Here is a 69,437-nt window from a genome sequence, read left to right on the forward strand (position 1 = left end):
AACGCGCGCATAATATATTTGCGATTTATACGCGATCATTTAGATATGGTTCAATATATACGCGATCATTTAGATATGGTTCAATATATACACGATCGTTTAGATATGACTATAATTTATACGCGATCGTTTAGATATGATTGTAATTTATACGCGATCATTTAGATATGGTTACAAGGCGATCATTTAGATATGGTTATAATTTATACGTGATCGTTTAGATATGGCTACAACACGATCGTTTATATATGGCTACAATGTATACGCAGTCATTTAGATATGGCTACAATTTATACGCGATCGTTTAGATATGGCTATAATTTATCTTTCCAATTCCATCGTTTAATTTTGTTACACGATCATTTAAATTTAGGGATCCAAATCTAAATGATTTTTTTTTTAATTTGGTACACAATTTTTTTAACTCTTTTGGTACACGATCGTTTAGATTTATTTACACGATCGTTTACTTTTTTTACACGATCGTTTACATTTGTCTACTCCAATCTAAATGATTTTTTTTCAAGATTTTTTTCAAGATTTTTTATACACGAACGTTTACTTTTTTAAACGATCGTTTACATTTGGCTACTCCAATCTAAATAATTTTTTTCAAGATTCTTTATACACAATCTTTTATTTTTTTTTACACGATCGTTTATATTTGGCTACTTCAATCTAAATGATTTTTTTCAAGATTCTTTATACACGATCTTTTAGATTTTGCTATTTTGTTGTACACAATCTTATACACAGTCGTTTAGATTTTGTTACCAAATGTAAACGCGTAAAAAAGAAAAGAAAAGAAGAAAGGCGATGGAAATAAATCACAGCAAAAAAAAAAGAGGAAAAATAGAAAGACGATGGAAAGAAATCGAAGGGAAAAAAAAAGAAGAGGAAAAGAAGAAAAATGATGGAAAGATTAAACGGCATAAATAAAGAATTGAAAATAAGAAAGATAATGGAAAGAAATCGCAGAAAAGAAAAAGAGAAAAGAAGAAAGACGAAATCGCAGGGGAAGACGAAATAAGAGGAGGAAGACGAATTGCGAGGAAGAATAGAAAGATGGAAGGGAAAACCTGGAATATTTAAAAAATGGCTAAACTTTATGGGCTTTGTTACACGGGCCATAAATAGTTTACAGTTTTGTTACATTTATGTCAGTTTTTCATATAATTATGTAAGGATATTTATTTTGAGAAAGATAAATGTGAATTGATTAGAGAGAGAGGGAGATTTGAGTTTAAAAAAAAAAGATTTTATGGGTTTAAATGAAGAGAGACGAGTTTTTTTATTTGTAATAAAATAAGGAAAAGATAAAAGAAAAGTAATAATAATTATATTATTATTATTTTCTTTAAATAATCTCCTTCATGTGAAACCCCACTATTCATCTTCTTCTTCCTTATCACAAAAAAACCCTAAAGAGAAAACCTTAGCAAGCAAACCCATCACCGCTGCCACTTTTTCCGTTCAATAGCCACCAAAATCATCCGTCAGCCACCGCATCCCTTCCGTCGCAGCCACCGCATCGGCCATTCGTGAAACATCGTCGTCGTCGCGTTTCGCAGTCGTCCGTCAATCGACTGTCCATTTTCTGTCGAGTCGGCAGTCATCCGTCAGTCGATCGTCCGCGTCCACTCGAGCCACCAAGTACCCGCAGCAGCCGCGTCCTTGCGTAAGCGGAGCCGTACGCTGTAGTCGCGCCTTCACCTGAACTGTCCTGAGTCGCGCCCCCAGTCGCCAAGTCGCTTCTCTTCAAGCCACGCGCGTTCGTACCCGAGCTGCCCCTGCATGTGCGAGCCACCTGCCTAGCCAATTTTCCTCTTTCAGTCGAGCCACCTAGCCAATTTCTCCTCTAGCCAAGCCATTTTGAGCCACTAAGCTTATTTTTTTTTCCTTTTCACCTATTTTTGGTAAGTTTTGGGTGAGTGGATTGGGTTTTGGTTAATCCTCAACAAAGATTGATTTTTGGACTCTAATTAATTTAATTTTGGATTTTGAATTAAATTGGTTAGATTTTTATTGGAAACTGAGCTGTGAAAATTTTCCCAATCAAGGATAATTTGGACTCAACCTCAACCAACTTTGGGTAAGTTGAATTAACTAGATTTTTTTATCCTAAATTAACTGCAAAATAAGTTATCATCTTAGTATTTATCCTTCATGTTTAGGATTTTTCCTTAAGAAGTTGACCTCGCTGTCAGGATTAATTTTGATTTAAGCTAATCTCTCTTCAGGTAAGAGATTCTCCTACTAGACCTTCGAATTGAAGTATGAGCTTGCATGTTAACCTTGTCCATTATGCATTAACGTAGTCAATATGCATAATGTGTTTATAATCTATAATGATTGGTAGTCATGACTAGTCTATGCTTTTGAGGACAGTTAGTTTTGACTGAGTTATGTTGATGATGAATGTTGATGTTGATGATATGCTAGAATTATAAACCTCAAGATTAAGAATGTTATGGTTAATATTTATGTCATGTTTATGATATTATATTATGCTACATGTTAAGGTTAGGTCGTACTGTTAACTTGTCTATTAGAGTCGTACCCACATGGGTGTCCCTCGGGATCACCACCTTTTATGACTGTGTAGTCTGATGGAATCACCAGTCCAGTATGAGATGATATATTACGAGTGACTCGACGGGGTCACTCACAGCCCGATTGTCTTAGTGTTCTTTTGAGATTCACTAAAGACCGGTTTGTCCTAGGTGTTCCTTATGTTCACCGAAGACCATTTTTGTCCTAGGTGTTCCTTTGAGTTCACCGAAGACCAAAGATATTCTTACGGGATCACAGATTGCGCGTGTTCAGGAACGTGCCAGTTAGGGGTACCATTTTATAGGACTCTAATATGAAGTTAACAGTCATTTAGCGGGACTAGTAGTAGGTCCCTTCCTGAGTATATTTTTATACTCTCTCTTATGTTTAATTTTTTAGGCAGAGGTAGAGGTAAAGGTAGAGGTAAGAGCAGAGGAAATTGGCTAATGACAAGAAGTGACTGTGGCATGCCATAGGGAACGTTTTGCTTCCGTAATTATGATTTTAGTTTGATTTTAGTTTTTTTTGTACTTTCATTATTACTCCTTAAAACTAGATAGGGCCCAGATTAGGATTTTGTTATTTTGAGATTTATTTCTATTTATTTATGATTTTAAATGAGCATTTGACATTTTGATCATGAACATTTGTTTTACCTTTTAATTTAATTTAAGAAATTTTATTTTTCTTTAAATAATAATGATCTTAGCTTAGTATAAAAAGTTTGGTCGTTACATCTTCTTCTATAAACATAGTAAAATGGATGGATTTTTTTTTCTTATTTTATCAAGCCCTACCCATTAAAAAAATATGCTCATAAATACAGTTGACATTTTATTGGTCACTTGATTTCAAGAATCTTCGTCAAATAAAAAATTTTATTAAAAAAAAAATACATCTATGATGAGAGCATTCTCAAAAGAACACTTTTTTATCACTTGTACATTAAGTTTCCAAATATAAATATATTGGTCATCTTCTTCACAGAAAACCCCCTAAAGAAAAATCTAAAAATTAGACAGAGAGAGATATATCTTGACATTCAAGAGAAAAATGCAAGAGGGAATTTTTTTTAATCTGACTTTTATTTTCTACTTCCTTCTTGTTCTTGGTGTAAGCTTCTAAACCCATAAAATTGAATCTCCCTATTTGATTATTTCATATCTAAAAGAATAACAAATTCCTTTAACTTTTTCTTTTTCTTTTTCTTTTTTTTCTTTTTTTTTTTTTTTTTTTTTTTTTTTGGTTCTGCAGTGCCTTCAACAGAAGAACAGCTATGCAAGAATGCTGCAGTCAAAAGTTAGTGATAGAGAGATGGTTGAAACGAACAAAAATCCTTCACTCAATGTTTTCTTCACACCAAATGATCTAAAACTTGGAAAAAAGATGCCAATTTTTTTCCCAATCAAAAACTTTTCAGAAATTCCAAAACAACTTCCCAAAGAAATGGCAGAAAAAATCCCTTTCTCATTAGCAAATCTCTCTTATCTTCTTCAATTCTTCTCCATTTCCAAAGATTCTCCACAAGCCAAGGCTATGGAGTACACTCTCACACAGTGTGAACTTGAGCCAATGGAAGGAGAGACCAAGTTCTGTGCTACTTCTTTAGAATCCTTATACTTTTCGACACGTGGCTTTTTCGGGTTCTACGGGTCAGTGAAAGCTGAGGCTACTGTTTATCCAAAGAACTTCAAGACAGAATTGCAAAACTACACAATCTTGGAAGAACCCACAAAAATTTTGGCTTCAAGGATACTGTCTTGTCATTTGATGCCATATCCTTATTTGGTGTTGTATTGTCATAGCCAAGTGAGTGATAACGTTTTGTATAAGGTTATTGTTGAAGGTGAAAATGGAGATAGAGTTGAAAGTCTGGCCATTTGTCATGTTGATACTTCTGGATGGGATAGTGATCATGTGGTTTTTAGAGTGTTGAATGTTGAGCCTGGTGAATCCTCTGTTTGTCATTTTTACCCCAAGGATAATATTGTTTTTGTTTCTGATGTTTGAGTGTATTGGGATAGTATATGAATGAAATTGTAGGTCTCTTAAAGTGTTTTGTGTTGTTAAAATGGTGTGAAGCCTGTGTGTTCATGTAATATATCTTTGTTTTTTCTTGGCTTGCTTCATTGAATGAGTTGAATCTATGTCTATATGAAGAACTTGTCATTGACTTAGAAATTGGTTAGAATCAATTATCTATGAACAACTTGTGATTGATTTAGAATGGATCATCTCTACCCACAAACGGCTAGCCCAAGGTGATTGTCAACGATCATATTATTGGATTACTGGAAATCAAGTAAGTATTGGAAAGCATGAGTAATCGAAGTCGAAACAAAAATGAGACTGTAAAGTGTGAAATAATGAAAGTTAAATTGAAAATCTATCGAAACGAAATATTGTTTTGTATTACAGATCAGGTTCAAAACGTTCCATCTAAACGTGGATTTTGGATTACATAACAATACGAACTCATTCCATTATGACTCGCCAAACACCCCTAACAATCACAACGGTCTATTGGCGGTAGTTTCAATGGTCACACCAGTTGGTTGGTAGAGATCGCCAATGATCAAAGCAACTGATTGCAGTGGTCATCAACCAATGATAAGAGGCTAATGGGTTTCTTTGATTCATCTCCCTCCTATTGTTCTTCATCACCCATCGAAGGAAGGAAGAAATGTTTTTCAAGAAATTCATTGTTTTTAAACTATTTTTTCTAGAAATTGTTTAAAATCTATTTAAAATTCTATTTTATGTGGCTTCCAAACATTTCAATTTTTTTAAAAAAATAACTTATTTTTTAAATAAAACACATATAATTCAAACACTGTAAGTCTCAATCAAATCTATAGAAAAGATAGAAATGAATGGATCCATACTATTTAATTCTTTGTACAAGTCCTCCATCGCAAGCAACAAGTAGTTCTTTATGCGAATAATGTCAATTTTCGATTACATGTTTTTTAATTCATATGTTTAAAGAAATTTTGTAGTTTCCCACTGCGTAAGAACTGTTTTTTTTCAATGAAATTTGATACGTAGATAAGAAATAAATAATAACTCTTTGAATCCACACGACAACTTAAATTTAATGTTTAACTTTACACTTTTTAACCCAATTGGCATATGATTATAAATTAATTTTAAATGATTAAAACCATTTTTCAGATCATTCTGAAAATTAAAAAGAAATGGTCTTAATAATTTCAAAATGACCATCAAACATACTTTATTACAAATCATGTCTTCAAAATTTTGTATTGTTACAAATAATAGAAGCAAAAGATAAGCATAATCGAATAAACTCTTAATTTTATTTAAAATAAAACATTTAAAGGTAAAAACTAAGTAATTATGCAATTGGATTAAATTATAAATTTAATCAATAAATTTTGAAAGTCTGTATCTCTATTTAGTTTCGTACTTTCAAAACAAATTTTGTTATTTTTAAAAATTGATGAAATTGCTTGACACATTCAATTTGAAAGTATAACATAAAATCCAAATTCATATTGAATAGTTAAATTATTATTTAAAATTAATTTTCAAATTTGTTAAGAACCTATTTGAAAGTTTAAGAACAGGTTAAATTTTAGAAAACTATTCAAACTGGCCAAATAGATAAAATCTAACCTTTCAAGAGTAAACTTAAATTTGAGAGCAGCTTTCAAACCTGCTTCTGGAGTATACTCTATTTTTCAAGATGGCTATCAGGATGAATTCTTAATGTTCACAAGCTTTGGACAATGTAACAGTTCAAGAAGAGTACAGTTTTCTGAGATTAAGAATCTACTTGGCTGCAAATAATAGGAATCATATCATCGTGTTCTCTATTGCTAGATCTTAATCATTGATTGCCAGTGGAACGATGGCTGCTATTCGGACCGAGACTTTGATGCTTGGAGATGACGATTCCACAGACTGAAATAAATTCCCCATTCAGAAGTCAAATTCTTGCATAATTAGATCACGTGTGGCTGATTATCATTTCATCTTCCCCAAATCATAGCTCAGTATTCTGTTTCCAGCACACCGTCAATAAGCCCAAACTCTAAAGCCTGCAAGAGAAGACAGTGTTTTTGGAGTTTCAATAATCTGTATCATTCTCTTTCTATTTTCTTTTTATATTGTGTCAAAGAAACTCGTAAAAAATTAATTCCTAGGTAGTTGGCCATCATAGATTGAACCTTTGAAATTATGTCTCTCTTTCTACTACTAGGTCAACCCATGATAGTTCAATAATTTTTACTTTATTATCTACTTTTTACTAATGTTTTCAAAAAACTAAGCCAATTTTTGAAAACTAAAAAATAGATTTTAAACTCTTGTTTTTGTTTTTGAAATGTTGGCTAAGAGTTTAAGAAAGATGAAAGACTATAGTAGGAAACTGAGAGAATAGATTCAGAAACCAATGGTTACTGGTTCACGGGAGTTCTAGTCAGGTAGCCGACATTCCAACGTTGTGGAAAAGATTTTACCATACAGTGAAGATCCCAAGAAAACTTATTCTACTCAACTCTACTTCCTGTCTTTATCATTCTTTTTTTCTTTTTCCTTCTTGACAAGATGGACAGCAATTATTTTGTTTAATGTTAATTCATGCACTAAACGTTACCTCGGAAACTGACAAAAATCGATCCCTCTCAGTGTATTGTTGTACTTTCTCTATAGATTGGCCAGTAAATGCAGCATACATCATGTCAACTTTCTGCAACAATAAATTCAGGGAACAATTAAAATGATCAGATGATTAATAATGAAATCAAATATAGGAAAAAATTTAACTGCAAATTGCAAAGATAGCAATGCGAGGAAACTCAAAAACACAGCAATCCAGTAGGTTAAATGATAAAAATATACGCTTACAACAACTTCAATGTTTTTTCCTTTTCTTCACATCTATGAGAGCCTAAACTCACTTTACTAAGAAGCATGAATACCCTACCCTAGTTTGGTTGGTGTGTTTATGTCTGACACATATTGGACACTTCGACACATGTTGGACACTTATCGAGCACTTGTTAGTGCAACAAATGTATTAAACGTGCATAGAACAATAACGACAACATATCGGACAATTGTCGGTGTCTCCCATTTGGGCTTCTTAGTTTCTTAGCCCACATGCATAAAATCTTAAGATCTAGCCAGTGACCAACATAAAAGTTAAAGTCATTCTTCGAAGAACTCGTTACTTTTGGGCCTGTCTTTGACTGCAATTAAAGACAGGCAACTTTCAAATCTACTACTGTTGGCAAGGTGATACGATTGGTATTAGGGATTATCAGGGTACTAAGGCCATATTTGCATAATAATAATTAGATAAGGAGTTAGTTATATTTGTTGGTTTTTTTTCCGCATATCTGTGAGTATCCAGGCCAGCTTACAGCACCTTGACTAATCTCACGGAACAACTCACCTGTCCCTACAACATTTGGGTGTCAAGGACATAGGAAATTAATTCCTAGGTAGATAGCCACCATGGATTGAAACCATGACCTCTTAATGAGTTATTGAGACTATGTTTCCCTTCTCACCACTAGGTCAACCCTCATGGTTGTTATATTTGTTGGTTATAAATAGAGGGAGAGGAGAATGGCGAAGATAAGCAATATTTGAGCGAGTGAATTATGTCTTGAGAGTTGTCTCAAGATAGGCTTGAGAGTGATCTAATAGACCAATTATTTTACAACATAGTAGGAGGAAAAAGGGAGAAGTTACACGTGCAAAAAAAGAAGGGAAATGCAGGAGGAAGTGGAAACCACCTTGGTGGGGACCACGGTTAGTTACATGGGAGGGAGTTAAAAGGGAAAGAAGGAAGGGAAGATGGGGTGGTTAATTAGTATCCGGAAGGAGTGGGCTGGAGTTGTTTCCATTTTTGTGAAGTATCTTTTTGTTTGTTTTATGTTGAATTCTGTACTTGTTCTCAAGTTGTTCTGTGTTTCAAGACTTGTTTGAATTTTGTTATTCTGTAAAAGTTTGGTGGATTAAGGAACAGATAGAACACACTACTTGGAGTTCTATCATTTTGGTATCAGACTTCAAATCTGTGCAGCATTTTCGCCCATGGCACAAAAGCGAATTGAGGAAAAGTTGGAAACGGTTGATCAAGAGATATCCGGCATTCGGGCAGAGTTGCATGGGTTACCATCTATTAAGGAAGATATTTCATCGTTGGCAAAGAGCATTGAGAGGCTAGGTGTACAGGCTGAACAGCAACAACAAACTTTCATGAAATATATTGATATATTGAGGCAATGATCAAAGGGAAGACAACAATGGAAGAAGTACCAGAAGGATCGTCAAGTAAAATTCACAGCATGGTTGATTTCAATGAATCAATGATGATGGAAGGAAAAACGCACCAAATTGGAGGGAGATGATTCTACGGGGGACCAAAGCAAATTTAAGAAAATTGAAATGCCAGTTTTTGTGAAAAATGATCCTGAATCATGGTTATTTAGGGCTGAGAGATACTTTCAAATACACAGGCTTACTGAGTCAGAGAAGATGAAGGTGTCCATCATTAGTTTTGATAGAGCAACCTTGGATTGGTATAGATCTCATGAAGATCGTGATCTGTTTGTTAATTGGGAAGATTTAAAGAGGAGACTGATTGTTCAATTTCGATCAGGCCGTGAGGGATCAATTCTGGGAAGGATTCTAACGATCAAGCAAGAAACTACAATGGAAGAATACCGAAATTCATTTGATAAGTTAGTGGTACCATTGCCTTTTCTGCAAAAAGCTATCATAGAAGAAACATTTACGAATGGTTTGAAACCTTGAATTAAGGCAGAAATGGAATGTTGGGAGCCTGTTGGGCTTGCTCAAATGATGAAGTTGGCCCAAAAGATTAAGAACCGAGAGGTAATAAGGAGTGAATCAGACTTCCAATGTGCAGGGATGGTAAAACTCATGTTTCTACTTCTTTAAAAACTCATTTTTAAAGCTCATTTCCCTGTAGTTTCCGATGACAATAAGTCAGAAGGTACTATTCCAATTAGGACTATCACACTTCGAGAAGTGGCTGCAGAAACTAATTGTCGGGAAGGACCATCAAGACAGCTTTCTGATGTTGAGTTTCAAGTCAGATGTGAGAAAGGACTCTGTTTTCGTTGTGAGGAAAAATTTCATGCATGCCATAGATGTGAGGTGAAGGATCAAAAGGAACTCAGACTGTTAGAACTCAGAGTGTTAATTGTTCAAGCAAATGGGGAGGAATTGGAAGTAGTGGAAGAGGATGTCTATTCAGAGGAACCTGAGGTAAAAGCTACTGAACTTGATATTGAAAAAAAAGAACCAGTGATAGAATTGTCATTAAATTCGATGGTGGGATAAACAAATCCGAGCACGATAAAAATTAAAAGAATAATTCAAGGGATGTCAGTGGTTGTTTTGATAGATTGCGGTGCAACGAATAACTTTATTTCTGAAAAATTAGTGGCTCAATTGAAATTGCCCTTGGAGGAAACTTCTCACTATGGGGTCATTTTGAGGTCCGGTACTGCTGTGAAAGGTAAGGGCATATGTAGCCAAGTGGAAATAATGTTGGGTGATTGGAAAATTGTTGATAATTTCCTACCATTAGAGGTGGGAGGAGTGGATGTCATCCTTGGAAGCAATGGTTGCACACGTTGGGGGTAACTGAAGTGGGTTGGCGGGAACTCACTTTAACTTTCGTACAAAATGAAAAGAAGGTTGTTATAAGGGGTGACCCGAGTTTGACAAAGACTAAAGTGAGTTTGAAACACATCATGAAGACATGGACACCATCTGATCAAGGTTTCTTGATAGAATGTCGATTTTTGGAGGGAGGAATGACATTTGCCGAATTGTATGGGATTGATGATGTTCCTACAATTCAAGAGTCTATATTGACTGCGATAGCCAAGTTTGAAGATGTTTATGATTGGCCACAGGAGTTACCACCATAGAGAGGTTGGTTAATGAGATGTTAGCATCTGGAATAATTAGACCGAGCACTAGTCCCTATTCTAGCTCAGTGTTACTACCAGCAGACATTTTTGGCTATCATAAAAATCCAGCTACAAAGGAATGGGAGGTGCTTATTAGTTGGCAAGGACTTCCACCTCATGAAGCTACATGGGAGAATTATGCTGATTTCGCCCAACAGTTTCCTCATTTCCACCTTGAGGACAAGGTGTCTTTAGAGGGGGGAGTAATGATAGACCACCAATTATTTTACAATATAGCATGAGGAAAAAGGGAGAAGTTACACGTGTAAAAAGAAGGGAAATGGAGGAGGAAGTGGAAACCACCTTGATGGGGACCACGGTTAGTTACATGGGAGGGAGTTAAAAGGGAAAGAAGGAAGGGAAGATGGGGTGGTTAATTAGTTTCTAGAAGGAGTGGGCTGTAGTTTCCTGGAGTGCAGGAATTACAGAGAGTGTCAGTTACCATAGTGTTTAGGAGTTGTTTCCATTTTCGTGAAGTATCTTTCTGTTTGTTGTTTTATGTTGAATTCTGTACTTGTTCTTAAGTTGTCCTGTGTTTCAAGACTTGTTTGAATTCTGTTATTCTGTAAAAGTTTGGTGGATTAATGAACAAATAGAACACACTACTTGGTGTTCTATCATGATCTCAAGAAGGGAGGGTTCAAGTATCTCGAATCACTTGGTTTATCGTGTATTTCTTATATCTTTTATAGTCAAGATTTGGGATTTTATTCTTCCAATGTTCTTAAAATATAAATCAAATAGACCTGCCTAATTTCATGAATTATATTTCCGTCTACAATGGTAGCTTCCAAAAGATGGTGAAGATAAGCACATTTTCAATGGCCACATCCTTCCCAAAAGACATGCCAGATATAACTATACTATATATTGCATCTGTAAATTTTATGGCATAGAGTATTTATTTACCAATCATGACAATCTAAAATCGTTCACCACCTAATTGCACAAAAGTGATTCAGGTCAAAATGTCACCAGACAGAAATGAAGCTTATGGTCATTAAAAGTTTGATATATGGTAAAACCATTTCTCATTAACTAACTTTTTATAATTTTTTGTTTAAGTTTTTGGTAGCAAGAGGATTGAACATAATGAACAAAAGGTACATAAGCATGATCCAAAACAATGGCAAAACTTAAGGTGAGTAATGCCAAAGTAAGAAATAGATACTGACATGGCGTGATTGAACTGCTTCATTGACTTGACGTCTAACATCCTCTACATGACCCTGCACTCAACCAAATCATCACATTATTGCAGAGCGTGAGTTAATATATCTTTTTGCTGATTCTTCCTAGTAACAGTTTCAAATTACTAATAGAAGAAATACATATTGGGCCATTTCAAAACTAAACAAAAAGCATACTCTTTGATTAAACTTGAAGTTGGTAAAGCACTTGTTACAAGGAATATTAAATATAACACAATAGTTCAAGCAGTCTTACAACATTGGTCATTAGGGCAAAAGAACAAAGGAGGCATTAGGAAAAGCTTTAATTAATACTTAAAACAAATACTAAAGATTAATTTTATAATTTAATACAAAGAATAGCATACATTCATCTCCATCCCTTTTCCTCTCATTTTAATCTTAATCATGCTCCTTAAAAAGATGAGCTAATATCGTAGTAAAACTTTAGCCATACCCCACATCCACTCTGTGGCTGATGAATCATAATTCGAGAATTTGGCATGGCATAGCGCATTCCCTTTTCTCCACCTGCAAGGAGAAGAGCCCCTTGACTTGCAGCAACTCCAAAGCACACTGTGCCAACCTTAGGCTTTATCTGAGAGCACAAGTCAATTACCTCTTATAAGAAAAGAATCCTCTTCCTTTCATGTTCAAAATATGCATAGAATGACAGAAGGTGATGGCTGGATGCTCTAAACAGCAAACCAAATCATAAAAAGGAATCATAAGCTTGAACTATATGTTCTATTTAGCTAATTATTGTTACTGTTATCTTGTGCAAGACTAAAAGTATGTAGCATAATAGATAATACTTCCATAACGACTCATTGATTTTGTGAATCTTAGAAGTATCAAAAACAACTTTGATATCAAAATAAATAATGGAAAAAGTGGATATAGAAACGATATAAACATACTAATAAGGCATAAAAGAACTAAACATAAAAGACAGGGAGGGAGATAGAGGGTGAGCTTTGCAATCTTACCCAAGACATACAATCATAAATTGCTAATACTGAGTATGTACTTCCACCAGGGCAATTCAGATATACCTGGAAAGGTCAAAAACTAGGCTTACAAACCAATTAAAAACAAAAAATCCCAATCAAATAAACAGAGTGAGGAAAAAAAAAAGGAGCTAATTTTTCCTATTGCACACCAGAATATCTGCATCCTCATCAATTGTTGCTAGAGTCACAAGCTGTGATATAACTCGCTGTGCCACGGTCGAGTTGACAGGTTGACCAATAAATATAATACGGTTCCTAAATAACACAGAAGAGAGATCCAATGGCCCTCCTGGTGTCATCACAGCAGGCATAATGGGTGGATTACCTTTCCTAGCCTCTATAGGTCCATAACTACAGAAGAGAAAAAAAAAATTCATCATGTTAAAGGAATAAAATTAGAAGGCAGAACATCATGAAACGGGAAAAAAAAGCTAAAATATAAAGGAATACTGCACAAAAAGATGTTGCATACATACAACTTAGGGAAATTACAGTGGGTAGCCTTTTGAGAATAGGATATAGCAAATATAGCACATTGTTTTAGAATTTTGCAAATATGGCAAAATTCTCGATTTTTAAAATACTCTCCATCTAAAATTTTTTATTATTTCCAAACTACCCTTCAATAACTTATTTCTTCTACTCTTTTAAATGCCCTAATCATCCGTTATTTCTTCTCCCACCTTTTAAGGCACAAATCATCATTTCTTATACGGGAAAAACGATTTGTTCTTCTTGTTTTCATCTTGATTTTAGGATATCAATAATTCATTAATTGCAATGTGAAATATAATGGTTGTTGATTGGAGTAATTTAACTTCGTTCGTGATTTTTCTCTACTTTCTTCGATGTGTATTTTGAGTTGAATCTGAGTTTAATGATTTTGTTTTATTTTTTTACATTGGTTCTGTTTTGGTTTTACTTTGTATCAGTTTTGTATATAAGTGTTGTGATGTACTTATTTTATATGTACTAGTTGGGTGTATCAATAAAGCATAACAAGTTTATTTGCAGCGCATCAAGTGTATCAAACTTAGTGAAGCCTTTAAGTGTATCAAGGCCTAAAGGGTATCAAGTGTATCAAGAAGAATCAAGTGTAACAAGGAATATTAGGTATATCAAGGTGTTTCAAGTATATCAAATGATATAGAGTGTATCAAAGATAATCATGGTGCATCCAAATGTTATTAAGAAGTATCAAATGTATATCAAGTGTATCAAGAGATATTAGGTGTATCATGAGTGTATCAAGTGTATCAAATGATCAGCAGTATCAAATCTATATCAGTAACAAGTGCATTTGTGACCTTTTACATCTTGTATATGTGGGCTGGCTTTGTTTTCCCCATTTTGCAAACAATAAATTTTTTTCTATGGACTTCATTATTATAACTTGTTTTTGCCCTTCTTGCAAGTGCCCCTACAATTTACAACATATATACTTCATCCCAATTTTAAAGAAATGCAAATCCAATTTAAGTTAATTCACGCTAGTAAATAGAATAACAAAAGATATTTTAAACCAAAAATGCCAATGGGAAACAGTTCAAACCTTGTACTGGTGAGAAGAAAGTCTTTATCGTCAAGATTTAGAGGAGCCCCATTTGTTTTACTCGATAATCCTTCAAAAAGAGGTGGAAAATCCAGTCACTCACATTGCTCAATGCATCCTTATAGATGTAAGTGTCATTTCGGTCATGAATATCAATGAATGCAGCATGAACAAAAGAAATTCACTACCTTAAAAAAAATCAACGAGACCCAAAAGTTTGAACTAGTGAACAAAGGCAAATTTAGTTATATATCATCTAAATATATTATCAGAGAACTGACACCGATAAATAAACGCTATGCAAAGAACAAGTCCTCTGCAACATAATTAGGGCATTTATATCATCATATACAAAAATTCAGAAACACCCAGTATAAGAAAATAGATTACCAATTGTGGAGGGGTCGCCATAAGGCCTCGGCAAAGCAGAGACTATGGACCTGTGTGAATTTCTACAGAAAAGGGAGAGGAAGAAGAATTTAGAGTTTCGTAGCTGGGAATTAGGCGAAATAGTTGAGAAGAAACAAAAGGCATTACCTTCGAGAAAGTTGAGGAATGGATGACGTTCGATTGAGCGAAGCGACAGAGAAAGTGAGAGATGCAGTAAAAGGTGAAGCTACTACCATTTTGAGCGAAGCTTGTGAGAATGGCGCTGTGTTCAAGAGCGCTTCAACATGAAACCAAAAAAGAGACTACGGAAATTACAACAGTATCAATGAAGCTCCAAAATTAGCCTCCCGTTTGTACTACTCCTACATGTTTGCCTGAGGCCCAAAGGGCCGGTCCACCACTCTCGGCCCATGTTTCAAATATTTTTGTTTCTCTTGAAGAGATAGTTTGAAAATATAGCAATTACATTTGTAGAATGTGAAAAGTTGAACTACTACTTTTTTTAATTAATTATACTTAAGTTTAGTGGAATTAAATTATAGGATGTAAAGAGTCAAAATCTAGATAGTTTTCCATTTACATTTTAGAAATTAGTTACAAATTAAATATCTTATTAATTCTAATTAACAATACAAATTTAAATACTTGAAAGTTGAAAAGCTTTTGTAACATTTTTTTCTACTATATAAAAAGGTTTCCTTGATTGTTTTTCTACTAACGGTGTTATTGAGAAATTTGGATTCATCCAATGGATTGTGTAATAGGACAAGATTGGTATGTCGATCATTTAGCAAAAATATTATACATACTGAAATAGCAATGAGTGATCGTGCAGTTTTTTCTTCCACGAATACCATTAAGCCCACCAACAAATGACAATGGATATCTATTCAAGTTCAAGAGGAAATAACTCTCCATTCATTTATGCTTTACAATAACAATTAACAAAGCACAAGGACAAATAATTCCTAATGTCGGAATATATCTTCCAGAAAAATGTGTTTTCTCATGAATAACTTTATGTTGCACTATCTAGAGAAATTTCAGTGAAGACAACAAAAGTTTAGATCAAGCTCATATGTGACAATAAGTTACCTTCAAATTGTACAAAAATATATTGTTTATAAAGAAATCATTTTTTGATATATGCAAGTTTTATATTTAAATTATTATATTTTAATCTAATTATTATAATTTATTTTCATGTACATCTAATTTTATTACATTTTGAATTTCATACCTTTAAATTTAGCACAATCTAAACGTATACATGCAATGTTTACTATAATCTAAAGCTACGCACTATACGTGTCATGCACATGTCTTTTACTGGTAGAAATAAAAGCATGGATATCATTAATAAATTCGAAGGGATAAAAATAAAATTATATATATATATATATATAATTAAATGGACCTTGAAAAAGATTATTTGTATGACATTGTTATTGCATTGAGTTGGCTGATTTTATCAAAGGAAAAACTTGAGCAACATGCTAGATAATATGTCAAGACACTAACAACAACCTTAAGACCATCGAACAACAACTTTAGCAAAAGATTATTTTCATATATAATTGTGTGTGATTTACATATTTTGTGGATTTTGATATTTTAGCCATATGTCTTTCTTTAGCCTCTTGCAATTAATATTTATTATCACTAAAATATATTTTCAAAACAAGCCATATTTATATAGTGCTCTTATTCAATTTTAGTGTTAGCTACCTCATGAGAAAAGTGTGTGTACATTGAACGTTTTGAGCTTAGGGTTTTTTTAAGCCTTAATCTTCATGTATTGATATTGAAAATTTATGTACTTGTTGTTGTGACTTTTGGTTCGATAGCCATTGTAGAACTTGGGAGGAGTTCAATATTATTAATATTGTATTTAGGGGAGCCTAAATATAGTGTATGTGAGGGGATGTCACTCTTAAAATGAGTCTAAACATATTGTGCTGAGGGGGATCTCATATAAAGCTTGAAGAAACATATTGTGGAAGTGAGGAAGAACTCAAACTTAGGAGAGCCTAAGTTGAAACATTGAATAATAAGCTATATGAGAGTCACTGAAGAGGGAGTATGTCACATAAGTATTTTCATTGTAATTGCTACTCTTTATATAGTGAAGTTTCATTCTACCGGACACGCTTCCCTCTTGATGTAGGTGATTTTGCACTAAACTAGGTTATCAATCTTTGTATCATTACTTTTTTCTGTTTGCTTTCGTAACAGCCCTCTTATCGAATATATTGTCATGACATCATATTTGACATTGTGTCCACCCATAGATCCACCTACTCTTTTTCCAAAAAGATTTGCAAATATGACCGCTATTTTTTTCCCTTAACCTCAACTTTATGAAGTAAAGTCATATTGATATATAATGAAAGAATAGGAATAAGAAGTACTGAAGAAGGGTAGAAAAACAAAATGTTAGGTCATACATCGGAACATATTTGAGATTATTGACATAATTAGAATATTTTTGGGAAATATTATATTATTCTTATATATTCTTTTCTTTAGTGTGTTTTAATATGGTTATGTATAGGGTTATAATCTTTTATTATTATCAATTAATTATCAATGAAATACCGATATTTCATACAATCTAACATGGTATCAGAGCTCTAGGTTTTATCTTGGTCTTGTTCAATCTCTGCCTTCGTCAATGACTAGCCATAGACGGAGGCAAACCTAAATGTAAATCGCCGCTCCTCACATCCGCAGCTTCGCCCCACTTCCGCTCAGACCCATCCATTCAGATATATTCTCCTCCAGTGACGGAGATCCCTCTGTTTTGCCTCCGTTCAGATCCATTCAGATGTGATATGTTCGTCACCAACGACTGATGTCGTCGTTCCAGATTCATCTGTCTGCCTTCTCCCGTTTTGGATCCACAACCAACGCTGTTTTAACGACAGTTCAGCTTTGTTCGTCACCGCTAAACCACCACATTCCTGTCCATCGCTAATATATCTTGTCCCTTTTAGATGGTCTGTTCTTGTCCGCTGATTTTCGTCACCTACGCAAGCCGCTGTCGCTGCTCCCCATTCACAATGCTCTGTGTCCTTCGCTCTCTACTCCAATCGTGGTCTCTGATTTCCGTTCGGCCCCGCGATTCAGTTTGTCTTCTTGTGATTAATTAAAATTACTTTGAAAAAAAAGTCTTTGTTCTGTTTTCAAATAAGTAGTTATTGGATTCCGTTGTAGATCTCTTTATGAGGATCTCTGCTCCTGCCCAGAAATTCCTTGCATTCTTCGTAGGTTCTATTATAGATCTCTATATGAGGATCTATGTCTCTATCCCATAAATTCTTCGTTTTGTTCTTCGTGGGATCTGTCTCCAACTTCGAAGTTTTTTGTATTTTTGTTCTTCGTGGGTTCCTGATTCTATCATAGATCTACTGATTTGATTGGTAAGCTTTCTTAGCAAACTCAAGTTTGTGATAACCTTGAGTTTGAGGGGTATTGATATAATTAGAGTATTTTTGGAAAATATTATTCTTAGGAAATATTATATTATTTTTATATATTCTTTCCTTTAGTGTGTTTTAATATGGTTATATATAGAGTTGTAATCTTTGATTATTATCAATGGAATACCGATATTCCACACAATCTAATAGATCATAATCCTAACATACAAATGTAACAGGTGAATTGAAATCCAAGTCTAAATTAAATGGATGATATATAGTATAATATATCAATTTTGTCTTCATAAGCTTTTGGGTTATGACTTAAGATGGTATCAAGATAGTGTTAGACTATATATAATGTTAAATTTACATTTGCTTATTACTTTTGAGTTTTTGGATTAATGGATAATCAAGAATTAAATAAAAAAAAAAACCAAAAGAAACTTTACAAAAATTGGGGAAAACACTTTGCCCACAAAATTTAAGAATTCAACAAAGAGCGATATGTTGAGTGATCAAGGAACATCGTGTTGTAGCGATTGGAGGAAGGTAGCGGACACTTTCCGTGGGCAATGCTGAGGTTGGGGAGCTAAGAGAAAGATCTCAACAGAGACGACTGACATAGGCATGAAGGAGAGAAGTTTTGATTTCTTTATAATTTCTTACGGTGAAACAAGGGATCAAACCTACTACATAAAAATGCTGTACTAATTTAATTAGCCCTAAGCTTGGCAAAATAAAAATAAAACTCTAATTGAAGGGAGATAAATAAATAAAAAACACAATTAGGTTAAATTATAAAAAATGGTTGTGAAGTTTGAAAGATTTTTACACAAACTATATAACTTTATGGGCATTTTTTATAATTCAACATTCAAACGACTAAAATATTTAATTAATTTGAAGCAATTAGGAAACTAGATTTCCTCCCTTCTTCGCCATATTCCGATCTCAGCTGTCTCTCTCGACATCTCTCACCGTCTCGGCTCGCTCAGCCACAGTGCCGCCCACGCGCGTCGCCGTCGCTTCGCTGCTGCACCTCCGTCCAACGTTCATCCAGCCGCCGCAGTCTCGTGCCGGTGAGCTCTCTCTCATCTCTGTCTTTCTTTCTGCATACCGTTTCCAAAACGCTGGTCATGAATTTCGGAAAAATAATTAAGGACGGGCAAGAATTTATAGAGTTTAAGGTTGGATGCAATGGAAATTGAAATTGAAATCGAAAGAAGTTGAAGATATGAATTTGATTTTTCACCTTAGTTTTAGAAACGAAATTTTGTTCCAACTTTCTTCCTAAAGAGTAAACTGCTGACGCTTTTGATCTCCCCCAATTCTCCTCGTCATTTGGTAATCCATATCTTTCAGTTTTCTGAGCACTTCACTCTTCATTGCTCTCTCCACAGCACCCAACAGTTTACAGCAGAAGATTTGTGGTTTGCTACTCGTCGCATTTTCTGTTTCGGTATTGAAATCGTTTCTTATAAAGATTGAATCGAACCCAAAAGGGAGAAACCTGATCGCTTTTCAAGTTTTTTTTCTTCTTAATTTTGGTGGGTTGAATTCAGAGGATTCGATGGTTTTCACTGCCAATCTTCTTCTTTTCTTCCTCCTCCGCTGGGCCCTTGTCAATTTCCGCCTCTCTTTTCTATTTTCGTAGATTATTGTCTTCTTTGTTGATTCTGGTTTGGTTCTCCTTTCCTTGCTCAATTTTATCCTCTTCCTCTGCCTCAGCATTACGAGTTTTTCTTTTCCCCCAATTTGCTACTTCCCCATTCTCTGAAAGAGAGAGACATATAGCTTGAATAACCCTCTGTTTACAGCATCTTTCTGGACCCTGAACAGGTTTCTCCCCTCGTTAACGGAATATTTTCTTCTCACGGAGTGCCATCCCTGTTGCATAGCTTATCTTTCACTTTTGGGTTCAAAGCTTTTAACTCATGGACAAATCATCGATGACGTTAGATATTTTATTAAATTTGCATTCACTCGTTAGCTTAAGTTTTTGGATAACAGGTTGTTCCGGGATGTTCTAGGTTCAAGTACATGTAATGTTATTTCCTCCCCAATCAATATACATTTACAGTCGTTGGGCGCTTCTTCATATTTCAAGGCTGCAAGTGAGAGAAGTGTTAGATATGGTATTAAATTTGAGTTCACCCATAAGCTTAAGCTTTTGGGTAGAGTTGGTGATTTAAGAGATGATTTGCATTGTTTAATATATTTTCTATTTTTATTTCCTTGAATTGCTGCATATTTTGCTGCTAGAAATCATCTTAGAAGGCATTAGCCCATTGAGTTTTCATCCTAGCTGTTTGGTATCCCGGTGTATATATCTATTTCCCCGCCCACTTTTTTGGAAGAGAAACAATTTCATTTCAATGACATGAAGAGAGAGAATCCTACACATCTGTAGGTGAATTACATGAACGTTCTCCAATGAGAAATTAGCGAAGTTAGTATATCTGCATTATGTTTACATAGTATGAAAATGAATTAAATTCATAAAGTTACCAAAGGAAGAGAGTATCCGTGAAAATTCTATTAAGAGTCAAATTTAAAGTCCTCTTTGCAACATGGAAAGGGTGACCCGTCAAACTTAAAGTGGGAAAATCAAAGATAGTGTTAGGCTAAGGTATGGAACAATTGCAAGCAGCTAGAATAATATCCCTTATCGAGAAGTACAAAGACAGTGAGCTAATAGGTGAATAGGGATCTCTTAAGTTGCAGGAACAGTACATAACACTCCAAGATAGAGAAAGGTGCAAGGGAACTAATTGGGATTAGTTTGGTAATAGTAGGGGGCGGTAGGGTAATTAGTTAGGAAGTTGGTTAGGGTATTTGGTTATATAGAGGTAGGGGGACTGAGGGAAGGAAGCAATTAGTGAGTGATTTACTTACAGCATCATATATTCATATAAATGAACACACAAAACGTTTATGTTTTAGTTTTTGTTGTTAGGATTAAGAATACAAACATAGTCCCATCCTGGCTAGGGAAGGAAAAGATCCATGGTATGTAATTGAGGATGCTTATCTGTTATCTCCATTGGACCATTGGTATGATCATTTTTAGGTAAAGTCAAGAGCAAACCATGAGAGCTTATCTTCAAAAGAGTATCTTACCGGTTGCCATTATGTGGATGGTCCAAATCATCTTTAACGTTTGTTTTTATCGAATAATTTAAACTAATATGGGTTCTTTTACACAGTTTGTAGGCTAAAGTGGCATATGAAAGTTTAGGAACCAAAATGCAATTGATATCTAAGTCTAAGCTCTTGCTTGTTTTCTCGTGCATATTAGCATTTCCCAACAGACTAGACTCTAGATACTTAATTTCTTGGTTGCCATATATTTAGGTATCTGATATGGACAGCCTAGTGGACTCTTTAAATAACGCATATCAGGAGTTTGTTGCTGGAGCAGCTAATGTTCTTGAAGCAAATGAAGCCTCTGGGGCTCAGAAGACGGCAGCAACAGATGCCGCTCTTGAGAATTTTAAACAAAAATGGGAGCTGTTCAGGGTTGCTTGTGATCAAGCAGAGGAGTTTGTAGAGTCTGTGAAGCAAAGGATAGGATCAGAGTGCCTTGTTGATGAGGCCACTGGTTCACTGGCTGGCAAGTCTGGGCAGTCTGGTACCACTGGCCTTCCTCCGATCAGTGCTGTTCGATTGGAACAGATGAGCAAAGCTGTAAGATGGCTCGTGATTGAGTTGCAGCACGGCTCAGGAGCTGCTGCTTCTGCTTCAGCACACTCTCATCAGTCTGCTCCTTTTGATGCTAGATTTACTGAGGATGCAACCCAATAGGTACCGATCTTACGAGGTTACGTAATGAGTTCTTGTTTTTGTGTTTTGGATGAAATGGCTTTCTTGGGTGGCGGTGGGGTGTTAACTGTGTAAGATAATCAGCTTGAGCTTTGACTGAACATGAAAAAGCTGATCCATTTGTTCTGTATCTATCGTTAACTAATATAGTTTCATGTTCTTTGTACTTGTTTGTTTTTCTTGGAGGTTTGGTGGGGAGAAACTCTCTGGTATATATACTTAATGTGGGGATTCAAAATACTAATTCTTCATCTCTGTTAACGAATTGAGCTATTATGGAAGTTGGAAGATTTGATTTCATTTGTGTTATTAAAATGCATAGAAAAATATTTATATTTAAAATCCGGTGGCTGTTTGGGATGAGGGTTATGCAAGATTATAATAATCGACTCTAGATATCGTAAATAATATTTAAAAATCTCTAACTAGATATAGTAAATATTATTTTAAAATTCCTACAGTGTTTACTATTTATTTTTCAAATTAAAACAACCCACACCACAGACGCACTAATATAATCAAAATTAAAATGATATTTACTCCAAACACAAATTCTTATAATTCAATTCTAATAACTTAAGATTATAATAACTCGTTTCTTACCCCAAACGTTTTCTAAATAAGAAGTTCGAGAACTTCTAAATTTTATCACAGTTGATAACATTCAAATTTGTGTTCTAAGTTTCATCTCGATAGACAGAGGGATAAGAGGTTTAAATTTCCTTAATTAATATAGAATATTGTTTCTTTTTCACTTAGCATTTTAAGACACAAGCTTCGTGCTATTTTATAACAAATGTCAATAACTACAGCCAGCTGTAAATCATAATTTAGAGTTAAATTATTTACTTTAAATATATAAATGAGTTCATTAAATTATGATATAAATAAGTCTAACCATTTACTTTATTTAAAGTGAGTGTTAATAGAAAGAGTTTTAATATGGTCAAAGCAAGCATGATTCTCTTATTCCTCATTTCCCCCCCTTTTCTTTCCACTCCCTTCTTCAATAAGAACAAATAGAGAATGGAGAAATAAGACAAAATTAACATTTTTTGTTCATGTAATTGTAAGGTTAAGAGGTATTTTTTATTCGTAACATTTCTGATTTTCATGCATTCATTCCAAAATTTTAGCAGAGAATGAGAGGTATTTTGTATAATTTAACTTTCATAATTAAAATGAATTTCACTCTTGAAAAGTAATTTTCATAATAACCTTAAAACTTAAAATTATTTCATGGGATTAATGTAATAAAAAAAAACATCTTTTAACCTTATATGACTTAATTGATATGCAAAAGTAATGAAATCAAAATGGATAGAGGTGGGATGAAGTTTAGATATATATATCAACCTCTTTTGTATGGGTCTCTAGTTAAAAATACTAAGCTAATTTTAAAGCTAACTTGAAGGTCGTGACTTTTTTAACAAAAAAGTCCAAACATTTGTCAATGACATGCAAGTTTTTTTATACACGAGGTGTTTTTTACTTTTCTCTCTTTATTCACACATGTGTAATACATGAATGCACGACAAACCAAAACTTATGATCTCTAGCTCGATGACTCCCATAGATCAATGAAGCATCTAGTATTTGGTAACTTCTTAATTTATTGTTCTTCTTTGTATTAATAGAATACATATACGGAATGTTATCATTTACTATGAGATTTGTGGCTTTGAAGTTCATGAATAATCAAAATAAAAATTGCATAAGTGGCTAACATAATCTATAAGTTAAATTTTGAATTTCCATCGCATATGTTATTATACTCCCAAACAAAAAATAGAGCTTAAAATACCATCTTAACTATTTCATACTTTGAAGTTTGATCAATTTTATTCTTTATGCTTTCGAACATCTAAATTTAAAAATTTGGTCGAAATTTGGTCACATACTTTCGATATATCTTAAATCTAATCCCTATTACTAGTTTATTTGAGAATTTTATTAATTTTCATTTTTATTTGCATTCGTTATAAGTGTTTGAAAATATATTTGCATATTGTATTTTTTACATGAAATTTATTATTACTATTTAATCAATTTCAATAAAAAATCAACTTCAATGAAGTAAATTTAAGTTTTACTAAAAGTGTAAAGATTAGAATTCAACTAGAGCTAAAATTTATTTAATCAATTTCAATAAAAAATCAACTTCAATGAAGTAAATTTAAGTTTTCCTAAAAGTGTAAAGATTAGAATTCAAGTAGAGCTAAAATTAAACAAATAAAAACAAAACAAATAAGGAAAAAGTCTATAGGCCTACAATGATAACACGCGATTAATCGACCACACGGGTGCGAGCAATTTTCTTTTAAACGATTGTTTACTACCGTCTAAACGAATAATTTGCTAACGTTTAACTTGTGATACATGATCGTGTAGTTATTTTTTAACAAGGAAAAAAAAATACTTCAAATTTAAACGATCGTGTTAACTATGCTAAATAATCGTGTTGATTTATGATAAGTGATCATGTAGTTTAATGTAAATGATCATTAAAAACTTTAAATCTAACGATCGTTTTGAGCATGCTAAACAATCGTGTTAACTATAGTAAACGATTGTTTAAAACATGTCACAATGATCTTTTAGATCAATTTAAACGATGAGAAAAAAACTCCAAATCTAAACGATTGTGTTGACCATGGTAAACGATTGTGTTATAAAGATAAACGATCATGTTGACAAAGATAGACATCATTTAGATCCATGTCAAAATGATATTTAGACAATCTTGATATTTTCAAATATGTGGAAGATGAGGTAGCTTCCAAGGATATTGTTGAAAATGGTGAAGATGAAATAAGGTATTTAAATAGAGAATGAATCGTTTAGAAATAAAAGAAAGAAATTATAAAAGAGAGAGAAAAGAAATGTCGGAGAGAAAATGAATAAATCAGCAATAAAAAAAAATAAGAAATAGAACTAACGAATCATCAGAAAAAATATGAAATTTATGAAATATTGTAATAGTTTGGTGTTGTTTCTTTATCAAGGAAGTAAAAATATTTTTGTGTTTTGTTAAAATGAACTTTATTATTATTATTTATGATAATGGGATGGAATTAACGACCAAAAAAAATTGAGAAAAAGATGTGGCGTGAGGGTCCCGCTGACTCGGTAACGGTAGAGAGAAATTAGAGAAGAACGTGAGAATGAATGAATACACGAAGGCGCGAAACTCTCTCTCTTTCTTTCATTCATTCCACAACGCACAAATCCATCACAATCATGAACAACAACACCATTCAATTCAACAATTCAATTTGATTCTTCCTCCACACTCTCCAATCTCTCCTACATGGAAGCTTTACTCGAGCTCTCTGATTTGATTGCACAAAACCCATCTGCTTTCTTCGAAAAACTTTCATGGATTTGCAGTCGTTGCCCTCCTCCCGACGCCCTTCTCTCCGATTCACCTCGTGTTTCACGATCCCAACTCAATGCCGTACTCGCCATCGCTCGATTCCTCTCCAAATCCGCTGATTCTGTCGAACCTCGACCCAAGGCTGTCGTTCTTGAGTTTATTCGTTCTATACCTTCGTCTTTTAATCATTCGTTTTGGCCGCCGACTTATGGAAATGATTCTATTACGTCGTTTTACACTGATTTTTTGGGGTATGTGTCTAAAGCGACGGAAATAACGCCGGATTTTTCTGCGGAGGTGGCTGTGTATACTGGTGAGGTTGTGGCGTCTGCTATTAGTTCTGGTGGGGGGGATTCGGGTATTTCTAGGGTGTTTTTGATGGTTTTTTCGAAGAATTTTCTTCCGGTTTTGCCTTCTGATGCTAATAAATTGGTTGATATGGTGATTGAACGGTATTTGATGACGGGGTCTTGTGCACCAAGGGAACAGATGCAGGGGAACTCTGATTCTTCTGCACCTCACTCTGTTGATGGTTCGATTCCTCAAAATGGTGGGAGTCATGATTCGGGTTCGAGAGTTGGGGATGATAATATATCGTCGTGGAAGAGTTCTGCGACTTCATATGGTAGTGGGATTTTGTGGAAGAGTAGTACTGATCAATTAGGTCCAATGTTTGGGTTCAATGATGGTGGTGGAGGTGGAGAAATCTTGCTGAAGCAACAGGTTTCAGGCTTTGAGGAAGAGTCTTTAGAAAGTTTAGAGAAGCAAGCAATTGCGTTCGAGATGTTAGCACACATTTTGGATAAAGCCCGTATTGATTCTTGGCTTTGGGATCAAGTGAGATCGATTGCGAAGAAGCAGCTCCAATCTCTTTTAATTTTTGTAAAGGTAAGCTCTTAATATCAACGATGGTTAGTTATCGACTGGGAAGCGAGATTCTGAAAAAATTGAGGTGTAAGTTTTGTTTCCCTTTTGTATTGTATATGAACAGATTCGGAAACGAGATTGGAACGAACAAGGGTCTCTTTTGAAAGCTAGAATAAACGCAAAACTCTTGGTTTATCAAGCTGCGGCTAAATTGAAACTTAAGAGCCTTGGTTCTCTTGATTCTGAAGGAAAAGTGGCTAAGAAGTTGGTGTTTGAGACTTTTGCGTTATTAATGGATGCAGCTGAAGCATGCATTCTCTCAATTTGGAGAAAATTGAGAGTTTGTGAAGAACTTTTTAGCTGTTTACTTGCAGTGCTCGGCAAAATTGCTGTTGCTTGGAAAGGTCAGCCACTGCGAGTCTTGCTTATCAGGCTTAAACCTCTTGTTTTAACAGTTTGTGCTCAGGTATATTCACTGAAAGTGGTTTTAGATTTAGAGTTTCAGATCAACTGGAAAATATGCAATAGATAGTTTTAGTTTTATTCATTTGGTTTTTACTCTCCGGTGCTACGTTTCCAGACCGATCCCTCTGACAGCAGCCCTAATTCAATGTTTGAGACTGTCTCCAAGACAATGTGTGGGATAATTGAATCGTGTTGGACGAAGGAGCGAGCTCCTGTTGACACATTCATCATGGGATTGACTGCAAGCATCCGTGGGAGAAATGATTATGAGGAACAGGTTTTGGTTATACAGAATCCAGTTTAAAATCCTGCTTTGGATAACTGAAGAATGTCTCTAACAAATATAGTCTGAACTTGAAATTTCTCTTTCAGGAAAACAAAGAGAAAGGGGTTCCTCCCCTTCAACTAAATGGCATACGTTTGTTAGCTAATTTGAACGTTGCAGTGAAGAAATCTGAAATTGTGGATATGATTTTACCACTTTTTATTGAAAGCTTAGAAGAGGGTGATGCTTCATCTCCCTGTTTATTACGACTCCAAGTATGAGACCCTTGTCTTATAACAACATATACAATAAGCTTTTGGAGGTTTGATCGCCATTTTTATTAAAAATAATATACTGAATTGCAGTTTCTGGATGCTATATCTCGCATGGCAAGCTTAGGTTTTGAGAAGTCTTATAGGGAGACAGTTGTTCTGATGACAAGAAGTTACTTGAGTAAGCTTTCAAATGCCGCATCTCCTCCCCCCGAGGGCAGTGCAGCTGCTCCAGAAGCAACTACTGAACGTCTAGAGGTGACTTGTCTTTGAATGTTACTTTACCAGAAATCTTTGCTCTTTGTCACATGAATGCTCACTGGTTCAATTACATTCTAGACTCTTCCCGCAGGATTTCTTCTTATTGCTAGGGGCCTTGCCAGCTCGAAATTGCGTTCAGACTACCGCTACCGGTTACTCTCTCTTTGTTCAGATGTAGGACTTGCTGCTGATTCCAGAAATGCAAGGTAGACTCCATTACCGTTGTAAATATTTGCAACCAATCTGTACTTTTATTAATGTTACATTATAAGTTCGGTTGGTTGTGCATTTAGTGTCTTTGCAAATTTAAGATTTTGCCAATTACCTTAACTTTAAACAGATTCTAACTGATATGAACACACCAAACTTGTAATATAGTATCTCTGTTGTGTTAGTACAGTTCAACTAGTTGTATATTCCTAACGAAGATATCCACTTGTTGAACTTTGCTATTGCCTGAATTGTATATTTAATTTTTAACTTTCGTTTGTGCCATTTTAATTCGATCCCCGCCCTACCCTTTCTTTCTGATTCAATTGTTACAGGAGTGGGGCAGATTTTCTGGGGCCTCTACTTCCTGCTGTAGCTGAAATCTGTTCAGATTTTAGCCCTACGGGTGATGTTGAACCATCACTTTTGAAGTTATTTAGAAACTTGTGGTTTTATGTTGCTCTATTTGGATTAGCACCGCCAATCCAAAATTCTTCAGTTCCCTCAAAAGCAATATCCACGACAGTGAGTATTGCGGGAAGCGTGGGAACGACTGCCATTCAAGCTGTTAGCGGACCATATATGTGGGATAAGCAGTGGTCATCTGCTGTTCAGCTTATTTCTCAAGGGACCCCTCCACTTGTGAGTTAATCATTAAATTCTTTGCTCATATATCTACTAGTTAATCTAATGTTTCAACTATATGTTGCTGTGGTTCTTTCCTTGTTTCTTTTCTATGAGTTTTCCATTTTGTATTTAGTTCATTTTTTGTTAAGATGATTTTGTCTTTTTCTTATTTTGTGGTTAGTATAATATTTTTGTATTTTGAGTAGAAAAGATAATTTATTTTTTACTCATCAGGAGTAGGACAAGTACGAGGATCGTAAGTATTACTATACTTATCATTTTTTAGTCACGAATCGTAGTCAAATTGCATTTGTTTTCTCAAAAGTCCCACGAGGTTGTTTTTTGAGTTTTTGGAATTATTTAATGACCAATCAATTTTTCATTAGCTATAGCAATAGAAAATAAATTCAATTTATATATAATTTAAACTTTACAGTACTTAGGTGGATCGTCATTTTCTCTTTATTTTTTACTGGTTTACCCCTTATGTTTTAATAAAACAAGGGATACAAATCTCATAATCCTAGTAATCACAATAGGCTAAGCATATGTTTTGGATGTGGATTAATTGGTTGGGAGTTTAAATCCAAGTACTTCACCGTCGAACTAAAAAAGTTGTGCATTAGTAGCACCGGTTATTTTTTTATTAAATAAAAACATTTATTTTATCTGTTCTCATCTGTCCTTCATCCCTCGTCTTTCTCTTTCTCCTCCTTCATCTTCTTCATCTTCTTCCTTCTTCGATTCAAACTTTAAACCAGTGGTCGCTGTCCGCTGCCACCGTCCGTGGCGCCGACGCTGGCGACTGTTACTTCTTTTTCGTCAACTTTAATCTCAAATCTCTCTTTCTTATCCTTTTTTTTCTTTGTTTTTTTCGTTAACGAATTGTTTCCCCCTCCGTTTGAGCTTAAAACGAAACCCCACCTCATTGTCTTCCAATGGCACATTCCTCTACCAAGTTCAACAAAATTTAGGTCCTAGAGCCTTTTACACGAACGCTAAAATTCGAGAATGAAGACAATACAGCAGAATCTCAGGTCAAAACATTTGCAAGCCGATGAACTATGCTCCTCCTTAATCGAAAAAAGTAACAAGAAAGTTTTTCCAGATGATAACTCTTGTTTGAGTAAATTGAGTGATGGAGAAGCAAATTTCATTTTAGTTTGGGCATATTCATACCAAAAAGCTCAAATTTGGCCATTTTACTGTTCTAATTTCACAGTTCATAAACATACGGACTCTGTTCATTCAAACGGCATCTAAGTGCTACATTTTCATAGAGTGACTATAGATAAGGCACGGCATGTGGTGGAACTAGTTTATGAAGTGTATTTAGGTTGTCCCAAGAGCATTTTGGAGAAAGAATCGTGTCTGGTTAAGAGAGACAAAATCTGAAAAATATAATAGAATGGGAATAATCCTCATTAGATATTTAGGCCGTTACATATAGTGGTGGTTATAAATAAGAAGTTGGAGAGGGAAGAAGTAGAGGGTTATTGAGTAGTTAGGTCTTGACGAGTATTCTTAAGAGAGGGGTACCAAGTATCATAAACTTGGAACATATTGTAGTTCTTGTTTAATTCTCAATATATTACTATAGATAAGGCACGGCATGTGGTGGAACTAGTTTATGAAGTGTATTTAGGTTGTCCCAAGAGCATTTTGGAGAAAGAATCGTGTCTGGTTAAGAGAGACAAAATCTGAAAAATATAATAGAATGGGAATAATCCTCATTATTGATGCTGAGCCTTCAGATGTGTTTAATAACCAAAGCCTAAGGCCCTAAGCCACCTCTACTGTGTACATCAGTCATTGAAGGAAAATAATCAGAGAAAAACCGTAATAAACAATATTTAAAAATACAGAACAATACATTTTCTAACATCCCCTCGAGTGAATGAGCCGTGACAAGAACAGTGAGTTTGGTAATGAAACTTTGAAACTTTTGTGAGGGAAGAACTTGTGTATAGGGTTAGGGGTATAAGGGTAATTAGATATTTAGGCCGTTACATATAGTGGTGGTTATAAATAAGAAGTTGGAGAGGGAAGAAGTAGAGGGTTATTGAGTAGTTAGGTCTTGACTAGTATTCTTAAGAGAGGGGTACCAAGTATCATAAACTTGGAACATATTGTAGTTCTTGTTTAATTCTCAATATATTACATATTTTAATTCTTATTAGGAACTGGTGTTCCATCATTTTGGCATCAAAGCAAATTTTACCTGGGAATCTATGAAGAGATGACACATAAAAAAATTTAGAGAAGTTGGAAAAGTTCGACCAAGAGATCGCGGGAATACGAGTAGAATTGCATAAATTACCAGTGACTGAAGAGGATTTTCTGTCATCAAAGAAGAGTATCGAAAGGTTGGAAATCCAGGCGGAGAAACAACAACAATTGTTGTTGAAGTATGTTGAAGGAATGATGATGGAAATATCGACGTTACAAGCAACGATGAAAAGAATCAAGATAGACAGAAAGACGATTACAGTTAAAGAAGACGAGAATTCAAATGATCGCAGTAAGATTAAGAACGTCGGTAGTGATCCGGATTCATGTCTTTTTGGAGCAGATCGGTATCTTCAGATTCATAAGTCGACGGATTCCAAGAAGAAGTTGCTGAATTCGAAGAAGAATTAAGGATAACGCGGTTGCAATGGTTATACAGCAAAGGTGAAGAGGATGGCGAAGAGTGACCAAGAAGAAACTATAGAGGAAGGTCGACAAGGATTACCTATGAGGCCCAAAATGAAAAGACTCGAGTGAAGAAGAATTTGTTGCTCAAAGAAGTGAAAAATGTCTGGTTGCAATGGAGAAAGAAGACGCCAGCAGTTGTTGATCTAGGGTGGTCCGAGAAGGTGGTCTGGAATAGGTGTGAATCGAGTAAAGAGGAAGAAGAAGTTGCTGCCCACGTGATGGTGCCAATAACATGGTAGAAACTGATAGGAAAGAGGATAAGGGAAAAAGGAACAAACCCTAAAATCTTGGGTTTTACTAGTTTAGATGGACTTCAACTTATTCTGAATAAAACATTTGAGGCCCATCATTCTGTAGGTGAAGTGACTGTTTTTAAGGAGGGTAAAGGTGTATTCTGGCTCAAGATAACTGGCATTTGGCACAACAATTTGATTATGGGCCTAGCCCATTAGAGAAGAATTGTTTGAAAATCAAACAATTGGTGTTGGTGATATGCAAAGGGTTAACTGTAACAACGTGTTTGGGTAAAGGAAAATTCAAGAACATTGGGTTGCTTTGTGGGCCGAAGGAAGATGATTCTAGGCTATAGGCTGAAGTCAATGGACCTTATTGGAGCCAAGAGTTTTCCAAAGCAGAAGGGGAGAATTTCTTTTTCAACAATGAAGAGCAGATTGGTGGGGATTGTTGGTAATTATAAAAAAAAAAAGAAAAGAAAAGAAAAGAAAAGAAAAGAAAAAAGAGCCCAATTTTGTGTTTTCATGTTTGTAAGCATACCTTGAGGACAAGGTGTTTTGAAGGGCTGGGTAATGTTGGATATCTAGATTAGTATAGGGTTAGGGGTATAAGGATAATTAGATATTTAGGCAGTTACATATAGTAGTGGGTTATAAATAAGAAGTTGGAGAGGGAAAAAATGGGGGGTTATTGAGTAGTTAGGTCTGAGTAGTATTCTCAAGAGAGGGGATCCCAAGTACCATAAACTTGGATCATATTGTAGTTCTTTAATTCTCAATATATTTCAGATTTTAATTCTTGTTAGGAATTGGTGTTCCATCAGAGCCTTAGTCATGACTCATAATATCAGCCTAATATTCATTAGAGGAAACAAATTTAATGGCTAGCTGCTTTCTTTGCACACATTCTCGATGAAATGATGATTACTTTCTATATGTTTGTTCGAATATGCATAACTAGATTTCCTGGCATATATGCTATGCTGATATTATCACAAAGAAGCAAGGGAGGTCTAGCAGAAGGAACACCAATCTCGAACAAAATGGACTATACCCACAGCATTTCAGCAGCAATGTGTTAGGAACCAGGGAAGTAGAGGACGCCCTTATCTTACATTGGTTAAAATAGGATGACCAATGTAGTACTTAAGTGGCTTGAGTCTCCCACCCCAATAGCTCGCTTTTGGAGTGTGGTTCTCTAAGGTGTTTAAGCACCTAACAATGGTGTCAGAGCCGGTTGTCGATGTCTTAGAGCGGAATTGGTCGAGGGTTCTGGTTGAGTGTGCCCGGTGAAGTGTTGTCGCAATAGTCTTATGGACATCGACTTTCTGGGGATGGGGTATTGTTAGGAACCAAGATAGTGTATGAGATGCCTTTGTTCTACATTGGTTAAAATGGGATGACCAATGTGGTACTTAAGTGGTTTGACTCACCTCAATAATTGGCTTTTCGGGTGTGGCTCTCAAAGATGCTTAAGTACCCAACACTGGTGTAAGAGTCGGTTGTCTACTTGTTGTATACGTTGATGCTATTTTTATGGCTAGGGTTGGGTAATTTTGGGAATAAGGTTTTGTGAGGTAGGTTCTAGGCGAGGGAGAGGGACATATGGGAATGTTTTGAGGTTGAAGGCAAGCTGGTGGGCATGCTTGGTGTTAGAAATAGCGGTTGAGCTGTTAATGCTCGAATCGCCGCCGCCATGGTTGAGCTGTTTCGCCGCCTATAGAACCCCCCGGCCAACCCTTCCCTTCAGCCGTAACACTCCGATGGTTTTTCTTCAATTGCAGAAGTTCGGTGACCAACCCTTCTCTTCAGCCGCAACACTCCGATGATCTTCTTTCTCCGGCCGCAAGGGTCTAGCGACTACCCTTCCCTTCAGCCGTAGCTTTCTAGCCAGCTCCCTTCTTAAGCTGCACAGTCTCGCGTTACGCCCAATCCCCACTCGTCACTGTTACCTTTGCACGTACCACCAATTAGTCACCTTTAGCCGCAGACCCTTGTTCAGCCACCATCGACTATTTTCGCTGCTCACATTTATTCAACCTTTTGAGGGTGGTGAGTCTTTAGCACAATCAAATCCTCACTTGTAGGTTTCCTCTCTAGGAATAGCCCAACAACAATTGGACATGCTTAAGCAACAAATTGCGGCGATTGAAACAACATTGGGGCTACTTCTAGCAGTCCAAGTCATGGCATTCATACAATCCCACCAGTGTATTAAGTAGTCCAAGTCATGGCATTCATACAATCCCACTAGTGTATTCTGAGAGTTCGATAACATCATTCCCTTTTTTATCCTCGTCCCATATGTTTAATACATTAGCAAAGTCTACACGATACTTTCCAGGGGAAAAGCTGAATGGCTAAAATTATTTTTCGATGTCCCAATCTATCAAAATGATTCTTGAAGGGTACCACAAGTTTTGCTTTTTGACAGGTGAGATGTCTCGTCCTCTATCGGGAGACCTTCAGAAACGGTATTGGAAAGGGTGGATTCTCTTATTAGGTCCTCATTGATTAACAGTATGGAACCACATATCGGCAAACCCTTACTGTATTTTGCAACTTCTCAGGATATCTGGGACACGATATAGAAATTGTATTCCAAGCGTCAGAATGCCATTCGTTTATACACACTGTAAAAATAGGTTCACAAGTGCAAACAGGGGACAATGGATGTGACATCCTTTTTTAACACTTTCCTTTATCTAGCAAGAAATGGACCTATGCAGAGAAATTGTTTGGAATTGTCCCTGCGATGGCATACAGTACTCCAGGATTGAGGAGGTTGACAAAATTTATGTTTCCCTTGCTGGTCTCAACCTCAAGTTCGATATTGTCCACGGACGTATACTATGCCAGAGACCTATACCTTCCCTGATGGAGGTTTGTTCTGAGGTTCGCCTTGAGGAGGATTGCACTAGTGTTATGAGTAGTCTGACGACCCTCGCTATTGATTCCGCTACCTTCAGTGCGAAGTCCCCTAGTCATGGGAGTGACAGGCACAATGGGAAACCAATCCCTGTCTGTAAGCATTGCAAGAAACAGTGATATATCAAGGAGCAGTGTTGGAAGTTACATGGTCGTCCCCCGAGGGTAAGAGACGCTCTAACAACGACAAACAGAACTCGGGGTGGGCTTATGTCAGTGAGTTTGCCAGCCCTTCTTAGCCATCTAGCGATTCCATTCTGACTACACTTGGAGCTATTGCTCAGACAGGTATATCTCAGTCCTTTAGTCTTATTGGTATTGATGGGAAGAACCCCTGGATCCTGGACTTTGGCGCCACAGGTCATTTGACAGGTTTCTGTGAGCCTTTTATGACCTACATTCTGCATGCTGGAAATGAGAAAATAAGAATTGTAGATGGCTCATTGGCTCCTATTGTCGGGAAGGGGCAAATTTCTACTTTTGAAAGATTAACCTTGCACAATGTGTCGTGAATTTTCTATAATCTTCTATCTATAAGCAAAACTATTGGTGGATTGAATTGCAAAGCAAAATTCTTATCAATTTTTTTTTTAGAACTTGAGCTCTGGGAGAATGATTGACGTGGCTCTGCATAGTAGGATACTCTATCTGCTTGATGATGATGCCTCCTCTAGTGGTAGTTCTAGGCATAGTCTTTTATCCTCATACTTTACTACTTTTGAAAAAGACTGTATGTTGTGGCATTTTTCTAGGCAACCCAACTTTTAATATATTAAGCATTTATTTTCTCTTCTTTTCTCTAAGGTTGATGTTTTTTCTTTAGCTTGTGATGTATGTGTTATGGCCAAATAGTATTGAGTCTCCTTTCCCTCACAACCATACAAGCCAACCTAAACTTTCACTCTTGCTGATAGTGATGTTTGGGGACCATCCAAGGTCACTACCTCCTCTGGAAAACAATGGTTTGTGACCTTTATTGATGACCGTACTCGTCTTACTTGGGTTTTCCTTATCTCTGACAAATCCGCTGTCACTTCTATCACATCGTATAAACGTAATTCAATACAAAGATTGCAATCCTACGCAGTGATAATGGTCGTGAGTTTCAAAACCACACCTTTAATAAGTTATTGTCGTTTAAAGGAATTGTTCACCAAAGTTCCTGTGCTTACTCCTCTCAATAGAATGGGGTTGCCGAGCAAAAGAACCGTCATCTATTGAAAGTTGCTTATCCCTTATGTTGTCTGCATCCCTTTCTATCTATGGGGCGTTGTTGTTCTTACTGCAACTCATCTCATCAACCAAATACCTTCTTGTGTTTTACACCTTCAGACACCCCTAGACTGCATTAAGGAGTCCTACCCTTTCACCAGTCTCATCTCTGATGTTCCCCTTTGGGTGTTTGGATGCACCACCTATGTTCATAGCCATGACCCTAACCAAACTAAATTCTTTCTTTGGGCACAGACTTGTGTATTTGTTGGGTATCCTTGCAACAACGGGGCTATAAATGTTCCCATCCATCTTCCCGTAAAAACTTTGTTACCATGGATATCATCTTTCTTCTGGATTGTCCTTTCTTTTCAGTTAACCTACTTCAGGGAGAGAGTGTGAGTGAAGAGTCTAACTATATGGTTCCTTTGGAGTTTACCTGTCTTACTGTAGTTGCCTCACCTGACCTAAGTCCCCCACAGTATAGTCCTACCTACAAATCAAGTTCCCTGGACAACCTATTATAGGAGGAATCTTTGAAAGGAAGTTGGGTCTCCTATTGTTCAACTGGCTCTGGTTCAGGATTCTGAACCTTTACGAGATCAAGGTATGACTGACTCTATTGACTCACATTTTAATAACAGTATCAGTGAGAATGACAGGTTCAAAAAGAATTCTACTAGCTCTCATACTGACAGTAAGGTGGGTGAAAATGACGAATCTGAGAATGACTGGTCCAAGAGAGCTGTCCCTGAAAATATGGTTAAGAAGGACAGTGTTGATGAAGTCATCGTAGACGAGGATACGATTGATAAAAATGAGGTCATTACAGAGTTCACTGAAAACAAAACCAAGCAGACCATCCAGGAAACATCAGTAAGTATGATCCATCCTTTAACCTCCCTATTGCACTGAAGAAAGGTACCAAGTCCCTGTACTAAGCACTCCATCTCTAATTATGTTTCATACGAAAACCTTTCACCTCAGTTCTCAGTTCACAGTTCAGGGCCTTCACTGTTAGCCTTGACTCTACCACAATACCCAAAAATATCCACCTCACCTTAGAGTGTCTTGAGTGGAAGACTGCTGTCATGGAAGAAATGAGAGCCCTAAAAAGAACAAGACTTGGGATCTCTGCACACTCCTCAAGGGGCACAAGATTGTGGATGCAAATGGGTATTCGCACTCAAGTACAAAGCAGATGGTACCCTCGATAGACATAAGGCCTGGTTAGTTGCAAAAGGGTTCAATCAGACTTATGGGGTTTTGACTATTTTGAGACATTTTTTTCCTTGTTGCAAAGGTAAATACTGTTAGAGTCTTGTTGTCAGTTGCTGTAAATAAAGACTAGCCCCTATATCAACTTGTTGTTAAGAATGCGTTCTTCAATAGAGATTTAGAAGAGGAAGTGGAGGAAGTGTATACAAGTCCTCCTCTAGGGTTTGAAGCTCTGTTTGATAAGCAGGTTTGCAAGCTTTGGAAGTCTTTATACAGGCTCAAACAACCACCGAGAGCTTGGTTTGACAGGTTCACCACTTTTGTCAAATCTCACACATGCAGTCAAGGGCCCTCCGATCATACTTTGTTCACAAAAGTCTCCAAGACTGGGGTAATTGCTATATTGTTTGTCTATGTTGATGGCATTGTGCTATCTGGGGATGACACTGTTGAAATCATCCAACTAAAAGAGAAGATGGGAGATGAATTTGAAATTAAAGACTTGGGGAATATGAAGTATTTTCTTGGAATGGAGGTTGCTAGGTCCAGAGAGGGCATCTCTGTGTTCCAGAGAAAGTACACTATTGATTTATTAGCTGAGACAGATATGATGGGATGTTGTTCTGCTGATACGCCCATTGAGTTCAATGCCAAACTCGGAAATTCAGGTGACAAGATTTCTATTGATAAAGGGAAATATCAACGCCTTGTGGGAAAGTTGATTTACTTGTCTCACACTAGGCTTGGGATGCTGTGATTGTGAGTACTATCAGTCAATTTATGCAGGCTCCTTATGAAGATCACATGGAGGTTGTTAATAAAATTCTAAGGTATTGGTAAAGGGATGTGGTTAAAGAAGATTGACTGAAGGTGCATTGAGGCCTCTATAGACTTTGACTGGGCAGGGTATATTGTTGATAAAAAATCCACCTCGAGATACTGCACCTTTGTATGGGGCAATGTCGTTACTTGGAGAAGCAAGAAGCGAGGAGTTGTAGCTAGAAGTAGTGTTGAAGCTGAATACAGGGCTATGAGTTTGGGAATCTGTGAGGAAATCTGGCTCCAGAAGGTGTTGTCTGATCTTCGTCAAGACTATGAGGTGCCTATGAAACTATTTTGTGATAACAAGGCTGCTATTAGCATTGCCAATAACTTGGTCCAATATGACAGAGCCAAACATGTGGAGATTGACAGACACTATCAAAGAGAGACTGGACAGTGGTAGCGTTTGCATCCCTTACATACCCTTGAGCCAACAGATTGCTAATGTATTATAAAGGGGCTCTTCAGACAAAACTTTGATTCATATGTTATCAAGTTAGGACTTTCTGACATTTACATCCCAACTTGAGGGGGAGTGTTAGAAATAGTGGGCTTAGGCCTTAACGAAAGCCCATGGGTAGTTAAGATTTACTTTGCCCTAATTTTTATTCTTTCAATTAGGTTTGTGTTGCCTATAAAATTCTCCCTTTCATACCTTTATGATTATCAGAAAATAACAAGAAACATATATATCATGGTTTTTGTCCATGTACTAGGATTTCCACGTAGATCTTGTGTTCTTTCTTCGTCTTTATTTTTCAATGCTTGGACAGGGTTTCCAGATGATGAGGGAAAGACAAACCATGGTTGATGAGCTGGGTAAGGAATAAACGACGGAACGTTTGGATTAGAGGAAAAAATTAGGTTGATCAACGAAGAAGGTACAGTAGAGTTTCAAATAGAAGGAGGTGGTAAGGTAACTGTGTGATCGAAGGGACCCAAGAAAGTTGCTTTGTTCCAGTAGTAACCAGAGGGTGCCTTTCATCATTAGCCGTTGAGCTGGAGGTAGGTGCCATTGGGAAGATGACGATATAATAAAAATTCTACAGCTCCGATACAGTGGTTGGTAGAGAGACAAAATCTTAAAAATAACAGAATTGAAATAATCCTCAGCATTGATACTGAGGCCTTGAGCTGTATTAAATAACTAAGGCCATCTGTACTTCAGCCACTGAAGGAAAATAAACAGAGAAAAAAGCATAATAAACAATATTTGAAACTTCCGATTTATATATATTTCAAAAGATAACATTGGTTTTTCTAACTACAAGAGTTTAATATGACATGATATTTACCAGGAATGCCTACCACAAGAGTTTTTAGTACCATGTGAAGGGTTTTTTGCTGGAAACCTGGGGTAAAAGGAACCACTAGTGCTTTAACGACTCCTAAAGAATGAGAATAATCGTAGGAGTTTCTTGGGAGAAACTTTTTTGTAATCCTTTTTGGCCTTCTGGGCTTGATGCCGCATCATCCATTGTATTTTCTTTCTTCATTTTCTTTTTTCAGTTTTTAGTTTTAAAGGAAGTAACTTGTTGTTATGTAGAAAGAAAAAAACTTACATAAACTTAATGCTTTTACCTTTTCTCTTAGAAATTTGTATAATTTTCTTGTGACAAGTTTTGTTAGGTGCGGACTGAAGTAGGAATTTCCCTCTTTGTGATGTCCTATCGTTCTCAATTGCAATTTTTCAATAGCAACTTGAAGAGCTCTTTTCTGCTCTATTTGTGATCTTCTTTGAAATAGGATTGGGCGTCAAGTCATCTCCTTATTTTTTATCTTCTTCTTGTAGTTACTTTCAATTGTGATCCTCCCATGTCCTATTCTCTAATATGTGAACGAACAGGCTTGAACGTACGTTCAGTGAAGACTTTGTCATTGGCAATGGGCTGTCACAGTCATAAATTTCTAAGCAATTACTCCTATCGAACTCTTTTGTTATAAACCCCTTGGAAAATATAACGTTGATGTGAAATGTTTAGAAGTATAGCCTATTTGGAGTTCTTGAAAAATAATTCATATCTTTCAAAGGTTGTTAGCACTGTTAAATGGCTTGAAGATGAATTGGAACTTAATGCTCTTCAAAACCCAGTTAGTCGTCAAGGAACTGCCAATGAGAAAGTCGTTCTAGCCCAAAGAGCTGCACTTGCTACTGCTTTAGGAGGGCGAGTTGATATCTCTGCAATGAGCACAATTTCAGGTTGTATTTCGTTTGACTTTAATGTTTACTTGATAATTTTAGCTCTTATATTGAGGACACAGCTTAAAGGGCATGTTTTTGTCCTTTATATAGATCTCCAGAAAATTAATCTTTCCTGGTTATTTATGCGCTTTGTTTGTACAGGTGTGAAGGCCACATATCTTCTTGCTGTTTCTTTCCTTGAGATTACACGTTTTAGCAGCAATGGTGGGATCCTCAATGGTAGTACAAGTGTGGATGCTTCTAGAAGTGCCTTCAGTTGTGTCTTTGAATACCTTAAAACTCCAAATCTTGTGCCAGCTGTCTTACAATGTTTGACTGCACTGGTCCATAGGGCATATGAAACTGCAGTATCTTGGCTGGTAAGTTATTGCGTTATGTAATGTATAGCTTTTATTATTACTTTCCTTTTCAAAAGGATTTTATACGAATCAATATCTCATTCTTTTGGCTGGATTAGTGTTCTGAAAAAATGGGAAACTATTTACAATAGTTCATTTAATGCAGCACACAAACATTTTCCAAGATCCCTAGAAGAACAAACTAGAAATGATCGTAACGGAGAAAAACACTTCTAGCCTCCTATTGCTAGTTTAAGATCATGTAGATAGGAGAGTTGGAGAATAAACGTCATTCATGGAAGAACACTCTACTACACTTATTGCTGGTAAAAATTAAAATATTTAAACATTTTCAATAGTATACAAGGAAAGGGAATAAGATTACTGTCAACCAATATTATATAATATGGAACAACAGTGATTGACATGCATGTTTCTGCATCTTTTGCTTTCTTACTCTGTTTTTCTAAGCTCGGTCAAAATTTGAATTAAATATAATGGTAGTAGTTGTGGTTATGAGAGACCCTTTGTAAGGCTGTTATGTTAATTGGTTTACTATAGAAGATATAGGGTACAAAAACTTTTGGAATTATATAGTTGTTTGATATTATTGGATGAAGTTTAATACAATAGTAATGCTGCCTTGTGCGATAAAACTTGGGGAGCATCCTACCCTTGAACTCTTAGTATTGTTGGATGAATTCTAATGCCATATATGTTATGGAAATTCTTTCTTTAGAACCTTTAGCTTCTTCTGCCATGACTTTAGTTCTTTGTGGTTCTCTTAAAAGGTTGGTTGGGAAAGTATTGGTGCTTGGTGTTTGGCTGGGGACATCCTTCTTCTCTTGTTGAATGACCCCTCTATCCAGTTGACGAAGTTGTTGAAGTTTGTTGTTTTCCCATTTTCTAATGGTTTTCTTGTTGGCTAACTAGAACTTTGTTAGTTGTTGGGTGGCAAATTGAATGTGGCAAAATTGATCTGTGAAAATTCTACCATTCGTGATGAAAAGCTTGGGAAGAAATGGCGCTCTCTCTTGGTTTCTTTCACTTGCCTATCAACTTCTTCACTTTTGTTTGTAAAAATGGAAACTTAAGAAGGGAGTAGCAGTTACAGGGGAGAAAACAATAATTTATTTGTTATTATTAGTTCATTTTTTTGGATCTAAGGTCTGAGTTCAAATCGGAGGAAATGTGATAATGCACTTGTTTTTATTAGTTTACCTTAGGAGCAATAGCTATGGCTGAAGGTCCTTAATCAAGCTTTTCCACCGCCAGCTGAACTCCAATCTTCAAAAACAAGTTGTAAGGAGTGTTTGGTTTAATTAAGGAAAAATTAGAATCAACATGGATCTAGTTCAGAGATTGTTACTTTATCGAAGGATGGATTTAAAAGAAGCATAATGGTTCTTTTGAGTGTCTTGTGTGGGATTGGATCAATTTTTTGAAGAATGATATAAAATTTCAAAGGCAATATGAAAAAGAATTCTTAAAGGACGATCGGTTTAGGAGATAGTCGCAAATGTTCAAGGGTCGTAAGGATACTACTTCAAAGAATGAAGAAATCGAAATGGTAAAATGTAGATGGATTTTTGGGTTCACAAAGAGATGGAATTTCTAAATTTTTGTTAGATTGAACTATAGTCGTCTTGAGGCTAAACCTTCATGATGGGTGGACAAAAATTTCAATTGCCTTAAAGGATTTATTATTTTCTTTTTATAGATATATGCTTAATCCTTTTCCACGAGGATAAGGCTTTTCTTAGTTGCAGTAAAACCGGAAAGAGATGCTTTATGTAAGTAATGAGGAAGGATAGGTTAAGTTAAGGAAGGATGGAATTCTGAGAAACACAAAATGCTTTATTTAATGACGAAGAGCAGGTCAGAGTAGAATGCTTTTGGTATGGTATCTGAAATGACCTCAGGTTGCTTTCGACTAGAAATTTATTTAGTCAACTTGATCTAGTTCCTTCGAGGAAAGATTTCACTGGCTTCATAATTATCTTCCTTTCATGAGGCTTAAAATCACAAGAGTTTTGGCAATTTAAGCTTCTATGGGAGAAAATGGCTTCAATCAATACTCTAAATAGTGTTGCAGAAAGGGCTGCTCATGTTGTTGGATGAAGGCCTGAGACGTTTGGTGCTTCATGTTTCTTTTATCGTTATTTTAGTTTAAGGTTTTGAGCTTTTATTATATCTTTCACATAGCACTGTGTTAGATACCTAGATTAGTATAGGGTTGGGGTATAAAGGTAATTAGCTAGGTGGTAGTTAGATGGTTACAAATAGGAAGTTGGAGAGTGAAGAGAGGGCATGAAGATTTTAGTAGAGTCAAGGGACTGCTATACTCCTTGAGAGAGAGGGGAAGCAGAAGGCCAGAGTTTTTGTTCTAGTCAATTCATATTGTAATTTCATATTAGATATCAATATAGAGAAATATTATATCAGTGTTCTATCATACTGTTCTGCTGTTTATTTATTTGCCTTTGAAGGAATTCTTTGTTATTATGCTTGTAACTTAATGGCGTAAAAGAATGTTTTGGTAATCATATTTTAGTTGCTTCTTTCGTTCTTTTCCCCCTTCTTTTGTTTGTCTTATTGATGAATGTCTCAAAAAGGAATTTATGTATAAATCTTATTGGATTTTTATTTAAACTCATAAATTTTGGTTAATATGTATTGGGAAATTTTATTGTTTTGTATAACAAATAACTTAAGGAAAAAACTTAAAATCAGCAAACAAAACAGAAGTATTCTTTAATTAAAGGACTAATATTTTGTTTTCGTAAAAGTATTTTAAAAGCAGTAATGTTAAGCTAGTGTTTTAGTTGAGAATGATTCTCATTTTTTCTGAAGAGTCTCTTCCGAAAAGTGATTTTTCCTTGGAATGTTTTTCTTTTTCCTCATAAAATTGATATTGCTGCTTTTGTGAAAAGGTGAGCCAGTGCGATAACTATGTAGAGGAGATGACACTATAAAATATCAAGAATGTACTTGTTTCCACTATTATCATATGCTTTATAATGGTTTGAACGTTTAACATTCTTTCCTTTCTGTGCCATATTGTTTTGTTGCTTCTAACCATCTTCTTGACTTTCTAATCTGGACTCAGGAAAAAAGGATCTCTGAAATTGGCAATGAAGCCACAGTTAGAAACTCAATCCTTAACGCCCATACATGTTTTCTTATAAAAAGTCTGTGCCAGAGGGAGGACCATATTCGAGAAGTAGCTGTGACCTTACTAACACAGTTCAGAGATAAGTTTCCTCAGGTAAAAGTCATGGGGTATTAGTTTTTTACCTTTTCATTATGAATTTAGATAAACAAAATTAAGTGCTTACAGGTTATGTGGAATTCATCTTGTTTGGATTCCCTTCTCTTCTCAATGCATAACCACTCACCAACTACCATTGTCAATGATCCTGCATGGGTAGTGACTGTTCGTTCTTTATACCAGAAGGTTGTTCGGGAATGGATCATCAGATCACTTTCACATGCTCCTTGCACTAGCCAGGGTCTCTTACAGGTTGGTTATTGTACTTTTCCTTCATGGGTTAATTTTTTCTTGCTTCTTTCATTCCTTGTTGCTGACAAACAAGGCATGCATATCTATGCTAATTTCCTGGTTTGAAGCAGATTGACTTTCCTGCTACCTCCGTTGAAATATCATTTCCTTTATATGTGTATCTTCTAGCTAGATTTTTCTTTTATTTCTAAAACATGAAAAATAAACAAAATAAATTTCTAATGAAGAGAGGAAAGGACTTGAAAAATGGGAATATGAAATAGATCGGCAAAGATGAGAATTATCGAAAAAGTTAAAAGAATCCCACTTGAAAAATATATGCTGATGAATGACCACTTTGATTAAGTGTAGGACAGTAGGAGTGATGAAAAGAGCATTGATATCTTCTATGATAGTTTTATAACATGGTTATTGTTTTAATCACGTGCTTGTTAAAAACAATATTTCTCTTTTTTGTTTTACTATTTTATTTTAAAGATTTCAGCTGTCTGATAAATCAGTTGCTTTCTATGGTATAATATGCACTATTCAGGAAATGCTTTGTAAAGCAAATACATGGCAGAGAGCACAACAGACTCCAGATGTGGCCTCTCTTTTATCTGAGATACGAATTGGTACAGGTAAAAATGACTGCTGGACGGGCATACAAACAGCAAATATTCCTGCAGTCATGTCTGCGGCGGCCGCTGCTTCAGGAGGGAACTTAAATTTGACAAAAGCCTTTAATTTGGAGGTCCTCAGTACAGGCATAGGAAGTGCAACAGTTAAGTGCAACTATGTGGGCGAGATTGCTGGCATGAGAAGGTTGTACAACACCTTTGGTGGGTATCAATCTGCTGGTCCAGCGCCTACTGGTTCCGGAATTGGTATTGGCCTTCAGAGATTAATAACGGGAGCATTTCCACAGGAGCCACAGGGTGAAGACGAATCATTCAATGCGATGCTGCTCCTAAAGTTTGTTCAGTCACTCCAAAAATTTGTTAACAATGCAGAGACAGGTGGAGAGATTGACAAGTCACAATTTCATGAAACTTGTTCCCAGGCAACTGCCTTCCTTCTAGCAAATTTGGTAAGATCTCATCTACTAAATTTTACACATCTATAGGTTGTCCATGTTTCCTTTACATTCACATATCACCACCTTTTCCAGGGTACCGATTCAAAATTCAATATAGAGGGCTTGTCACAACTTCTACGACTTCTCTGTTGGTGTCCAGCTTATATTTCTACGTCTAATGCAATGGAAACTGGTGTATTCGTTTGGACATGGTTAGTATCTGCTGCACCTCAACTGGGATGTGTGGTTCTTGCTGAACTGGTTGATGCATGGTTATGGACAATTGATACAAAACGAGGTCTTTTTTCTTCAAGAGAAGCTTTTTCAGGACCTACTGCGAAATTAAGACCCCATCTTTATCCAGGAGATCCAGAAATGCCACCTGAAATTGACCCTGTCGAACAAATAATTGCTCATAGACTATGGCTTGGATTCTTCTTTGACCGCTTTGAGGTTATGCTTATTCAATTTTTTAAAGGCTCTCCTGATCCCTTTTTTCTCCATGTATCATGGTATAAATAGATGCACATAATCTATTTAGATTGAGTTAACTTCTTTTTGAAAATGCATTCATGCCTGGATGTTAGCATATAGATTGAGTTAACTTCTTTTTGGGGCGAAAGTTAACATAAAGGAGCGGACAGCAAAGTGAGGTATATTGTAGTAAAAAGTTAGAGTGATTTTTTTGCTTTAATTAGCTTCATTTTTCTTTCTTCCTTTTCTTGATTAATCTTGCAACAATCTTTCCCATCCCATGTACGTGAATTGGAAAACCTTGTTAGGGGATATATATGTAAATAGGAGCTTAGTAGTTTTTTTATTCTTTATTGTAGTCTTATTATTAATAGCTTGGGCTTCCACTATCAACTTTAGTGTATAGAATAAGATGAGTTATTCTACTATATTTAGTCTCGCATTAACTTCCATTTAAAAAAATCGATGAATATGAATTCAAATGGAAGATATGATGAACTGAAGGGGGTCATTTCCTTTGTAACTCTCCACTGGCCATGATAATGGAAGGCAATGAAATGAGGTGATTGTCTGGTGTGGCTCCGAGAGAATTTGTGCCAATCTGCTAAAGGTTGATGGATGGAGATCAGTTGATATGGCGGCTTTTCTAACATGCCACCTTGTTTACCTCTTCCATGGCTTCTTGGTACCAAATCATTTCTTTGAAGAAGGCACATCGCCCATCAAGTCATGACCTTATTCATACCCCTAAGCAGAGAAATAGAAACTGAAGGGCTAGTCCAAGAGGAGTTAATGATTTTGCGTCAATTATCATGTGCTCAACAAGAAAACAATTCCAGAAAAGTTCCTACAAATACCTTATCTGGCCCGCAATGTCCAAATGCTATGAATTTGTTTGGTCAGTCACATAGTGGCCACGGTACTTTTCTGGAGTTACCTATCTGATTCACAATGGGATGTTTTTGGGAGATGCCTGATTTCACAAACAATTTAGATTCCAAATAACTATATTCTAATAGGACAATCGAATCAAACCTTATGAAGGATATTTTTTACATTCATAATATCTTCCCTTCTTCATTGTACACATATCGTAGATGAGTAGTCTGAGATTTTTATTAAATCGCATGATGAAGTGAAGCCGTTACAAGTCATCTCATATTTGACTGCTTGATGATGAATTTCAGTTACATATTGATCTTGATGAATATCAATTTCGAGTTCTTTTTGGCTGTTACCTGTCGACATAAAATAGTAATTTCTATCTTGCTTTTGTCACATAGGTTGTCAGATACCAAAGTGTTGAGCAGCTATTGCTCTTTGGTCGTTTGCTCCAGGGGAGCATGCAGCTCCCGTGGAAATTCTCACACCATCCAGCAGCTACTGGTTCTTTTTTCACTTTAATGTTTCTAGGGCTCAAATTTTGCTCCTGCCAGTCGCAAGTCAATTTGCAGAATTTTAAAGCAGGCCTTCAGCTTCTTGAGGACAGGGTTTATAGGTGATTTCTGTTCATTCCCTATTAATTGTACTGATATTTTCCATTTTGTTTTCTTCCATGCACAAGCTGCAATATATTACATATTATTTCGCTCGACTTTTCCTAAGTATATCAATTATTCATTTCCCACACCAAGATGTGTTTTCTGGAGTGGTGAGGCTCTGGACTGTGATCAGTGATCACCCTTGTTCCATTCTGTAGCCAATGCCATTCATACACGTTAAATTAACATGCTACTGGCCAAGCTTTAAGAAATAGTTATTGCTGTTGCTGTGTGTGTGTGTATGTGTGGTAGAAAACACATTAGTGTTTTCTGTTATTGGGATTTGTTGCCATTAGGAATTTGTGAGCAGTTTTCTTAATGTTAGAGTTTGGAGATTAGAACTCTTCTTTGAAGTGCTGTTTTTGTCACTACCTCGTCAAGAAGGAAGACTGTTGACCAATCAACAAAACCTAAAATCCTGTGACCCATCCAACGATTACATGGGTTCATGTACTTAATAGGCAAATAAATTACATGTTGCAATTTGTCATTATCTAAATCATAAAATCACATACCTATTCACCAAAATAAAGTAGCATGGTCAATAAAAGGGATTCGATATGTTGCCTCGAGTCTGTAGCTCAATTCAAAGTTGTTTCAATGTATTAAATCCCTTTTGTGGACCACTTTGGTGTAGTGTTTAGCAAAAAATGCGGTCATTTTATAAGTTCTCAATTGTTGGGTCCCCTGTCCTTCAGAGATATACAGGTTGCTATAGGTATGGTGAAGTACTTATGTAGTTATGTTACAAATATTTACCTGGAATGAAAGTTATTTGACCTACTAACTATCCTAAAATCTAAAGAAAAAGAAAAAAAAAATGCAATAATAGCCTTAAATGTTCCTACTTCATGCAAGGGAATTCTCCAGAGATACTTGGTTTACTAGTTAGCCTTCATGGGGAATTTATAGCCTAACTGAAAACTTCTCTGTTTTCTGTAGTGTTCTTTTATCCTTTTAGTCTGAACATACTATTTATTTAGAGGTGTAACTCAACTATGAACTCATACACTCCCTTTTTGTATACAATTGCAATTAGTAAAATTATTTTTGAATTTTCAACTTTATCCATTTTTCTATTCCCTTATGTTCCTTAATTTTCCATTGCCTGCTGTTCATTTTGGCCACTTCTTGCACTTCAATGTGAAAGACCTTGCATTTTATAGCTTCTGAATTCATGTGAACTAAATATTTTCTCTTTCTAAAGTTGATAATCTGATTGGTTCATGTTCCAGGGCATCATTAGGGTGGTTTGCTTTTGAACCTGAATGGCATGATATAAATAGTACGAACTTTGCCCAGAGTGAGGCTCAATCTGTTTCTTTGTTTGTTCAGTACTTATCAAATTACCTTAAAGATGGTTCACAAACGGATGTAAAAGGACAAGTACGTGAGAATGGGAACTTGGCTGACCAGGTAAGCTAGTTGTATTTGTAATGTAAGCTAGTCTTCTATTGTCCATGGCCATGCCCTCTTAAATTTTCTAAAACCCCTAAAGTTACTATTGTATGTATTCTATTGTAGCTTGAATTTTACGAGGTTAAGTAATTGTTTAAAAGAGGTATCTGAATATCTGCAGAACTCTTGTCATCCAGTCTGGGGTCAGATGGAGAATTATACTGTGGGCAGAGAAAAACGGAGGCAACTACTGTTGATGCTTTGCCAGCATGAAGCAGATAGGCTAGAAGTTTGGGCCCAACCAGTTAACACCAAGTGATGTCTAATCATAGTGTGCAAAATTTCATGATGGTTATATGACAGTGAAGTGCTTGATCTTATTAGTTGCATGAGCCTTACATTTACTTTTGTTTTTTTAATAGGGAAACTACATCCTCTCGACCAAAAATAAGCTCAGAGAAGTGGGTTGAATATGCTAGGACTGCCTATTCTGTGGATCCTCGGATTGCATTTTCTCTAGTTTCAAGATTTCCAGCTAACGTAACACTACGGGCTGAAGTGTCTCAACAAGTACAGGTAACTTCTTTTGTTAATTTTGCCCCATAGGAGCCTAATCAATTTCCAATAACATAACACTAGGGTCTGCTCTGCTTACATGTCCCAATTTTATAGATTATCAATTTTTTCTGCTTTATTATTCTCCTCTAACCGATACTTGATGAATGGATATTTACTAGTTTAACAATTGACCGGGTTTGTCTTGCAGTCTCACATATTGGATATCCGTTGCATACCTGAAGCATTACCATATTTTGTTTCCCCGAAGGCTGTTGATGAAAATTCAGTGCTTTTACAGCAATTACCTCACTGGGCTGCTTGTTCAATCACGCAAGCCATTGAGTTCCTTGCTCCAGCATACAAGGGGCATCCTCGTGTTATGGCTTACGTACTTAGGGTTTTGGAGTCATATCCACCAGAACGAGTAACCTTCTTCATGCCACAGCTAGTTCAAGCTCTGCGGTATGATGATGGAGTGAGTTTTAAACTTTGAAGGGATGTCCCATTGTTGTTTCATTGGCAATTTGTTGGTTTATTTGTCTCCATGGTTTGGGAAATTTGTAATTCATCTAGTGTTGCTTACTGCTTAGGGTTCAGTTGAAAAGTCTCATCTCACAAATAAATTTTTGTTTTAAGAGCTTGACCGTCCAGTCTTAAGCTCACCAGTCACCACAAATGTCTCACGCGGAAATTCCGGAGAAAGAATTTCCATGAAACACTCCAATGTCTCTTTGATAGTTCTAACTAGAATCCAATGAAATTGGACATGGAACTTGCACGAAATGTTCTGCAACTAGTTTGGCTACTGAAATCTTTAAATTATTTATTGGTTTCTGCATTCCCGATGTAGTTTACTATGCTAAAGCCATCAAAACAGAAATTATACTGGCATAATTTGCAAACTCGTAGAAACGTTGCTGGTTGGATTCTAGATCACTATTTTCAGACCCAAGTTCAATACAAGTTATGTCATCCCAGCTTTCATAGCGTATTTAACCAATACTTCTTTATTGTGCATATTTATCAGGTTTTTTTGAGTTCAATTTTCTCATTTTGCAGAAATTAGTGGAAGGATACTTGCTCCGAGCAGCTCAGAGAAGTGATATATTTGCTCATATTCTTATTTGGCATTTACAGGTTTGAAAAACTCTTCAGCAAATGCTGATGAGTCTCTTCTTGTTATTTTACTTTGCCTCTTTTACTGCATCTAATTTATTTATTTATTTTTGTTATTATTATTGTTTTTATACTTTGGGTTGGTGGAGTTGCTTGTAAATGAGAAACAGGTCGACTTCTTAACTAAATTGAATATGAACTCGAGGTTTGATCACTCAAATAAACGAATTTATATAAAATTCTCTCAAACTCGTATTTTTATTTGCAAGTGCTCAAACATTAGCAAATATTATCCAGCTTAAGTAATTGAACTTTGATCTTTTAAGAGTACTAGCTGTAAAATGTTTTTTAAATAGTCTTCCTTTTTCTTTCCTTGTTAGTCAAATTGTTCAACAGAAATCTTTATCTTCATGATCCGAATTTTTCCTCTAGAAAGCAAGTTATAGAAGCAATGTAACCTTTTTTTGCTGGTGTTACAACCCCCACTTCTTCCCCTGTTTTGGCCTCTTACATTGCCAACTAGTGATGAAATTGCCTATACTTCTGCTCCCTCCTTGTGGCTAGAGGCTAGAGTATAGCTAAACATATTGGTGGTTTAGCACAAATTAGTGTATGGTGTGAATTATAGGTTTTCATTATCTATTCAAATCATATACCTTTTGACCTGCAGGGTGAGACTTGTGAGCCAGAGACAGGGAAAGAAGCCACCTCTACAAAGGTATGGTCATACAGGTTATTTTTCCCTTCTTATTCTTTTCTTTTTTCTTTTTGCGTGTATGTGTTTTTCATTGTTGCTGTTTATGTTGAGCTCATTCTACCATCCATTTTTTTTCATTCTTCAATGACATTCCAGTATCACTGTTAAAAAACATTATGCATATTATCCATGTTCAGGGAAAAAGACCCACTCTCTATTCAACAAGGTTTGTTCATTCTTAGGTTTACCCATTGAAGGAAATAATGGCCATCCACTTATGTCTGTTTACTCAATCTCTTGTGGTAATGGAAAATAAAATTCATAATTGAAATCATTTACAATTGAAAATTCGATAAGAAGATAAATAGCAAGATATATTTGCTATTGTACTTTGAGAAGTACTTGTTGCACCCATCTTAAGGGATCCCTTCGACAACAAAGGGAAAAGTATTCTTTTTTAAAGGGAAGATTTTTCCATATGCCAATTTGTGATTAGGCACGCATTTAAGTAGGAATTCTGAGTTACCCAATTGCATTACCAGTCTGAGGGATCTGTTTGTAGGTTTGAATCCTTAGGAAGGCAGCTAGATTTGAATCTCAAAGGTAGGTGCAGCTCGGTTCCCAAGTATCTTTCTTGTACTTTATACTTACTATTATCAATCACTGGTACGAAATAAGTAGATACAGCTACGGTTTGATTCTATAGACTGCAATCATTTGTCCAGTGATCAATCTTTTATAAAGCCCTGATGCTGCTGATACTTTCCAAAATGTGGGAAACGAAAAGCATGAGGCCATATTCTTTTGACCTCAATGTATCATTTGTTAATCCTGAAGAACTAGAAAATGTTTGCAGCTTTACGTCGACTTATTTGTGTCTAACTTATTTGTTTAAAACTGCCAAACATAGTTCAGATGTAATGTCCAATATTGTCCCCTTCATGATTTTTGGATTTTCTGGGGTTTTCATACTTTGAACAAGACATGTTATAAGACGTATTATCCTCAGGTTGAATGCTAATTATGAACCACTTCATGCTTTTGGATCAAACTAGATGCATTCTTCATATTACGTGAAATTTGTCATAATGTAATTAGAACTGTATTTTTTGGGCCTTTGTTTTTATATAGTCATCCTTTGTGGTCATTAACTGCTATTCCTGGTGATAATTACAGAGTAATTCATTTCAAGCATTGTTGCCAGTAGTTAGGCAGCATATTATTGACGGTTTCTCTGGGAAAGCCCTTGATGTGTTTCAAAGAGAGTTTGATTTCTTTGACAAAGTTACTTCCATCTCTGGTGTTCTCTTTCCCCTCCCCAAAGATGAACGTCGTGCTGGTATTCGAAGGTAGATTTCTATTCTCAGACTCATGAAACTCATAATTCCTGTCTTGATTCGATCATTGCAGTTGAAATGTGCACTCTCAATTTAGGGAATTGGAGAAGATTGAAATGAATGGTGATGATCTCTATCTACCTACTGCACCTAGCAAGCTTGTAAAAGGAATACAGGTTGATAGTGGAATACCTTTACAATCCGCAGCAAAAGTTCCTATTATGATTACATTTAATGTGGCTGATCGTGACGGAGACCCTAATGATGTAAAGCCTCAAGCTTGCATCTTCAAGGTAAAGCCTATTCGCCTATTGTTTGTGTGAGACCTTGTTTTTGGCTTATTTAGAATTTTTTGTCCTAGTCACTTCCTCTGTTACTAAAAAGGTTTAGAGTTTAGATGATGGAACTATATGAATCAATGCGATCTTCTGTAATATAAAACTAGACGCATGATTAACAGGGTTTTACCAGTATGCCGGCATAGTTGCAAAATGACAGGGAACTCTGGACGCAATTATAGAATTAACATGCTAATAAGGCATTCAACCAAATACATACCAAAGCTCAATAATGTTTGTGGCACAGAAAAAGCAATGATTTATATTTTATGCCTTTGGTTGCGTGCATTGGAAATCTATTCTTTTCTAAACACCCCCTTCATTGTTCTAATTTTATTACCAGCTTTGGTTTTGGCCTTTATCTTTTGTAGCTTCATTACTCCTTTTTATTCCTCAAGGTAGGAGACGATTGCCGTCAGGATGTCCTTGCACTACAAGTTATATCACTTCTTAGAGATGTATTTGAGGCTGTTGGGCTTAATCTCTATTTATTTCCTTATGGTGTTCTTCCAACTGGTCCTGAGAGAGGTATAATTGAGGTCAGTTTCCGTCCTCTCATATAAAATGGTATAGATTTTGTGTCGTCCTTGATAAAACAATAATTTAAATCAATGTTGTCTAGCAGTGCCAGTGATATATTTGGTTGCTGTTCCCTTACTACTTGCTAATATCCATGTTACAGGTGGTCCCCAATGTCCGAAGTCGGAGTCAGATGGGTGAAACAACTGATGGGGGTTTGTACGAGATATTTCAACAAGACTATGGGCCTGTTGGCTCTCCAAGTTTTGAGGCAGCCCGTGAAAACTTCATTATCAGTAGTGCAGGTTATGCAGTAGCCAGCCTTTTACTTCAACCCAAGGATAGACACAATGGGAATCTTCTTTTTGACAAGTATGGTCTCTCATTCATCCCACTGAACCAATTTTAGATTTTCCCTTTAGAGCATGCAATTCTAATATATATACATTACATGTACTGTAGTTTGGGAAGGCTTATTCATATTGATTTCGGTTTTATACTGGAAACTTCCCCTGGTGGTAATATGCGTTTCGAGAGCGCACACTTTAAGCTGAGTCACGAAATGACTCAACTACTCGATCCTTCTGGGGTAATGAAGAGCGAGACTTGGAACCTGTTTCTCAGGTTGTTAGTTGTTTCTCTGTATTTATGATGAACCCTATATGAAAATTCTTATAGTGTAACTTATTCGGATGCCTCAAACAGCTTGTGCGTGAAGGGTTACCTAGCTGCACGTCGTTATATGGACGGGATAATCACAACTGTGGCATTGATGTTAGACAGTGGCCTGCCATGCTTCAGCCGAGGTGATCCAATCGGAAACCTTCGAAAGAGATTCCATCCCGAGATGAGCGAGCGCGAGGCTGCCAACTTCATGATCCGTGTTTGTGTTGATGCTTACAACAAATGGACGACGGCTGGGTATGACTTGATACAATACCTCCAACAAGGCATCGAGAAGTAAAAAAATCAAAAGGACAGTTTCTTTGGGATGGCATAAGAAGGTTTAGTCTCACCATTATTAGAAACTCTTCTCGTCTTTGTTGTACCAAACTTTTCATGGAATCTTGCTTTTTGAATCTTTGGAGAGGACAGTATGTAAAACTGACAATTGTGTCATGTGAATTCACAGTGGGATTCCCCCCATGCCCATTTTGTTCATTTTAAATTTCATTATTGTTCGTCTATTTTCACCTTTTCTTTTCTTGTCTTGTAATTTGAATTTCTATATAATAATTATAATATATATAATTCTTATAAGTTTATAATGCACCGAAAGAACACATCAATTGACATAAAGTATGTGCTTTTGATTAAGAGGTTAGAGATTTGAAGTTCATTCTAACAAATGGTTGAACTAAAAAACTCAACAAGCTACCTCAATTTCTTGAAGAAAAGTCGCTCACATAAAGAATGAGCAACCATTGTTTCAAAACATCCAATTTTATATCTACTAAAATTATTGTCACTTCTTATTTTTGCCAAAAGGTTTTGAATTTTTGTTCACTTTTAGGTACTTTTATACATAACACAAATATAAACAAGTATGAAATTTGTTACAAACAATGCTTGTTGTATTTTTAGATTTATAGATGAAAAATTTTATTTTTGCCTATGTGAACTAACCGGTTATCATTTTGTCTTTCCAATCTCATGCTCCCAATTTTTCGTTTTTTTTAGTCATGATACTTTCTCTAAATACCCTAAACCCCCCCCCCCCCTACCTATGATTGTTTAGGTTAATTCAAATAAGCAAACACATAAACAATTGAATTCTACACAAATCTTGGACAATCGTTCTAAAACAACCTTCATATCTTAAAAGTTTAAATTAAAGAAAATTTGCAAAAATCACCTTTGAAATTTAAATTGAAATACTATGGTAGTAGTAATAAACCATCAAACTTTTAAAAATGTCAAAATGTACTCCTTTTAAATGTGCTAAATCTTCAAACTACGAAAGAGGTAAAAGACAAATCCTCACGTGCACTTTCTCATAAATGTAAGAGTTGAATCCATATATTTTACTCCAAATCTCCCTCATATTTCTTATATCTCACCACCTTTTGATTTGGGGTTAACTTAAAAGGTAATTAGTGTGAGATTCTCCTTAGATGGAATTAATGCTAATATTATGTACACTATTTTTTTTTTATTGTTACTTAGGTTTATTAATGTAATTTGGAAATGTTCGTCTTCATTTTGGGAAGTTTCTATTTGTTAATAGGTCATTCTCGGACAAAGAATCATGAGTTTAGAAGATTAGGTTGTAAGACAAGAGTAAAACTAAAATAACAATCGTCATATGTGAGCGAGAAGAATGTAAGAAACAAAAGTAGAGGTAGGAAGAGACTGGGAAAAGATTAGAGAAAATTTGGCCGAGTGACTCAAGTGCCCGCCTTTGGCCTCGAAGGACAATACCACTTTTTTCTTTTTACGAATCCCCACTTCCTATGGGGCAATCCCTTTCTTAAGAACTATAGGACCATCCCTCTATAGGTAGGAGGTCATAAACATCCCCTTAGGTAAATCCCTCTTCCAATGGCTTATTTTGACTTTTTGTTAAAACCCGACTTCATTCAAGTGTTTTTTCTCAAATTAATTTACTATTGAAAGTATATAAAGTTCGAGTGAATCTTTTGATCTCGTCACCAACAATATTAAATGTTTAACTTAATCCACAAAAATTTCCACATCCTCTCTTACGTTTTCTTTTCTCTTTTTGAATTTTGTTAATCCCTAAGTCAAATCAGTGGATACTTATCCTTTCATCTTTATCTTAAAGTTAGTTTAGTAATTAAAAGGAGACAAGCATGACCTTGAAATGTAGCTAATCAATGTCAATTAGACCCAAAACAAAAAAGCTAAAAAAAATTGAGTAATTTTCAAAATAAAGAAAAAAAACTAAAAATAAAATAATTATCAAACGAAACCTTAGTTTGTTTATCATTAAAAAAAAAGGGTGTAAATGGGATAAAAACTTTTCAAAATTGAGAAAATAGTAAAACCAACTCTATTGATTATTTAAGGGAAAAAGAAGAACAAATTGAAGTGATCAGTCAAATAAGTAAAGGAATAAGGTCAACAAAATTGAAGTTTTAAAAAATGCTATAAAATAATAAATTGAGAGTGGAAAAAGAGTATGAATTATTTTGTGTTTAAGAGAAAAGAATCCGATCGGGTCAGAATGGGCGGGCGGGTCCGACATCGACGTTAAAAGGTGATGCCTTTTCTTCCTCCCCAAATCCTTTAAATTAAATATTTCTACTTTTATTTACATATCATATCACCTACCAAACACATATACTGATATACATACACTAATACGAAATACATACAATAGATGATAAGAAATTCTAAATCTAATTCACAACAAATCACCAAATATCAAGTTTATTACAATTTACAAATTATAAATCATAACACTAAAAAATTACATTGTGAGAACTCCAACGTGAAGATGAAATTTGATGATTCTCCCGTAGTTTAGCTTTTTATCTATTATATTTTCTTTGTTTACTGCTCTTTTATTTATTATTTTATTTTTTGAACCGAGACAATGAGCTTTTTAAATATTTTACTTAGTTTTGGTTCGAAGAAAAATGTACGCAAAAACAAATATATCAAATCGCGTGTGAGATACGTACATATAGGTATTTGATTTGTTTTTGATATGGGATCTTTGCTTCAAATGAAGTATATATGTGCTTCATAGCTTTTCAAAGCACTAGAACAGCAAGTCAAGCATAGTCGGATCGAGGTAATTTTACTTTTACATTTTTATAATATAGTCGTTAGACATCTTTATTTTAGGAAGGAATTAGTTATAAAATTATTTTAGATTTGTGTTTAATAGTTATTAAAGAGCGAGCTAATTTTAAAATTCATTGATGTAAAATTGTCAACTACAGTATGAAATTTTTTTGTTCACTAACTATTACGGTTTTTTCAAAAAATAGAAATAAAAAAAAAAATTATTTGCCCTCCATAAAAAAGCGACAAATTCGCATCATGCTTAATTTTTTGTATGAAGTGTAAATATATTTTTCAATTTCGAAAGAAAATATATGTATTAATTATGAAAAATTGGTATTTACATCGTTATTAAATAATAAAGGAATTATTTTAAATAGAAAAATTGTTGAAAACATTTACAAAATATAGAAAAAAATTCAGATCTATCACTAATATACACTGATAGCTAGACATCTATCCGTGTCTATCTATCAATACTACTGATAGATACTAATAGAAGTCTATTTATGTCTATCATTGATAGAACCTAAGATTGTTTTATATTTTATAAATATTTTGATTCATTATACTATATTTGAAAATGCCCGTTAATTATATAATTACTTTAAACTATTTTATATCTTTATTGTCGCCATGTGCTCAAGACGACGCGGGACGGCCGACGTCCTCAAAATGGGTTAGTTTTTAAAATAAAATAGGAGTTGCAACCAATCTTTTTTACGGAATTATTGGACATCGAAATATAGTAAAAACCTTTTAAATAAAATCATTAAAAAATGATGTGCGAAAACTAGAGTTGATTTTGAGAGTCATTTATGTATGAGAAATGTGTTAGCACATCAGTGGCCAAATTACAAATCTTGAATTGAAAATATTGTTTAATTTCTTTAAAAACAATAATAATAATCAAATATTTAATCATTTAGTTTTTTTTTATGGAAGATTGAAGAACAATAACTAAAATAATTAAAATAATAAGAATAATGAAAAATAAAGAATTTTGAAGGAAAATAAACAAAATAATAAAAAGAGGAAAAAGAAAAGAAATAAAAGTTGAAATCTCAACGTGCTAAACTCACTTGCTGTTGAGGTGTAGATCATTGGAACCAAAACTCTACTATACACCTCCAACTAAGTTAAAATTCTGTGTGTGTTGGATTCTTAGCATTGTAGCCAGAAAGTTGAAGATTTAAGGGTTGCTAGAAGAGAAAATAAAATGGATGTTGTAGTTTTTTTTTTTTTTAAGAAGATATGAAGGTTAAAAGAAGCAGATCATATGGAAGTTAGAGATTTAGATGAAGAAGAGAGGATGTGAAGGTTATAAAAATTTCTAGGGTTTTTTGTGTGACATTTTCTTTATGTTATGTTCCCATGGATGAAGAAGAATGGATTATTTATAGCAAAAAAAAAAAAAAAAAAAAAAAACTTCTTCAAAATGGCTAGTTTTTTTTTTTTAATTTGAAAATAATACCAACTTTAGCATTAATATCAAAATGGCATGGAGTCTTTAATAACCAAAGTCAAATTAAAAAAAAAAGTTCATCTTTGTTATTTATCCACCTACTTTAGTTACATTAACTAAATGGTTTAGTTACTTTAACCAAATTAAAAAGTAGTTAAATAACATTTTTTTTAAAAAAAAAGGTAGTTAATCACAAGATTAAAAATAAACCAAATTATGGCAAAAAGTAATCTAACAATTAAATTGATTTTAAATAATGTCGGACAAATTTAGGTGGCTACATTTATTAGTAATTAGATAGGAAATATATTAAAATATAAATTTTGTTTCAATATTTTAGGTTTTACTTCATATTAGTGTTTAATATACGTCTAAATATCTAATTATGTTTAATCTCTATACTTTGAGAGTGTTTTGGGGGAAGAAAAAGAATAAGAGGAAAAATGAATAAGAAAAAGAGGGGATTGTTAAAAGGAAAGGACTATAACAATGTTTGTTTGGTAGAAAGAATAAGTTGGAGGATTACGATCGATTATTTATAATCATAAAATATTTTTTTAAATACATTTTTATTAAAAACAAGTTAAATAGTTCTAATAACTTCTTTTCAACTAAAATAGATCCAACATTTATTTATTTTTTAATAGAAGTGTTTAGTAAACTAATTTATTAAAACTAAACTAACTAAAATTTGATTTTTTTTAATAAATTATTAACTATACAAACGTTCATATGCTTTTATGTATAATTTATAACTTTATATAACCAAACTACAAATTTTAAAAAATTCAAAAAAAAAAAAAAAAATTGACCATTATTTCTTATTTGAATTTTTTTCATTTCAAAATTAAGTTTGTATTTATCTACCTAACACAACAAATTTAGGTAACACATTATTCTTTCACACACTCGAACATATATAACTTTGAAATGTCAAAAGATATTGAATTAGACACGTTAACATCCTTTGACGAGATTCTAAATTATTCAAATAGAATACGTAACTATTGAGAAAATATTATCCTTCTTCTCTTAATAAGGACGTTATATAAGATAAAAGAGGTTTGAAATAAGCGAAATTTATGACTAATTTTACTTAAGACTTTCCAATTAAATAAGTAGACGTGTAATATAAAATAAGAAAGGGAGTATAGCAAAAGTTTAGCATTATTGAACTTAACTATATAATTAATCACCCACATATCCATACTATTTGGATTTATTAGTACACCTATGAATACGTTTCTAAATTAATCTTATAATTACCCTAATATATTTATCTTTGAATTTCCTTTTAATATATATATATATATATATATATATATATATATATATTTTGAATATTGTGTGACTTCAAAGTTGAATTCTTTAATTAGAGCTTTTTTTTTTCTTTCTCAAGGTAAGTGAGAAAAAGAGTTTTTTTTTTTAATAATAAAAATGGACCAATTGTTAGCCAATGAGATGATGCCACGTTTGGCTAAATCTCTATTATTTTAGCATACAATCTATTACTTTTAAGAAGATTATACCAATTATATAATACAAAATTTATAACGGAATATAGTGTAAATTTATTACATAAGAATTAACTTGTAGGAGTTAACATTATTAAAACTAACTCACAATCAACGTTCACTAGTAAGTCAATTAGATCGATTTGGGTTGGTTTAATTTTTTTAAAAATCTTTTAAACTATTTGTTTAGATTTTTCTCAAAGGATACAGATAGGTCTTCTAATCATCCTCGATTGACCGATCTCGATTCAGTCGGCTTTGGTCGATCTAACTCGAATTTTTAGTCTATCATATCATTCAAGCTAATTTTAATAAGATTTCGTAAGCAGTTTTTCTATAAAATATTACATTTGTTTATTGATAAAAGGGAGGGAGAGGAAGAAGAGAATGGTGGGGGAAAAGAGAGAGAAAAGGTTGAATGATGATTCAATGAATTTGAAAGGTCACTTTCAATGTTAAAAAGAGCCAACACAAAATGGGGAGTACCCAACAAGTAGGGAGCCAACCATCTATGGTCATTTTACAAACTCTCCCCTTTCCTCTTTTTACTATTCCTTGTAATTTCTTCCTCATAATTCATAATCCCTTTAACTTATTGTCTCCTCGCATTTAAGTCATGTGACAACTATTATAGACATATGTGGTTTAACTTGACTTGATTCCCGTGCAAACTGATTTGATGAAGAAGAAATTGCTAACTGAAACCGATTTGAAGAAATTGAACCAACACACTTAAAAGTTTATAGAACACAAAATGAGTCAATTTAAGCATGTTTTTCTAGTATATGTTCCCACTCCTAATAATGATTATTTAAACGGCCTGAACATTGATTTCTCTTGCTTAAAAAATATCTATACTTTTTCAAAAGTTGTAATGTTAGATTTGAATTCTTTTAGTGAACATTTCAAACTATATCTTTATCTTTGAGCTTTTATTAAACATACATTGGTAGGTGATGTAGACTTACAAAATATAGCAAATTTTCAGATTCTATCACTAATAAATATCGATAGACTTCTATCAGTGACTATCAATGCATTTAATAGAGATATTGATAGATTTGTATCAGTGTTTATCAGTGTTTATCTTTGATAGAATCTGATATTTTGTTAAAATCAATATTTTTACCATTTTTAATAATATCTCTTTATTAAATTATAATTTTAATTTTTAACTTTTACAAAATTAAAAAAAAAACAAATAGTTTCTGAATTTTATTTCTATTAAAACTATAAGTTTTCAATTTTGTTTTCTATTTAAATGGGTCACACACACACACATATATATATGTATAAACATAAAATTAAAATTTTAAAGACGTATATTAAAAATAAATTGAAAGTTTATCGATCTATTGTACATTTTTAAAAAATATAAATTAAATGAATACATAGAAAATTTAAAGATCAAATAATTAAGTAAATAAACAAAAAAAAAAGGGCTTAAACCTAAATTTAACCATGCATAGTTTTATTTACAAGTTTTGTTGGAAAATTGTACTCAAACATTATTTAAACAACAAAAATTATATTTTGATTGAAATAATTAATATTTATAATTTAATCTTTAGTGAATAGTTGCAATTATAGATTACTATAACTTTAACTTTAATAGTTATATTATCATGTTTTTAATATTTTCAAACATAAAATCTATAACCAAAATGTAATTATATTGAGATTACAATAATTTGAACCAACAAACTAATAACAGCAATGTCTAACTATCATTAGTATTAATTAATACTATTAATATTATGATCATATTTTCCTTTTTGGCTCTTTTACTAAGTTTCTTTAATTAAAACCATTCAAACCTATTATTAGTTGGTTGGTGGACCAAATTTAAATTCACTCTCTAACATGATAACTTCAAACATTTCAACCAAATCCTTAATTTTCTTTTTCCCAAAAGTATATAATAAATTAATTAAATCCCATCACAAAGAACTCATTTATTTATTTTTTAATTTATTTTCATATTCTTAAAAATTAAAAATTTAAAATCCTTCAATTTAATCTTCATCTAATCCTAATTTGGCTAAACAAAACAAAGGTTTTTTTTTTCTTTTTTCTTTTTTGAACTTATGTGTATGGAGGACTCTTCTAATATGCAAACAATACTCCGCATCCTAATAAGAACATTGATTTTATAATTTATTGTTCATGAAGGGGCAAATTATTCTCTTCTCCAAATTTAAACTTCGAACTTTTGTATATGTATCGCTCTATACTTTTCTTTAAATTTCATTCATAATCAATACCGTTCTCAACGAAACTTCGAATTGAGATTTTAAATTGATTAATTTATGAAGACTAGGAGAACCAATGAAGATTCTTTCAAACAAAATATAATAAAAAATATAAAATTAATATGCGTGTAAAAATTTAAAATTTAAATTGATATAATTATTAATTTATAAAATATTTTTCCAAAATCATACTTTTAACTCATTCAAACAAAACATTTATCATATCGATATGAAAAAAAAAAGAAAAGGGAGGATTTCTTAGTAGAAAAAAAAGATACTTAGATTTCTTAGTAGAAAAAAAGATACTTCTTTTTTTCTTTTTCTTTCTTTCTTTTAGGGAACATTCTATTTTACTCTCTCTTTTTCTTTTCTTTTTTTTTTCTTTTTCTTTTCCTTTTTCTCAAGTAGACAAAGGGGAAGATCTTGCTCTTCAATAAAACATAAAAACCATAACAACACAATTTTCCCCCATTTAAAGAAAAAGAAAAAAAAAGAGTGCGTATTTACCAAACTACCCCTCTCGTACACTTAAGAAGTTTGACCGTTGGTCGCCGCCACGGCCAACTGAACCCCACCACTACCATTGTCCTTCTCCGTTGCGGCAGGTGCAGCGGCGGACTTCCACCTAAAATGACCGAAGAGCATCTCCATCTCCTCCAACGTCTTCCCTTGCGTCTCCGGCAAAGCGGTGTAAAAGAAAAACCAAGCAACGATAGCGATGGCGGCGAACAAGAAGAAGGCGCCGCCGGTGGTAATAGCCTTAGATAAGGACAAGAAAGACATGGAAATTACACCACTGGTGACACGATTCACAGCCACTCCCATACTCGTCCCTTGAGCGCGTAGCTTCAAAGGAAAAATCTCCGAACTATAAACCCACGTGATGGGCCCCATCCCAATCGAGAACGACGCGACGTACGTTAATACCATGGATATGCACAACACAACCGCCCACATCAATTTCTTATCCGTTTGATTTATCACTGTTAAGGTCAATCCAAGGGTCCCTAGTGAAATTATCATCCCCAAAACACTTGTCAGAAGCAACGGCCGCCGTCCGATTCTGTCTAACAAAAACGTTGCTACCAATATGAATATTGTCTTCACAAATCCTACCGCCACCGTCGCTAGTAGTTTTTGATTCGCCGATGTGATTCCGGCTTTTTCGAAGATTCTTGGGCTGTATAATACCACTGCGTCTATTCCGGAGGCTTGTTGGAAGAAGTGTATTCCTACCCCGGCGATTAAGATGTGTCGAACGGCGGCGGTGGGGTGGATCAGGAGTTCTTTCCATACACCTTCGCCGTGTGTGGATTTTTTTGCCACGGAAACTATGTCGTCGTTGCATTCTTCTGGGATTCCGGCGGCTTGTTTGATGTCGGCAAGACGGATTAGTGCTTCCTCTTTGGAATCAGAGGTTTTGTCGAGGACTTTCTTTGCTTCGCCCAGACGGCCTTGGAGAACGAGCCATCGGGGGGATTCCGGCATGATTAGAACGATAACAGCGAGGAAAACAGAAGGGACGGCGCCGATTCCGAGCATGTATCGCCAACCCATTGTTACTGGATCTGAGACTTTGGAGAAGCCGTAGTTTGAGACATAACCGAGTAAAATTCCAGCATTGATGAATACTTCCGGGAAGGAAGTGAGAAATCCCCGGGAAGAAGCAGGGGAAACCTCCGCCGTATAAACAGGAGCAATCATTAAAGCATAACCAACGCCGACACCAGCCACGAAACGGCCGAACATAAGAAAAGAATAGTTAGTAGCGAAACCCATGAGAAGAGCGCCGGCGAAGAAGATGACAGCAGCAACGACCATGGTGTAACGGCGACCGATCCAGTCAGAAGTACGGCCAGCAGCGGCGGAGCCGATGAGGGAGTAGAGGTTGAGGATTCCAACGAGGATTTCAATTTTGGTGTCGGAGAGTTTGAAGTCGTCTTTGATGAAAATGGCAGCGCCGCTCATAACGCCGATATCTGCAAAGAAATGGGAAGTTGATCATAAGAAAACTGAAGAAGAAGAAGAAGAAGAAAGAAGAATGAAGAGAAGGTTAGAGAGAGAAATTTGAAATTACCATAACCGAGAAGAACAGAGGTCATGGAAGCTAAAGTAGCGCAAGCGAGAGAGAATTTGTTTCTCTTGTTCTTCTTGGGAGGGTCGAAATCAGGGAGCGTTTTGTGGGTTTGATGAACAATAGAGGGAGCTGTTGTTTTTGTATCAGTAGCCATTGTTAGAAACTGTTAGCAAAATTAAGAAGAAGAAGAAGTGAAGAAGAAGAGAATGAAGTAAGGGGTTGGTTGTTGTAAGAAAAATGCAGAGAGAAATGGAGAGAGAAGAAGAAGAAGAAGAAGAAGAAGGAGAATGAAGTAAGGGGTTGGTTGGAGTAAGAAAAATGCAGAGAGAAATGGAGAGAAAAGAAGAAGAAGAAGAAGGAGAATGAAGTAAGGGGTCGGTTGGAGTAAGAAAAATGCAGAGAGAAATGGAGAGAGAATGGCGGATGGAAACTCTTCAACCATTCTTTATTGTAAAATCCATTATTGTAATGAGAGAGAAAGAGAGAGATTTTGGAAAAAAAGCAAAAGAGACAGAGAAATTCAAAGTTTCAAATGTGCATTTATTTGATTAAGTTTAATCCTAAATATTCGAACCCAACAAAGAAATCACTCATTTATTTGATTAAACAAACTTATTTTTATGGTGATTACAATTGTCTCCACATGAAGACATTTGACGATCAGAAGGTTTTCATTTTTTATTTTTTAATTTCTTTATTTTATATTCATTACTGGGATACCCAAAAAAATAATTATTATATTTATTTATTTCCTCATAAATTGGCTTCATTCAACAACTTGACACGAATCTTTATTTATTTTATTGTAGTTTTGGGACAACAAAAACAAAATATAGAACTATGTATTTAATTATTTTTCACCCAATATAATATCACCTTCTCGTATATATATATATATATATGTATAATCCCCTAAATTTGTGTCAGTTCACATTTCTAGAAGTAAAAGTTACAACATTTTATTGGTTACAGAATGATAAGTTAAAGAGATTTGTAATATATAAAAATATTAATAAGCAAGAAAGAGACAAACTTACTGTTATTAAAAAGACAAAATATATATTGATTTTATTTGTAGTTCTTCTACCTTGAAGTTTCTTAAATAAAATTATTATTGAAAGATTAAAAAAATAATCAACCACAGTAATCTTTCCCACTCAATTTTAGCTATATTTTGACACATTTTTAACATTCTCACCATCTATCGATGTATAAAAGAATTCATTTCCATATTGATTATTAATCGATTAAGGATTTTTTTTTTCTTTTGAAATAAGATTAATTATATTATATTTTATCATTAGTTTTGACATTTCATTTAATAATTTTTAAAAATTTTATTTTCAAATTTAATATAGTATATTTCCTAAAATTAAGGAAAAAGACCATTTTTATTTATTAAGCCATTATTAGGAAATTGGTTTTTCCACCATTTTTATATTCAAGAAATCAATGGATTATATATAATATCTTTTCGATTTTCACACAATCTTCGAAATATCAATTTATATTAAAATAAAATTAGGGATATACAAACCAAACTCGAAAAATCAATCGAAACCGATGTCGGACAATTGATTTTATTCCATTTATGAGTGGGGTCGATTTTTAAGTATATAAATCGAATTACATTAGTTGGATGGTTTGGAAAAGTCATATTTTCAACGATGGACACCGACCGGTTTGAAAGCTTTCTATCTCAAATGCCCAATTTAGTTTGGTTGGTGATTAATATTTAACAAATGATGGTTTGACTTAGGTTGTGTTTATTAAAATACATATATTAGAAAATTAAAGTTTGCATCTAATATAGTGTTCGGTCTCTACGAGTAATATAATTAAACCAATTGTCTTCTTCATGCACGTTATGAAGCATACAATATGAATTATTTATAAGAACACCATATATTATGTGATATATATATATATATATATATATATATATATATATATATATATATATATATATATATATATATATATATATATATATATATATATATATATATATATATACTATGATGATATGTAATAGGTAATGCTTATTCTGTTGTGTAGTTTAGATGCTTGCCACGATGAATAAACTAAGAAACATAGAGCAAATTGCAAAAACCATTCTATTAAAATATGGTGTCAGTTGCAATTATATCTTTAAACTTTCAAAATTTAAAACTAAACTCTCAAACTTATACAAATCTTAATATTGGACCCTTAGCTTAAATTTATATAATTATACAGATTAGTAAGTTTGATGATTTAGTTTTCAGCTTAAATTTATATAATTGTACAGATTAGTAAGTTTGATGATTTAGTTTTCATTCTTTGTAGGTTTAATTTTAACACTTATTTGAAAGTTTAGGAGCCCCCAATTATTATTATTAAAATTAAAGTTTAAGTGTGTAATTGCAACTTCAGCCATATACTTTTAGGGATGATTTTTACCATTTATATATTGAAACTAATAAGCACTATTGATGATTTAAATAAATGAATAAAAAAAAGAAAAGAAAATTGAAGTGAAGATAAAGTGTGTGAAGAAGTCAACTAATAAGGTCAAAAAATGTGAAGTTTGACAAAAATGTGAAACAATTATTGGTTGGTGGAGAAAGAGGCAGAATTATATGTCTTTAGAACTTTTCGAAATCGGGTCAGAAAGGGCGGGCGGGTCCGTCGTATCGAAAGCGGACCCGATTCTGCTTTGAGAAGATTAAAGTGATGCCTCATCTTCCTTCCAATTTGCAACCATTCACATATTTCCACAGCTCATCCACAAACCCTTTTTTAGGATAGCAATGGGCAGAGAGTTGGGATGGGTTTTGTCTTTAGAAAATTGTTCAAGAAATTTACAACAATATCATCCAAAAATATTTCAATTTTATGTTTATTAGTTACATATAAATAGAGAGCAAACATGTTCGCATTTGAAGATGTAAAATTATTACTCATATTGTGATGGTCTCGTTAATTTTTGTTACATTTTTTTTCAAGGGTTGGAGTTCGATATCAGACATAAAGTTTTTTTTTTTCATTTTATTTATTTATTTATTTATTTTTCACTAAAAACATGTTAAAATTTGATATTTATATTATTATTAATTATATAGTTATTTTCATATTCTTAACACAATTGTCACTCTTAAACTATATATGGTTATATTTCGTTAAACTATGTTTAATGTTTTTGTTATAAATAATATATGTTTTCAAACCAATAAAAATTTGCAGAAAAGTGTTCAAAGAATTGACCATTATTTCTTATTTTATTTTATTTTTGGTCAAAGATAAATTTTATATTAATCCATCCGTCATTCCAAAGTAGGTGTATGCATTTATTCTTTCACACACTCCATATAAACAAACTTTAAAATAGCACACAAATTTCAACAGAATACGTAACCATTGGAAAAATGTTGTCTTCTTCTCGTAATAAGAACATTATATAGGACAAAGAATTTGAATTAATCGAAGGAAATCTTCCACTTAAATGAGTACATCTGTGTAAGTTTATAATGTTTAATTAGTGTTATGTGATTAAAGTTTAACATTGAACATGTAATCACCCACGTATACTATTTGATTTATTAGTACACATAATCACGAATACTTTTCTAAATTAGTCAAATAAATAACCTCTATATATATATATATAGACACTAGAAATATTGAATTGTTTGACACTCAAGATTGAATTCTTTAAATAGAGCTCTTTTTCTTTCTCAAGGTAAGTGAGAAAAAGAAATTTATAGATATATTGAAAAGATATAACAATTGCTAGCCACTTAGATATTGCCATGTTAGCTAAAAAGTTCTCAATTATTTTAGTATCTTAATAGATGCTAAAAAAATCTTTTGGTTGATTCACATGATCACCATTTTAAGAGAGACATCCACCAATTCTATAACACAAAAATTATATAAGTATGGAGTTCTATGGTTTGATCATTGATGACTAATACTATTATTGTAGTTTTAAATTGATTATTACGAGGTTGTTTAGTAATCTCTTGGTTTCTAGTTTTAGAAATTTAATGGATCGTTGAACAAAAAGTATCTATAATTATTCATATCGCAACGCCCTAAAATCATGATAATTTTGAAGTTAATTATCTTAATTTTGCTTAAATAGATTTAATTGATTGGACGTTATTTTGAATTCATTTAATGAGAATTATTTGATTTTGTGAGGATTGAAATTAATAAAATATTTGTTGGATGAATATTTAATTAACTAGAGGTTTTGACTCGTGGTGTTTGTTGAGATTTGATTAAATTATATGTTATGAGGTTCGAGTAAAGTTGAGGATTTTTGGTGTAGTTGAAATTAAATTAAATTAAATAATTATGGTTGTTATTTAATTAAATTATAGAGTAGAAATTTTGTTGGAAATTTGATAATTATATGTATATATGAAAAGATATATATAATTATTACGAGAAAAGAAAAGATAATTATATTTGTTGAAATATAATTATTTAAGGAAAAGATAATTGTATTTTGGAGAAAAAATAGTTATTAAGGGTGAAAAAGGAAAATAATTATATTTTGGGAAAAGAATAAAGATTAATTATCATGGAAGATAATTAATTATTTTGAATAAAGATAAATATTGATTATGGAGAGAAGTTGTTATGATTGGGTAAACAAGAAAATAAAAAAAAAATTGAATTTTTACAAAAAAAAATTGATAATTATATATTGAAATATAGTTATTGGGAAAAGGAGTATAACGTCCCAAATCTTTAAGGAGTTTTTATTAATTATGTTAAATTATTTGATTGTTATATTAATGATTGGAGCCAAAATTTAATTATTGAGTTAAAATAAGTCATGTTGAAATTTATGAGTGATTTATTGGAAAAGATTTGATTGATTAAAAGAATTGAAGATTTAAATTAATTTAATTGAGTATATATATGGATTTAATTGAGGATATATATGTATATTTAATTAATAATTTAAATTTTTGAGTGGAATATGATATTAATTTTTTGGTTTTATGTAAATAATTAATATGAAAAAGTGAAGTTAATTATAATATGACGAAATATAATTATATTTATTTGAAAAAGAAGATAACCATTAAAAGAGAGATTGTTGATTTAATTGGACGAAAAAAGATGATATATTTATTTAGAAGAGAGAATGATAGTTTAAATAAATATATATGTTTATTACATATTTTGGTGGGAGAATAATAATAATAATAATAAAATATCATTATTATTATCAATAATTATAAATGTCTACGATTTGGTGCATTTAATAAATTTATTGAGGAAAGATAATGGAAAAAAAATATTTTGGATATATAGATATTATTGTTATTATTTGGGTTTATAAATAACGTTGGAATGCTTAAGTTGGAAAGAAGAAAAAGAAAAAAGTTTTTAATCTTCTTCACTAAGATAACCCTCTAGTGTTGCTGCCTCACCAGTTTTAGTTATGATGCGTCCTTTTGGCAAAACTTGAAGATTTAAAGAAATGAATTTTTCCATGTAGGATAAGAGAATTTTTCAACCTCCACTTGAGTAACTTTGGTAAGCTAAGGTAATTGAATTAATAATTTATTATTTTAATTTTGAATCTAATTCAAGTTTCTTTAAAAGTTCAATTGGCTAATTTTTTTTAAAATTTAATCTTGTATTTTTTTCAATCAAGGGGTTGAATTGGTTTTGACCCCAATTTTTTGAAAGTTAATTAATTTGGAAGAATTTGGGATGATAGCCAATTGCTAATTTTATTAATTAAGATACTGAAATTTTCTTTTATGATTAAGATCAAATTAATTGGAGAATTTTTACTGTCACCTAATAAGTATTTTGTTTGGCTGAAATTTCCTTTTATGATTAAGATCAAATTAATTGGAGAATTTTTACTGTCAGCTAATGAGTATTTT

General features: G+C 34.1%; 5 protein-coding genes across 5 annotated transcripts; 3 read left to right on the plus strand and 2 right to left on the minus strand.

Annotated features, from left to right (window-relative positions):
- The first annotated feature begins 3,515 nt into the window (after positions 1 to 3,515).
- Positions 3,516 to 4,682, plus strand: LOC103497497 (BURP domain protein USPL1-like). The gene is made up of 2 exons (XM_008459711.3): positions 3,516 to 3,666; positions 3,808 to 4,682. The coding sequence occupies exons 1-2, from the start codon at positions 3,607 to 3,609 to the stop codon at positions 4,561 to 4,563; spliced, it is 816 nt and encodes a 271-aa protein (XP_008457933.2). The 5' UTR covers positions 3,516 to 3,606; the 3' UTR covers positions 4,564 to 4,682.
- A 1,525-nt stretch (positions 4,683 to 6,207) lies between these two features.
- On the minus strand, positions 6,208 to 15,015 carry LOC103497498 (ATP-dependent Clp protease proteolytic subunit 6, chloroplastic). The gene is made up of 9 exons (XM_008459712.3): positions 14,828 to 15,015; positions 14,681 to 14,742; positions 14,291 to 14,360; positions 12,888 to 13,089; positions 12,715 to 12,780; positions 12,183 to 12,323; positions 11,711 to 11,764; positions 7,175 to 7,267; positions 6,208 to 6,617 (listed from the first exon to the last, which is right to left on the minus strand). The coding sequence occupies exons 1-9, from the start codon at positions 14,914 to 14,916 to the stop codon at positions 6,570 to 6,572; spliced, it is 825 nt and encodes a 274-aa protein (XP_008457934.2). The 5' UTR covers positions 14,917 to 15,015; the 3' UTR covers positions 6,208 to 6,569.
- Positions 15,016 to 18,864: 3,849 nt separating this feature from the next.
- LOC103497499 (mediator of RNA polymerase II transcription subunit 32) lies at positions 18,865 to 22,093 on the plus strand. The gene is made up of 2 exons (XM_008459714.3): positions 18,865 to 19,184; positions 21,460 to 22,093. The coding sequence occupies exon 2, from the start codon at positions 21,469 to 21,471 to the stop codon at positions 21,907 to 21,909; it is 441 nt and encodes a 146-aa protein (XP_008457936.2). The 5' UTR covers positions 18,865 to 19,184; positions 21,460 to 21,468; the 3' UTR covers positions 21,910 to 22,093.
- A 3,025-nt stretch (positions 22,094 to 25,118) lies between these two features.
- LOC103497500 (phosphatidylinositol 4-kinase alpha 1) lies at positions 25,119 to 53,666 on the plus strand. Its single transcript, XM_008459715.3, has 26 exons — positions 25,119 to 26,191; positions 26,295 to 26,636; positions 26,751 to 26,912; positions 27,008 to 27,175; positions 27,266 to 27,430; positions 27,512 to 27,639; positions 27,979 to 28,285; positions 39,412 to 39,580; positions 39,725 to 39,942; positions 43,031 to 43,189; positions 43,262 to 43,444; positions 43,977 to 44,513; positions 44,595 to 44,954; positions 46,259 to 46,473; positions 47,752 to 47,932; positions 48,096 to 48,229; positions 48,337 to 48,490; positions 48,681 to 48,947; positions 49,532 to 49,609; positions 50,259 to 50,306; positions 51,462 to 51,634; positions 51,720 to 51,915; positions 52,359 to 52,499; positions 52,643 to 52,851; positions 52,942 to 53,103; positions 53,185 to 53,666. Exons 1-26 carry the CDS (start codon positions 25,238 to 25,240, stop codon positions 53,441 to 53,443), a joined length of 6,069 nt encoding a protein of 2,022 aa, XP_008457937.2. The 5' UTR covers positions 25,119 to 25,237; the 3' UTR covers positions 53,444 to 53,666.
- An 8,051-nt stretch (positions 53,667 to 61,717) lies between these two features.
- LOC103504279 (polyol transporter 5-like) lies at positions 61,718 to 64,112 on the minus strand. The gene is made up of 2 exons (XM_051079388.1): positions 63,541 to 64,112; positions 61,718 to 63,442 (listed from the first exon to the last, which is right to left on the minus strand). Exons 1-2 carry the CDS (start codon positions 63,692 to 63,694, stop codon positions 61,992 to 61,994), a joined length of 1,605 nt encoding a protein of 534 aa, XP_050935345.1. The 5' UTR covers positions 63,695 to 64,112; the 3' UTR covers positions 61,718 to 61,991.
- Between the last annotated feature and the right edge of the window lie 5,325 nt (positions 64,113 to 69,437).

Source organism: Cucumis melo, chromosome 11 (genome assembly GCF_025177605.1).
Source record: "Cucumis melo cultivar AY chromosome 11, USDA_Cmelo_AY_1.0, whole genome shotgun sequence".
NCBI classification, from domain to species: domain Eukaryota; kingdom Viridiplantae; phylum Streptophyta; class Magnoliopsida; order Cucurbitales; family Cucurbitaceae; genus Cucumis; species Cucumis melo.

What these genes read in the sequence shown, in the direction of transcription:
- LOC103497497 (XM_008459711.3), top strand. Translation starts at nt 3,607, where the DNA reads ATGCAAGAGGGAATTTTTTTTAATCTGACTTTTATTTTCTACTTCCTT. An exon ending in ACTTCCTTCTTGTTCTTGGT is followed by an intron (nt 3,667 to 3,807) that starts GTAAGCTTCTAA and finishes TTGGTTCTGCAG; the next exon opens with TGCCTTCAACAGAAGAACAG.
- LOC103497498 (XM_008459712.3), bottom strand. Translation starts at nt 14,916, where the DNA reads ATGGTAGTAGCTTCACCTTTTACTGCATCTCTCACTTTCTCTGTCGCT. An exon ending in ATTCCTCAACTTTCTCGAAG is followed by an intron (nt 14,743 to 14,827) that starts GTAATGCCTTTT and finishes CCTTTTCTGTAG; the next exon opens with AAATTCACACAGGTCCATAG. An exon ending in ATGAGGATGCAGATATTCTG is followed by an intron (nt 12,781 to 12,887) that starts GTGTGCAATAGG and finishes TGACCTTTCCAG; the next exon opens with GTATATCTGAATTGCCCTGG.
- LOC103497499 (XM_008459714.3), top strand. Translation starts at nt 21,469, where the DNA reads ATGGACAGCCTAGTGGACTCTTTAAATAACGCATATCAGGAGTTTGTT.
- LOC103497500 (XM_008459715.3), top strand. Translation starts at nt 25,238, where the DNA reads ATGGAAGCTTTACTCGAGCTCTCTGATTTGATTGCACAAAACCCATCT. An exon ending in TTTTAACAGTTTGTGCTCAG is followed by an intron (nt 26,637 to 26,750) that starts GTATATTCACTG and finishes CTACGTTTCCAG; the next exon opens with ACCGATCCCTCTGACAGCAG. An exon ending in GAAATGATTATGAGGAACAG is followed by an intron (nt 26,913 to 27,007) that starts GTTTTGGTTATA and finishes TTTCTCTTTCAG; the next exon opens with GAAAACAAAGAGAAAGGGGT.
- LOC103504279 (XM_051079388.1), bottom strand. Translation starts at nt 63,694, where the DNA reads ATGGCTACTGATACAAAAACAACAGCTCCCTCTATTGTTCATCAAACC. An exon ending in CTCTGTTCTTCTCGGTTATG is followed by an intron (nt 63,443 to 63,540) that starts GTAATTTCAAAT and finishes ATTTCTTTGCAG; the next exon opens with ATATCGGCGTTATGAGCGGC.